General features: G+C 38.7%; 1 protein-coding gene across 4 annotated transcripts; it reads right to left on the bottom strand.

Moving 5' to 3' along the window:
- On the bottom strand, positions 47,761-57,346 carry CTXN3 (cortexin 3). 4 transcript variants are annotated; one of them, XM_005661613.3, is made up of 2 exons: positions 56,511-57,346; positions 47,761-48,963 (listed from the first exon to the last, which is right to left on the bottom strand). In XM_005661613.3, exon 2 carries the CDS (start codon positions 48,880-48,882, stop codon positions 48,637-48,639), a length of 246 nt encoding a protein of 81 aa, XP_005661670.1. In that variant the 5' UTR covers positions 48,883-48,963; positions 56,511-57,346; the 3' UTR covers positions 47,761-48,636. The 4 variants fall into 4 exon arrangements, with proteins under 4 accessions (XP_005661670.1, XP_020940366.1, XP_013850529.1 ...); XM_021084707.1 differs by lacking the exon at positions 56,511-57,346 and adding an exon at positions 53,266-54,229; XM_013995075.2 differs by lacking the exon at positions 56,511-57,346 and adding an exon at positions 49,150-50,105.

Genomic DNA, 72,089 nt, shown 5'->3' with positions numbered 1-72,089 from the left:
TAAAACCAGAAAGGAAAGAAGAAGAAACGTACAATGAGGAGCGAGCAAGACAGAAGAGACAGTAGGTTTACAATGAAGTGGAATGACTGAGGAAAAAGGAGAAAACTGCAGTGAAGGTTTTTAGTCTCTGCTTGGGAAATAGCCCTTTGGCATTTATCTGTCCACTTACTTTCAATCGTACATTCACTAACTCACCAAATATTGAAAACCCATGGTGCACTAGGCTTGATACTAGGCATGAATAAAATCAATACTTGCCTCTGCTCTCTTGGATCTGATCCTTCTATCAAGTTATAATTCTGGGAGCCATGAATGTTTTGTTGGAAAAAGAGTAAATGAAGCAGGTCTTCGATTCCCAAAGGGGTGTTCTAACTTAAAGAATAAGCATTGAAAAGAATAAATAAGTAAAGCCAAGCAGAAGTGCTTCCAAGCTATTCCTCCTATGGATGTACAGTCTTGTGGAGACAAATGATTACTTGTGCAGAGTTGACCTGGGAAAGTTCGCCACAATTTCATGACAGGGCACACAGGGGGACCATGCAAGGGGTGTCTGAGCTGGGAGAGGTCAAGAACAGGGGTGCAGGTGAGAAAGAAACCACAGCAACATCTCATAAACAAGTACATGGACTGCTCAGTCCATGAACCATAACAACCCAAACATCTTTCAACTGATTCTAATGGCTTTTCTTCTGCACCTCTCAAAAATGAGCCAGCTCTCTTGTCATTGTTTTGTGTGACCTCTTCTCTATGTTGCTGATTGCCTGACACAGTGGGTCTAATTATCTCCAGGCTTCCAACCTGTTTTAATGGAGAGGGATGTTTACCTCAGTGAGCAGAGAATAACTTGCCTGCCCCTTGGTCCTAAAGTCTTTCCTCCAGAAAACAAGCATGAAATTGAAAGCTGTTAACTGATGAGCTGGTATGTAAAGTTTTCATTTATGGTTTTTTTATGGCAGGAAGTAAATACTCCTTTTCCTTCCTTACAGTTTCTGTACTGCATGAGTATATGTTATTGGGGGATGCCCAAACAGTCCCTGATTTCCCTGTGGGAGTTGTCTTGGTCCCCTTGTATTCGGTTTTGGAGGGATAGTAAATTCACATACTCAGCCCCCACCATATACCCCAAGAAGAGTCTAACCCTGTCCAGACAAAGGAATGCATAGCACCTGAACTTGGCTATCCTGGCAACCAGATCCTGGGACTTTGATTTTCAAACAAGTAATATAAGAGTAGAAGAACCAGAAGTTGCCATTGTGGCTCAGTGGAAAAGAAATTTGACTAGCATCCATGAGGACCCAGGTTTGATCCCTGGCCTTGCTCAGTGGGTTAAGGATCCTGGGTTGCCATGAGCTGTGTAGGTCACAGACACAGCTGGGATCTGGCATTGCTGTGGCTGTAGTGTAGTCTGGTGGCTACAGCTGCAATTCAACCCCTAGCCTGGGAACTGCCATATGCCGCAGGTGCAGCCCTACAAAAAAAAAAAAAAAAAAAAAAAGAGAGAGAGAGAATAAAAGAACCAGTCCACATTTTAGTTATCCATTTGCTCATTTCTTTTTCCCACAAATACTTCCTGAGGCTCTGCTATGGGACAGGTATTTTTTCTGGATGCCGGTGATACAGGGATAAACAAGACCAAGAGGCCGCTCTTATTAATTTCAGATTTTAGTTGGTGGAGGCAGTCAAAGAAATATAGAGGATAATTTCAGACAGGGATGAGTGGTGCAGAGAGAATAAAACAAGGATGTACAACTAGGAGCTGGAGGCAGCAAAGAACTGACGCACAAAGGATGAGACGGAACCAGCGTCATGACACTTTCAGGGAAGGTGTTCTAGCTAGTGGTTCATTCCCATCATCACAGACACATGCTAAGTAGCAGCATTAAAACTTCTCTGAACTTAGGTCTTTCTGTGCCCCCATCATAGGAAAATTCCTCTGAAAATTGCTTATTTTTAAATCTCTCTCCGATCTTCTTCAGTAATTCACAACCTCCCCTGAAATGGCTTTCATTCAGGGCACCACCAACCCTCCACCTTGTCACCTGCTTTACATAGCTGCATCCGGACCAGAATTTTCCCTCTTATGAGTCCTGCTTCTTAGTCCCTGGAATGGCCTTGGTTGCTACTCATTCCTAACCAACCCTAACTGAAACCTCTGCTGATGTCATGAGCCCTAATATACTGCCAAGTAATTCCTTTTTTCTTTTCTTAGCCAGAATTGGTTTCTGTTGCTTGGAATCAAAGCCTGATTCATGCTCTTATATTTTTCATATTGTCAGTTTTTGTCCAGGAAACCCAGTTGTTCAACTTCCAACATAAACCTCATTCTCTTTGGCTTACATTCATTGCTTTCCTTAAAACATTATACTGTCTTGTTGAGGACGTATTTGTGTTCCTTCTGTGATTGATTTACTGTTCTCTTAGAGTTATTTGCTTCTTGAGAGTAAATCATTCATTCACTTAAAAACATTTATTGTTATGTGTGTTCCTGTCACAATGCAGGGCATTGGAGACAGACATAGTTCAAAACAGTAATTGTGTTAAGACATATTTGTTAGGCAGTTATACTCCCCAAGAAATTTCTCTCTCTCTCTCTCTCTTTTTTTTTCCCCCTAGGGCTGCACCCACAGCATATGGAGGTTCCCAGGCTAAGGGTCTAATCGGAGCTACAGCCGCCAGCCTATGCCAGAGTTACAGCAACACCAGATCTGAGCCACATCTGCGATCTACACCACAGTTCACGGCAACACCAGATCCTTAGCCCAATGAGCAAGGCCAGGAATCGAACCCACAACCTCTTGGTTCCTAGTCGGATTTTTAACCACTGAGCCAAGACGGGAACCCCAGAAATTTCTCTTTTAGGTTAATGTATTTTTAAATATTCTTCATGTTTTTCCTAATGCTTTGCTGCAGTAGGCTCTGTAGAATCTATGGTCTATATGTCTCTAATAGGGTCTCTGTTGAAATTTCTTAGAGATTTGTTTAGCTGTAAAATTAAATATAATTTATCCAAATATTTCATTTTTATCTCTACAATAGTTTTCTTATACTTCTAGACTCAAATAAGTAAAACCAAGCAAGGTGACAGAAGAGGATCTTAAGCCATTTCTCAGAATAGTCATCTTCTCCGCTAGGATTTTTTTCATAGCTCTCAACCAAATAAATGAACATGTTTTGGTGGATATTGTATTGTGAAGGATACTTTCAGTTAGAAGTAGCAGAAAAGGGAACTCATTAACTTGTAAGGGAATTTGCTGGCTGATGTGAATTGAAAGTCTAGAAATTAAAGGTTCTTCAAGGTTAATCAGTGATGGTATCAGTACACAGTGTCTTTCCATCTTGCCATTCTTCTGTCAACAGTGTTGGCTTCTTCTGAAAGCTTGCTTTCCTCGTGGGCGTAGAATGGCTGCCAGTAGTAAATGTGACTGCAGGTGACTTTGTTCACGGCTAGAGATAAAGAGGGTTGCCTTCCAGAACCTTAGAACAAAAGTCATATATTTTGTTCCCACTGAGTGATCCTAAATAGCTGAATCATTTCAGCTGGGGAAATGCTCATTGGCTTAAATCTGAAATATGTGCCTACCCTCAACCAACTACTGTGGCAATGGGAAAGGATCCGTGAGAGCCCACCCTTAGGACTCTGGGGAGGGATCACTGCCATTCAAGTCCCATGCCACTACATACTGAGGAAGGATGAAATATATTTGGGAGGCCTTAGCACTTTTCAATGCAGGCATACATTTGTACATAATTTGTATCTAATTCACACATGCATTTCTTTTTCTTCATTTTTTATTTTTAAAATTTTATTGGAGTATAGGTGACTTAAAATGTGTTTCACATGTAAAGCAAAATGAATCAGTTATACATATACATTTATCTATTCTTTTTCAGATTCTTTTACCATATAGATTGTTCTAGAATATTGAGTAAATTTCCCTGTGCTATACAGTAGGTTCTTATTAATTATCCATTTTATATATAGTCATGTGTATATGTTAATCCCAACCTCCTAATTATCCCCCCCATGTAGCCATAGTTTGGTTTCTAAATCTTTGAGTCTGTTTCTGTTGTATAATATCTTTTGTATCATTTTTTTATTAAATTCCACACATTAGTGATCTCATATGATATTTGCCTTTCTTTGATTTACTTCACTTAGTACAGTAATCTCTAGGTCTATCTGTGTTGCTGAAAATGGCATTATTTCATTCTTTTTTTATAGGTGAGTAATATTCCATTGTATATATGTACCATATCCTCTTTATTCAATCCTTTGTTGATGGACATTTAGGCTGCTTCCAAGTCTTGGCTGTTGCTAATAGTGCTGCAGTGAACATTGGGGTGCTTGTATCTTTTCGAATTATGGTTTTCTCTGGAAAAATGCCCAGGAGTGGGAATGCTAGATCATGTGGTAGTTCTATATTTAGTTTTTTAAGGAAGCTCCATAATATTCTCCATAGTAGAATTTACATTCCCATCAATGTGTAGAAGTGTTCCCTTTCTCCACATCCTTTCCAGCATTTATTGTTTGTATAATTTTTGATGATGGCCATTGTAACTAGTGTAATGGGATACCTTATTATAGTTTTTATTTGGAGAAACAGGATTAAGATGGTGGAATAGAAGGACTGGAACTCAACTTCTTTCCTAAAAACAACAAAATTACAACCAAATGCTAAGCAATCTTCAACCAAATGGACTGGAAACTTTCAAAAAGATATCCTACTCCAGAAGACAAAAGGAGGCCACATCAAGAGGTAGGAGGGGTGATTATGTGCTATAATCAACCCCATACCTCCTGGGTGGGAAGCCCCACAGACTGGAAAGAAACTGTATCACAGAGACTCACCTATAGGTGTGAGAGTTCTGAGCCCCACGTCAAGTCCCCATGCCTGGGGATCTGGCATTGGGAGAAGAGCCCCTGGAGTATCTGGCACTGAAGGCCAGTGGGGCTTGTGCACAGGAGCTCCACAGGACTGGGGGAAATGGAGACCCCATTCTTAAAAGTCACACACAGACTTTCAGTGCACCAGGTCCCAGGGCAAAGCAAAGTCTCCATAGGAATCTGGGTCAAATGTGACTGCAGTTCTTGGAGGACATCCTGGGAAAACAGGGGGTGAATGTGGCTTATTGTGGGGGAAGGGTATTGAAGGCAAAACTCTCAGGAATATTCATCAGCCGCACCCTCTGGAGGTGGCAATTTTGGGAAAATATGGCCCCCACCCATCAGGCTGAGAAGCCCCAGGCCAAACAACAATCCAGGTGGGATCACAGCCTCACCCATCAGTAAACAGGCTGCCTAAAGACCCCCCAGGCACACAGCCACCTCTAATCCCATCCAGAGACACAGCCCCACCCACCAGAGGCATAGGAATCAGCTCCACCTACCAGTGGGCAGGCATCAGTCTCTCTCATCTGGAAGCCTACAGTAAGCTCCCATACTAATTTCAGCCACAAGGGGGGCAGACACCAGAAGTAAGAGAGGCTACAACTCTATTATCTGTAAAAGGGTCACCACACCATAAACCTATAGAAATGAAAAGACAGAGGACTATAACTCAGATGACGAAGAAAGAAAAAACCCCAGAAAAACAGCTAAGTGATGAGGAGATTCTCAGCCTCTAGGATAAAGACTTTAGACTATTGATGCTGAAGATGATGCAAGGCATTGGAAATAAACTGGGGGCAAAGATGGATAATTTACAGGGAACACTGAGCAAAGAAATACAAGATATAAAACTTAGGCAAAAAGAGATCTAAAATGAAATAACTGAAATAAAAAATTCATTAGAAGCAGCCAACAACAGAATATAGGCGGCAGAAGAACGAATAAGTGAAGTGGAGGACAGATTAGTGGAAGTCACGAATGCAGAACAGAAAAGAAAAAGATTGAAAACAAATGAAGAGAGTTTCAGAGACAATGTTAAACACAGCATCATCTGTATTATAAGGGTGCCAGAAGGAGAAGAGAGATAGAAAGGGACACAAAAAATATAGTTTTTATTTGCATTTCTCTAATAATTAGTGATGTTGAGCGTCTTTTCAGTGCTTTTTGGCCATCTCTCTGTCTTCTTTGGAGAAATGCCTGTTCAAATCTTCTGACCATTTTTTAATTGGATTGTTTGTGTTTTTGATGTAAAGTTGTATGAGATGTTTGTATATTTTGCATATTAATCCTTTGTCAGTCACTTTGTTTGCAAAGATTTTCTCCCATTCTGCAGGCTGTCTTTTTGTTTTATGGTTTCCTTTGATGTGAAAAAAAACTTTTAAGTTTAATTAGGTACCATTTTTTTATTTTTGTTTTTATTTTCATTGCTATAGGAGGTGTATCAAAAAGATATAGCAGCTATTTATTTAAAAGAGTCCTTTGCGTATGTTTTCTTCTAAGAGTTTTATAGTAGCTGGTCCTATGTTTAGGTCTTTAATTCATTTTGAGTTTATTTTTGTGTATGGTAGTAGAGAATGTTCTAATTTCATTCTTTTGCACAAGGCTGTTTAGTTTTCCCAGCACTATTTATTGAAGAGACTGTCTTTTCTCCATTGTACATTCTTGCCTCCTTTGTCATAGGTTATAGCTGCATGGGTTTATTTCTGGGCTTTCTATTACTGTTCCATTGATCTATATTTCTGTTCTTGTGCCAGTACCATACTCTTTCGATGACTGTAGCTTTGTAGTATAATCTGAAGTCAGAGAGCCTGATTCTTCCAGCTCCATTTTTCTTTCTCAGGATTACCTTTGTTACTCAGGGACTTTGGGGATTGGCATATGCTTACTCAGGTATATGTAATGATTGGCCAACTGGGAAACCTTTTGTGTTTCCACACAAATTTAACATTTTTTGTTGTAGTTCTATGAAAAATTCCATTGGTAATTTCATAGGGATTGCACTGAATCCGTAGACTTCCTTGGGTAGTATAGTCATTTTGACAATATCGACTCTTCCAATGAACATCATGGTGTATCTTTCTGTTTGTTCTGTCATCTTTGATTTCTTTCATCAGTGTCTTATAGTTTTCAGAGTACAGGTCTTTTGTCTCTTTAGGTAGGTTTATTCCTAAGTATTTTATTCTCTTTGATATGATGGCAAATGGGATTGTTTCCTTAATTTCTTTTTTCTGGTCTTTCATTGTTTGTATATAGAAATTCATTTGATTTTGAATTTATGGTTTTTATTCTTCAGTTTATTGATGTGATATATCATATTGACTGATTTGAGTATATTAAAGAAACCTCGCATCCTAGGATAAATTCCACTTGATCACAGTGTATGATCCTTCTAATGTATTGTTGTAGTTGGTTTGCCAATATTATGTTGGGAATTTTTGAATCTATGTTCATCAAAGATATTGGCCTGTAATTTTCTTTTTTTGTGTGTGGTGTCTTTGTCCTGATTTTGGTATCAGGGTGATGGCAGCCTCATGGAATGTGCTTGGGAGTGCTCCTTCCTCTGCAGTTTTTTGGAAGAATTTCAGAAGGATGGATATTAATTCTTATCTAAATGTTTGATAGAATCTGCCTGTGAAGCCTTCTGGTCCTGGATTTCTTATTTGATTATTTTATGATAGAAATAATAATGATCATATCTTACTAATATAGGGTACTACCATATAGGTGCTTTACATATTTTTTCATATTACCTAGACTAGGAAAATATTCAATAAGATTAATTTACTATTGAAATCCTCAAGTTCATTATTTCTCTATTTTTGTGTTTTTATTCTTTATCATTGGGTTATATACCATCAAAGGAAATAAAAATTTAGAGTGAGAACACTGAATATTTTTATTTGAAATAGAATTTGAAAATAACTTTTTTAGATACAATCATGAAGGAAATAAACACTAACCATGTAGTAGTTTATATATCATTTATTTTCAAAATAGAGTATTTCTATTTAAAATGCATTATATTCACTAATCTTATTATAGTCATGAAATTACCAGTCATTTTGTAACTATAGATTATAAATTATTTTGAAATTTTTGTGTTTAATGATGTGACTATTTAACTTAGAAAAGACATTCATTTTAATCTCTCTATCCAGAGAATGATAAAACTTCATCTTTGCCCTCATAGAACCACCAACACAACAAAACGTCTTGCTTAGCTCAAAAATTCACGGCAGGCTTCCTTTATTTTTATTTCAATGAGGTTCATTTCATTAGTTATTTCTTTATTTTTTTCTACCATTCATTGAATTCATTCACTTAATTGAATATTTAGTCTGTGCCAGGCCCTATTGGACACAGAGAGAGAGAGAGAGAGTGTGTGCATGTGTGTCTGTGTGTTGCTTGCACAATGGACAAGGATTTTGAGAGGTTTCTATACCCTTCCTGAAGTACATAGAACATTGGAGGAGAGATCAGAAGATTAAGAATTGAGATCAAGACAGGAGAGAACGGAGATATGAGAAAAGTACACACATTTCCCTTACAAAAGAACTAATATCAGGCCACTGAGTAGCAAGAAAGAATTCTCAACTCCAACTATAGAGTCTAAATATGCCTGTCGAGTCACTTCTTTAACCCGTTAAGTCACATCTTCATCATTATCCTTCACCAAGAAGACAACACTTTGGAACTTGATGTGACTGTGTGTTGAAAATAAATGACAAATAAGAGACAGTCAGCACCATTTGTCCTTAGTCAATGCAGGGAACGTTTAGCCATTCTAGAAATATTCATCATCATGAGCTGTCAGCCTGGTGGAAAAACGATTTCTCTTAGGATCTGCCCATTTAGGTACAGGACAGTATTTGTGTTTCATAGACAACCCATGGAAATTATTAAAAAAATAAGTTAATCTTAAACAACTGAAAATTATTGAGGAATGTATTTGCTGCTTAATTTTAGGGAAGAAGAGAATTATTAACTACAATCCAAGCAAAAGAGAAGAAACTTGATCTTGGAGAAGTGTAATATATGGCAGGATGAAAATAAGGAGAAAATTTTAAATAGAGCAATTCAAAAAAGCAAACAATTTTGTTGGTGTTCTTAGTCTTAAATATAAACACTCAGTCTATACCACACAGAGAAAAAAATGCTCACAATCTGCCAGACACAGCTCAAACAGTGAATTATTGCTTGTCCTTTTAAGACATTGATTATTATTTTATTATTCGATGAGAAAGTTTGTGAGATGCTTGCTGAGTCTAAATGCAATTCAGCAAGAATGTGAAGTCCCAGAAACTGGCAAGATGGAGCTACCATCCTGCTTTTCATGTATTACAGTTGTTATTTATCATTTAGAAAGGATGATTTTGGAGTTCCCGCCGTGGCGCAGTGGTGAACGAATCCGACTAGGAACCATGAGGTTGCGGGTTCGGTCCCTGCCCTTGCTCAGTGGGTTAAGGATCCGGCGTTGCCGTGAGCTGTGGTGTAGGTTGCAGACGCGGCTCGGATCCCACGTTGCTGTGGCTCTGGCATAGGCCAGGGAACCTCCATATGCTGTGGGAGCAGCCCAAGAAATAGCAAGACAAAAAAAAAAAAGAAAAGAAAGAATGATTTTGGCCATTCTGACTCTCATTAAAAAAGGAGTGACATGAATTGTAAACCCCAAGACTGGGTAGAAAAGAAAGCTATTGAAGAGAATGAAAGATAAAAAGCATGACTAAGTGCCTTAACTAATGTCATTCTTAATTTTAGTTACAATTAATATTTAATTATTTGCTTTCATTTAAGGGCTTTACTAAACACAAAAGCTTCTAAATTGGTTTCTATAGTTTAATTACTAAATCAGTTTTGGTGATCTATTCCACAAGTGTAAATATTACAAATAAAAAAAAAAAGAAAGAAATAAGTTACATTCCCATATCTCCTTCTTCAGAAGTATATTGTTTAAGAGACAGAAATGCCATATACATTATTATAAGGATTTATTATTCCCGAGTTATGGGATGACTATACCCATCCTTTTAGGATCCATCTTTCAATCTGTTTTCAAAGAAACAGACATTTAACAATAAAATATTGATTAACAACAAGACAACTTTGTCAAGAGAAAACCATTTTCTATGTAGTAGACATTAGCTGTCCCTTTAATCAAGATGCAATTTGATGAAAGGGAGGCTGCCTGAGGCTGCTCCAAGAACAAATGTATCCTCAGGATAGAATGGTTCCCGAAATAAGCTGTCATGTTTGGTTTCCTTCTGTGGGTATATTGAGTTTCCTGAATGACCCTCCTGTCCTTTCACATGCGGCAGATGCAGAAGATCAGCTACCAAATCAAACCCCTGCCAGTGGAAGTAACTGGTCCCTTAGCACTGTGGGAAATATTTTCATTTGTCTCTTGATTTACCTAATGCCATTAAAAAAAAAAACAAACCATAAATCTCACATGGAAGTTTCATGAATTTTGCTTATGAAAAAGAAAAAAAAAAATGAAGCAAAGAGTCAGACTCCAAGAGTTAAAGATGTAAAGGAGATCAAAACCACAAATGAGGTGGTGCCATAGCTTGTCCTGAACTAAGACAACTGCTTAAAATAAGATATTTCCCTGGTTAGTCTACAACTTCAGAAATGAACATGTAAAGGTTAACTCATAGCTCAGCTATGTTTCCTCAAGACTTTTTTGTATCTTTTGAAACTTATCTTTAAACACACCTTCACAACATGACATGATTTGTTTTTATTAGTAGAAATACCAAATTTTGCTGGCAAGGACGCCTTCAAAGTCTATTAGCCATTTGCTGTTTTCAAGTATTGAAACACTGCATTACATTACCTTCAATGTAGTATTGAGTTCAGGAGTGAAAAATCAAGTATTTAATGGTAAACTTGTCTCCTTACTGATTGCTTATAACATCCAACTGTTCAGTTACTCCCATTAGGTATGATATCTAGGGAAATAAGTACTTTATAGAAATTTCCAAAAGATATTTACTAAAACTATAATGTTTAAAAAAACTGTTCTAGAGAAAAAAGGTCATTGTGTTTGCAGGCTCTTTGATACAGAAAAAACATAAAAGAAAATCATTAATCAGATTGTATGATTCAGTATTACCCCCCAACTCTAGTATTAATGGTCCACTAGTGACTGTTGACTGGATACAAAACTGCTAGGTAGAACATAGTTAATAATCTTGGGTTTAAAAATGATTTTATCTGGCAAACATTATGGCACATGACTATGTTTCAGAGTACATTAAACATCAAGAGTCTATGTAAGATACTTCATTAAATGTCCCTGTATGAAAATTTGAGTTTGTACAACAGATAAATTAAGGATTGGTTTATTTGCAATATTGAATGTTTAGTCATTTCCTGAAAAACCTCAGCTTTTTTAAGGGGAGGTCCATGTACTCCTTCAACTATACAGTTTTATATTGTAAAGACTTGTGCATTTGGCCATAATGAGGATACATAGCTGGCCTCAGATTTTCAAAGGATTCTCTTTTTCAGCAAAGTTGAAAAATTATGATTCTTGAGTGTAATACCATCCCTCACTATCAAATATAATTTGATTTACAATACATTGATTTAGTTTGTTTTGCCAAGAAAGTATACACACATCAGAGAAAAATGCTGCTATAAAATGACAAATATATATGTGTGCTGAATATGAGAATGAATGGACTCAGAACCTTAGGAATTTCGTTAAAATAAATTACAATATATCTGTTTTTATACATAATTTAAGAGTGCATAGACAATAACAACATAAGAAAATCTATCATTTATTGGGATCATACAATGTGCCAGACTTAGTTCTATTTACATTATTTCATTTTAACTCTATAGTACCAACTGTTATGATTGTTGCTCTTTCCCACATGAAGAAACCAAGACTTAGCGGAAGTTAAATAATTTAACCAAGATCTCACAGCTAGTAACTAGAGAGCCTGAAATTCAGATCTATGTCTTTTTATTACTAAAATCTATTCTCTTTACCTCTGTGCTGTAATGTGTTTTGTGCAGCCCACTACCACTCAAAATGTTACCATGGATATTTTAGGTCATGAAGTAGAGTACTCACATTCACCCACTCAATATTTAATCAGAGGCCTCAAAATCACATTTGCTTCTGGAAAGTGGGGAAGTGGGTATGATTTCCCTTCCCTGCCCTCTCAGTGCCTCACATCTTTTCAAGAACAGCTATTAGTATAACCTCAAACTTCCCTTTTTTTTTTTTTTGGCATTTGCTTTCTGTTGAATGCAAAAGACATGGCAACTGAATTCAAGGGTTTCTCTTAAGACTTGTGTCAGCAAAAAAAAGTTGTTATTCATGTAAACAACTGGCTAGGCTTATTGTGTGTGTGAGAGAGAATTGAAAATATATATACATTTAGAAAAAATTATTTCAGTTGAATTCATTTTAAAAATATACATAATGAACCGCAAGGATATTTTTTCATGTCAACCAAGGAAACTTTCTAGGGATCCTCTAAGCTCTATCTTGGGCATATCTTTGGATATATCTGAAAGGAATAGAACGAAGATTTGAATCCCACATGCTGCTTATGAGAAGCAGTTACATTTCTGTCACAGCACCTATGTTTGGACCGCTAAGTTGTGATGCTTCTTGTGGGATGTTCTGGAATTTATACACCCTTCTAGTGGAGTTCCCATTGTAGTTCCCATTGTACTCATCAGTGGTAATGTACCCCGCTAGGATCCATGAAGATGAGGTTCGATCCCTGGCCTTACTCAGTGGGTTAAGGATCCAGCGTTGCCGTGAGCTGTGGTGCAGGTTGCAGATGGGCTTAGATCTGGTGTTGCTGTGGCTGTGGGGTAGGCTGGCAGCTGCAGCTCTGATTCAGCCCCTAGCCTGGGCTTTTCCATATGCTGTGGATGTGGCCCTCAAAAAGAATATATATATATATATACACATATGTATACACACACACACACACACACACACACACACACACACACATACATGCTTTAGCAATAAAAATCATGAGCATAATGTGTAAAACAACATATTCACCATTTTATCTCAGTGGGCTTCTAAACAACATTTTTTTTTTGTCTTTTTGTCTTTTTAGGGCCACACTGCAGCACACGGAGTTTCCCAGGCTAGGGATCTAACCAGAGCTGTAGCCGCTGGCCTACGCCACAGCCACAGCAATGCCAGATCCGAGCCACAATGGCGACCTACACCACAGCTCACAGTAATACAGGGTCCTTAACCCACTGAGCGAGGCCAGGGGTCAAACCTCCAACCTCATGGTTCCTAGTCGGATTTGTTTCTGCTGTGCGACAATGGCAACTCCCTAAACAACTTCTAAACTGAGATTGTGGCTGATGAGGAGACTGAGGTTTAAAGAGATATAATGACTTGCTCACAAAGGTAGAAGTGCTGAGTGGGATCCAGTTGTTCTGACTCCACATTGTGTCCTCTCCCTCCGTCACACTGTATGGCACATCTGGTTGTTCTGAAAGTCACCAAATGGAGAAGGCAGAGGTGGAAGCCTGAGATGTCTCTTGTGAGATAGTAATCGCTCCTTGGGGAAAATGCTCTACGGCATTTTCTTGAGTTGAAGTACTGCTTTCCTACCTGAGGTTTCTATGAGGGAGGACTGGGGCTGCTACTTGTGGATCGGTCCCCATCTTCCCACTGAGGTGGATGTTCTATTGAACCTTCCGTTGACAGCCGTTTTTCCCCTGCATACTTGTGGCTCAAGCCTGGAGGTAGCACAACCTCTCAGCTTCTTTATAGGCTGCATCGTAAGTTTTATTTCTTTTGAACTGCCAAGCCTGAGTACTTTCTTAGCCTTTAACACAAATTTCTAGACTTCTCTTTACTGATCAAAATAAGTTGGTAAAAGATGGTAATAAGAAGAAAGAATCTGACTGTGGGCAGAAAGAGAAGCAACTATTCTCTTTTGTTTAAAATGGAATGTGTAACGGTCACTCAAATATGCTTTGAACAAGGTAATGTTGTAAATGATGTAATGCTTCCCCTTCTCCATCCATCTTTCTCTTCCGGGTCCTTCCCCCCCCCCCCCCCCCCCCCCCCGCCAGCTTGAGTCTACCTCCAACTTTTACCTTTCAAATTCATACGCTGTCCCTTCTTTTGTTTGGGGAAAAAAAGACTTGATGGCTCAAAACCTAACCTTGTGTTGAATATCGCTGAATTCACCCATTTGTGAAAACTTTTCCCTGGATGGATGAATAAACTCCCTATAAGGCATTAAAATTTTACTCCAAGTTTCATAATAGTAAACATTTAAATGAGTAGAAAAAATCATATTACCCTTATCTGTCCCAAAGGAATCGTCTCAAGTGGCATTGAAAATGGTGAAGGCAAAAATCAAGATCAAGGAATCAAGGAGGCAGAGGCAAGGCAGACACAGAAGAAAGGTCTTCTCTGTTCCCCTTAAATTCTAATTTCTAGATCCCCGACCCTGTCTCAAAAATAGGGGGCCAAATGAAACATTCTTAGGCAAATTACTTACATTAGCAAAATGCTCTGAAGTTTTAAACACTTTCACATTAACGCAGAAATGTTAAGTGACAAGTATCATTTTAGAGAAGGCCACTAAGGTGTCTTCAGATTCTCCAGAGGCAGAATGAATGTGCTTTTGTACAATACCCTGCCCTCCACAGTAAGCAATTTCTAAGGGAAAAGGCATCCCAGGATCAACAAGTAAGATATTTTTTAACTTTCACAGAATCTAGGCAAGTCTGGACATATGTTAAGTAGGTGCTCAAATCTATACAAATGTTAAGTTCAAGTAAATAAATTGCTATAGAATTTCCAGTCTTTATTGTGAAATCAGAGCTGAGGAAAGTTCTTAAGAATCCCAGTGCTAGCTGAAAAATAAAATGTTGAGTGGGTATCCAATAACTTCTTTAATAAAAATAACAAATACAAGGGCTGTCATCAACTGCCTTTGTCAAAAGTAAACAAACCTGAGACCAGATTTTCTTTTGGCTATTTCAAATCATCATATTGCCATATAGTATATGATAACTCATTTATGTAGGTGTTTAAAAATAAATATTTGATCTCTATACTATAAATGTAATATGCTAAGGTCTTAACTTTGTACCCTGGAAAGTCTCCATTGTAAACTTTGGAGATGGAATATACCATAGAGGGAGTCTCACTGTGAGACAGTTCAGTGGGATGGGTGCAGTTATGGCTGCAATCAAGGTATCAGCCAGGCCTTGGTTCTCATCTGAAGATATAGCTGGGAACAGATCCACTCAAGCCCACATGTTTGTTGGTGGGGTTTACCTCCTTGTGAGCTGCTGGACTGAGAGCATCAGTTCCTTGCTGGGTCTTAGCCAGAGTCTCCCTTAGGATCCTTGTCAGCTAGGTGCTCCAGCATGGCAGCTTGTCTCATCAAAGCATTCAGAGGAGAGGGTGGTAGAATCTGCCCACAACAAGTCACAGTGTTTTATAACCTAACCACGGAAGTGACAGCCCATTGCCCTTGCCATTTTCTATTGTCAGTACAAAAATGGAGTCACAGGACAGCTCACATTTAGGGGAGGGGATTTGAGAGGGTTGTGAATACCAGGTAGCTTAGGTCATTGGGGGCCATTCTAGAGGATGCTCACCATACTACTGCATTTCAAAAAGGGTTTAAATCAGGACTTAATTTTTTGTTGTTTTTTTTGTCCCTTTTGTTCTGCTGTACAGAAAAGGGACCCAGTTATACATTTATGTACATTCTTTTTTTTCACATTATCCTCCATCATGTTCCATCACAAGTCATTAGATATAGTTCCCTGCACTATACATCAGGATATCTTTGCTTATGCATTCCAAATGCAACAGTTTGCATCTAATAACTCCAAAAGGACTTAAATATGTATGAGAGATAAAAATATATATTTTTATATGTCAAAGTGGAAAAGATTAAATATTTAATTATACCTTTTGTTTTGTTTTTGCTTTTTTTTTTTTTTTTTTTTTTTTTTTTTTTTAGGGCTGCACATGCAACATATGCAAGTTCCTAGGCTAGGGGTCAAATTGGAATTATAGCTGCCAGCCAACGTCACAGCCATCGCAACATAGGATCCAGGCCACATCTGCAACTTATACCACAGCTCAGGGCAAAGCCGGATCCCTGACCCACTGAGCGAGGCCATGGATTGAACCTACATCCCCGTGGATACTAGTTGGCTTCATTACTGCTGAGCCACAACAGGAACTCCTAATTATACCCATTTTTTGGTAAGGATAAACAGGTACTTCATAATCTGCTTGTGGAGTTAAATATTTTGGAAGGCAACCTATGCAATATCAAGATTTGCATACCATCTAACTTGTACTGAAAGTTCTAAGTACTTATTATACAGACATATTTAAGCCTAAGTACAAAGATTTATGTACCAGGATGTTTATTGCAGTGATATATATATTTATAGAAGAACTGCAGATGATTTAAGTCTGTCAGGAAGGATTGGATAAATAAAATATGTTACTATAGCCACCTGATAAAATATATTTGCTAATATTAAAAATAATGGTTCATGTATATATTTATAGTCATGGAACTATTTGATATGTTTTAAACAAAATAAACAGATTCTAAAAACTCTATATTTAGTTGTCTATGTAGAACTGTATTATATATGGTGGTGTGTTGTTGCCATTAGTTGCAGAGGAAAAAATTCTGAAAGAGTATCTATCAAAAGATGAATAGTGGAGTTTCCGTCGTGGCTCAGTGGTTAACGAACCTGACGAGTATCCATAAGGATGTGGGCTCAATCCCTGGCCTCACTCAGTGGGTCAAGGATCCAGCATTGCTGTGAGCTGTGGTGTAAGTCACAGATGTGGCTCAGATCCCCCATTGCTGTGGCCATAGTGTAGGCTGGCAGGTACAGCTCTGATTTGACCTCTGGGAACCTGGAAACTTCCATATGCCCTAGGTGCGGCCCTAAAAAGACAAAAAGACCAAAAAAAAAAAAAAAAAAAAAGAAGATTGATAGTGATTGTCTTTGAATTGTGGGATTATGAACCATCTTTATGTTTTGTACTCTTCTGTGGAGTATGAACTTTTTTTACTTTGAGCATATTTACATTTTATGATGGCAAAAAGCAAAAACTCTCTTTCCAAAATAATCTCTAATATAATGTCTTCCTATATCCCTATGTAATAATGTTTTAAGCCTTCATCATAATATATATTAATTGAAACAACATAGTATTAAAAGATCCCTTTATTCTGAATGTATTAGGTGCTTCTACTGATAAACGAAATATCAGCATATTGATACTTGGTGGCAAATTATACTTACGAGAGAAAAACATCTCTAGAATTCTATATACACACAAATATCATCCATCAAAAGTGAAACTGGAAATTAACTATCAGGTTTCTGGTTAATCTGGCTCTTCTGGGAGAATAATTCACTCAAGAACCAGAACTGAAGGTTTTGATTCATTAAATAAAAAAATAAATCTTTGGCTGCCACCACTAATCCTTCACTCCCAGTTTATTCTTCATACCCTCAATATTTCTGAGCATCTACTATGTGCTAGGCCTTAAGCTAAGTTGTAGGAATCCAACAGTAAATCAGAAACATACCATGTCTGCTTTTACAGCCAAATAAAGACAAATGAAAGAATTTCACTGCTAAAGATATCTCCAAGGTCATTGTCCAGAATTTCCCAACCCCCAATTCATGAATCTGAGAAGCTGGTTTTCAGCGTCCCTTCTTTACCTGTACCATTTGACAGAAGACTCATGTACCTTTCTCTCCTCCGGCCTGTGATTGGCAAAATTTTAAAATAACCCCCACACACTTTCCCCCTGGGTGTTACTGCCATGATTGTGCTATTTTATTTATTTATTTATTTATTTTACAGCAAAAGGGATTTGCTATATATTTGCAGATATAGTTAAGATTACTAATCAGTTGACCCTAAGAATGAGAAATTATTCTGGGTGGCCTAACCTGATCACATGAACTCTTTAAAAGCAGGGCATTTACCTACGTATTTACAGTATAACCATCTTAATCTTCATATCAGATTCGTCTCTCAGGTCCTATTCTATTTTTACAGAATTGCCAAATAATGTCTTTTATACTCAAAGATACATTTAGAGTTATATATCGCATTTAATTTTCACCTCTCTTTTGTCTCCTTCAACTTGAAATGATTTTTTCATACTTTGATGGCTTTTATCATCTTGAAACTCAAAGATCACAGGCCAGTTTCTTTGGATAATGTCCCTCAATTTGGATTGGTCTGGATTTTCTTCATTATGGCTGTGCATTTTGGAGAAATGATATGGTTTTATTCTCACTGAATACTATAAAATTGCATACAATTTCTATGTTTATGATTACCAGTGATGCTAATTTTGATTACAAGGTGGTGACTGCCAAACCCCCATTGTGAAGTAATTTTTTCCCCTTGGTAATTAACAAATATTTTGTAAGAAGGTAATTTGACCCTATGTAAGTATCTCATTCCTTTCCAAACTTTGCATTTATTTGCATATAATAATTATATCAGTATAGGCTCATAGTTTTCTATTTTATTCTGTGTTTTTATAATATATTACTATCATTAGTCATTTTAATACTCAAATTGCCATAAATTGGTCAGAGGGAACTTCGTAAAGCTGACTTGGCTTCAGTGTTATTTTGACAAGTCCCCCTTCATCACTTCCTTACCTTCTGACACAGCGAGATAACTTCAGCTCATCTTGTACTTTCTCCTTCTCCAGCCCTGGAATTAGCTGTTTTTCCTGGGAATTCTGTTTTTTGCTAGTGAAAAAGGATATTTAGAAACCAAGATTCAGACTCTTTTAGGGTTGTTGCTGTTCCAGTCACATTGGGCTTTCTTCACCTTTTCCAAAATACCACGCCCTCTCCTGCCCAAGGTTTTTGCACATGTTGTTGCCTCTACCTGGAATGTTCTTCCATCCTCTTCATATGGTAAACTCTTTGTATTCATCCTTCAGAGCTCAACTTGAAACTTTCTTCTTCAAGGAGACCTTCCATTAGTGCCAAGACATGTTGAGGCCTCCCGTCTTAGCATCATGTCCCTTTAAAGATGTTTATAGTGGAGCCATCATTTAGTGGCATGTTTCGTCCTCACTAGACTAGAGAACTTTGAAGGACAAAGGCTGGTTTTGATCAATATGGCATCACTAGTCCTAGCACAGTACCTAGATTGTAATAATTCCCCCAAAATTTGTGGAAAGAATGAGGGATGTGAGTGAGTGAATGAATGAATGAATGAATGAAGCCAGAATTAGAACCCAGTGCTTTCCCAGTTGTTCTGCAGTAGAGACCTAAAACTTCCAAAGATAAAGAACTCACTGAAATAATATTCACCAAATCCTCAGACCTAAAGGCACAGTTCGATTCCCTCTAAGAAGACTGAATTTTTCACATTGGATCAAATAATTTTGCACATTATTTCTGAAGTTAGTTCTCCTTGGAACGGATTCAGACAAAAATGGAAAACGAAGTACCCTCTGAAAAGGTCATGCAGTTTGCCACTATTGATTAATCACTTGGTTTTATTCTCCATTGGATTTATTATATTCTGAGTAACTTTGCTAAGTTGTTAAGAAAACAAAAAAGCTGCAGAAGAATATTTAATTTGATTGCATAATGCTAAATCTTTGCCACCTCCTGGGTCCGTAATTAAATCTTGTTTTTATCCAGCACCTTGTCCTTGAGTGTGGGCTGCTTGGTAAGTCTTAGGAAGGGAATTTATGGTAGATAAAATCCAAAAACTTGCTTTGAGACACTGTGGAAGCCTGATAGTCTGACCATTATCTCGACAGGAAGGGCAAACACACCATTGTCTTCTTGGCCTGATGCTTTTATGGCTTTCCTCTGGCTTTGAATCAGACCTAGACTCAAAAAGATGCACCTAGTTGCTGTCTTTCCCCAGCAGCAGCTCCAATAACTGTCCCTGGGAATTATGTCAGACCACTGGCATCCTTTGAAGCCTTTGATTATTGAATTCTCTTGACTCGCTAGAAGGAAGGTAGGATCAGAAGGGCAAACCTAAAACAGTTATCATTCTTTCAATCCAGAGAGATACATTAGCAAAGTTTTCAAAAGGCTTTTTCTCATTTTACATTTTCTGAGATGGGCTTCCCAGACATTTGGTAATTCCTCTTTCTATGGTGTTTATTATAAAAACAGAAAATCTCACAGTAACCTATACAATGGAAAATGATTATTCAACTATTTTTCCTTTTCCCTGACTTACCCTCTGGTTTTCTTTTAGTCTAAGATGTCTGGCAAAAGTGAAGACCTGGTTGAAAAAAACTACCTCTGTTTCCATTCAAATCAGATGAGAAATGCAGAATACCACCCCCACCCCCACCACCCAATGTGAATGCGGAATCTCTCCTACGTTCTGAGGCTGCAGTGAAGGGAAGATTCCTGGCCATATTCAGGCTCCTGTAACCTGATACTTTAATACCTCCCACCAGAGAACCTAACCAGTATTTATAAATTCAAGAAAAATCCCTCTACTCTTCAGCGCCCTTCCAGTGGTAAATTTTCCTCACTCAGCCATGTTTCAAGTGATTTAGCATTCACCCATGACTCATATAATGAAGTTTTTAAAAGGAACAGTTATTAGTCTATTACATCTCAAAAGTAACAGAGATGGATCCAAGTGATTTAATTAACTAGAACTTTTTACTTGAGAAAACTGTAATGTGAGCTTTATAAAACAAACTGAAATAACCTGAACAGGAACCAACTGAGTATTGAAAGAATCAAAGGCAGAGAATCAAAGCAGGCTTACAAAAATCTCCTCTAATGAGAATGCTGTTTGAAAATATATTGTTCAGCTTTGAAGTTATTAAAAAAAAAAACCAAACAAAAAAATTGAGCAACTAGGCTCTAATATTTTCTAAACAGAGATGCATTTTAATTGTTGGATTACTTTTGAGTTTTAGAAGGGAGACTAGCAATTTATGCGCCATTTCTAGCAAAGGAAAAGGAGAAATAATTGGGATTCTGTGTACTATTCCTTCCGTAATGGCCCAGAAGATGGAACTGCAGAAGGCCCACTCCTCCCTCCAGGACTGAATATCATTTGTCAGAATGAACATGGGTAGCAAGTCATTCTGAATATTCTCTCAGGTCAGCAAAGCACTGCAGACATTAGCAGAGTAGAGCATACTGGCAAAAGCAGAGATGCTGGTAATGTTCTAACCTTGTCAAATGACATTCTCTGGCCAGGAAGGATGTTGGATGGGGCTTTGTTAAATTATCTGAAGAACTGGATATCTGGTTTACTTGCCTGTGTGGAGACCCTCTTCACATCCTACTGAAAGCTATTTAAAGTAAAATATCCTACAAGTTCCATATTCCTAGGAGAAATGTAGAATGATGGTTTATCTACTGGACAGATGAGTAGGGGTGACGTTATGTTGTAAGTGTGTACATTTCTGGCATAAATATTTACTTGCCTCTGCTGCACAACAGCTGCGTGGTTTCTCCGCTCTTGCACTTGGAGTCATATGATATCCAGTGAACATCACCTCCCGTGGAACCTGTTAGTGTTTATCTTCCAAGTGCTAATGTTATATTAAATCTCTTGATTCAGGCAACAGGGAGCCTGAATTTCTGATCACCATTGCTTCTCTTCGAGAGTCTTCTATAAGGGTATTTACCTTCAAAAAATATAAATCATTGTGCTGTTTCTTTCAACAGAAATCATAAGTGCCTTCTTGGCCAGAAGCTAAGAAGCAAGTACATATTTAAAATTATAAATATTTATGTATTTAGAAAATTTTATGGCTCTTTTAACTTTTAAGCATATTAATAAAATAGTTAAAGCATTTTTAAATGTTTAAAAAAATGGAACTATTTAGGGAGTTTAATGAAAAAAAATTCTTATTTCGATTTTAGTCTTGTCATACATAGACAGCTAAATTTGCCTGTAGAATTAGCAACTACAATTTGTAAGGTTCTATGATGGCAGAGCCTGTTGTAATCTCAATACCTAGCAAGCAGTAAAGGTTTAATAATCATTTGTTGAATGAATGAATAGATAGAAAACTGGCAAAATCATGACTTGTTAGTAAGACAAAAATAATAATAGAATAATAATACAATTATGTAATTCTTTTTATAATTATATATAATTTTCATCTACTCATTGGAATTTTTAGTGAATTTATTTTTAGCTACAAGAAAGACATTCTAAGAAATTATTATTATGCTGGGGTTAATAACATATTGTTCCTCTAATCTCTGTATTCATGCTGTACTGGCCTTTCTTTGCTTTATTAAACATATTTTCATACCCATACCTTATAAAGAGAACTTTAAAATGGCAAGGATAACTGACTCCAACAATAGCATAACTATTGAAAACAGTACTGGCTCTATTCAGCAAGCATTGCTGGGAAACCTGGACAGCTGTATGCAAAGCAATGAAACTAGAACACACCCTCACACCATGCACAAAAGTAAACTCAAAATGGCTGAAAGACTTAAATATACGACAGGACACCATCAAACTCCTAGAAGAAAACATAGGCAAAACACTCTCTGACATCAACATCATGAATATTTTCTCAGGTCAGTCTCCCAAAGCAATAGAAATTAGAGCAAAAATAAACCCATGGGACCTCATCAAACTGAAAAGCTTTTGCACAGCAAAGGAAACCAAAAAGAAAACTAAAAGACAACTTACAAAATGGGAGAAAACAGTTTCAAATGATGCAACTGACAAGGGCTTAATCTCTAGAATATATAAGCAACTTATACAACTCAACAGCAAAAAAACCAATCAATCAATGGAAAAATGGGCAAAAGACCTGAACAGACATTTCTCCAAGGAAGATATACAGATGGCCAGCAAACACATGAAAAAATGCTCAACATCGCTGATTATAAGAGAAATGCAAATCAAAACTACCATGAGATACCACCTCACACCAGTCAGAATGGCCATCATTCATAAATCCACAAATAACAAGTGCTGGAGGGGCTGTAGAGAAAAGGGAACCCTCCTGCACTGTTGGTGGGAATGTAAACTGGTACAGCCACTATGGAGAACAGTTTGGAGATACCTTAGAAATCTATACATAGAACTTCCATATGACCCCGCAATCCCACTCTTGGGCATCTATCCGGACAAAACTCTACTTAAAAGAGACACGTGCATCCGCATGTTCATTGCAGCACTATTCACAATAGCCAGGACATGGAAACAACCCAAATGTCCATCGACAGAGGATTGGATTCGGAAGAAGTGGTATATATACACAATGGAATACTACTCAGCCATAAAAAAGAAGGACATAATGCCATTTGCAGCAACATGGATGGAACTAGAGACTCTCATCCTGAGTGAAATGAGCCAGAAAGACAAAGACAAATACCATATGGTATCACTTATAACTGGAATCTAATATTCAGCACAAATGAACAACTCCTCAGAAAAGAAAATCATGGACTTGGAGAAGAGACTTGTGGCTGCCTGATGGGAGGGGGAGGGAGTGGGAGGGATCGGGAGCTTAGGCTTATCAGACACAACTTAGAATAGATTTACAAGGAGATCCTGCTGAATAGCATTGAGAACTTTGTCTAGATACTCATGTTGCAACAGAAGAAAGGGTGGGGGAAAAAATGTAATTGTGATGTATACATGTAAGAATAACCTGACCCCCTTGCTGGACAATGGGAAAATTAAAAAAAATATATTAAAAAAAAAAAACAAAAAAACAGTATTGGCAAATACACAGCAGCAAATCAGACTGTTTCCTTGGCAATTTTAACAGCATGTTTTATCTGTGATCGTTATTGCATTGTAAATCCTTTGGTAAAAATTTAGGAAATAAAATCTATTCAGTTTTGTTTTTTCAGAAACCTTTTATGTCTCCAGGAAACAGAAGACTGCAAACTGTGGCTGTGACTTAGAAAATAATTTACAATTTTGCTTAGACTTTCATATTTCTTTTTAAACCAACATAGAACAAGGAATCAATATTTAGCATCTACTATGTACCAGCATTATGGAGTATGTGGCATGATCACTACATTCAAGTGACATATTCTTGTAGGAGGAAAAATGTAACAATTGTGAAACAAATCCTAAGTTATTGCAGACAGTAAGAATTCAGTTTTAGGTAGTTCAAGAAGAAAGATGCTTGGATAAGTTGTCATGAGACCATTGAAATTGACCTATGTTTTACAGATAAGAACTAGGAAAGAGAAAGGAAGGTTGGACATGCCCAGCCTGTGAGACAGCAGGAACCCCAAAACAGAGAGGGGAGTGCACATGGAATGAACGAGATCACAGTGCTCACCCACAGAGAACTGGTGGAGCCCTACCACCAGGAGTGTATGAGATGCTAGAATCCCTTTGGGGGCACCTTGCAAGCTCTTGTTAGCAGATATGTGAATGGAAGGAATTCTATTAGAAGCCACCTTAGACCTGAACAACATTCTTTTATCAGGAGAATCATCTAAGATATCAATCCGTCTTTCCATTTGTGCTCATTCCATGATGGGTCTTGAGATACGGGGTTGCCATTCAGCTGGGACTTATTCTCTGATGGGGTTGGAGAGCAAAGACTCTAAATTCTTGGCTCCTAAATTCAAAAGTATTAATGCAGGTGTAATGTATGACTAACACATTTTGAAAGAAAAAGCAATCTGGTAATCTCCTCCAGATTTCTACTCCTGCCCCCAGACCAGCAAACTATCTGAGCTGTGCAGGAAAAGGGAAGAAATTTGGAAGACAAAAAAGACCCTACAGACTTCTGTCTGTCTTTGTGCCTTGCCCCTGCCTCTCCCCATCTCTTACCTCACACCTGAAGATGGGGAAAAAGACAGTAGAATTGTCATTTAAGTTTTGATTTCTGATAACAAAAAGGAAACATCTCTTACACTCTGGGTGAGGCTCACTGCATAGAGAAGTCCCTGACACCATCATGATGGTTCAGTCTGAACTCCAGGAGTAGCCACTAGTTTAATGTCCTTAATGAAAACAGAATTTGTAGATAATAGAGCACAGATGGGTCAGATATAGTTTTAGGGACACAATGAAGGCCTCTGAACATCTCTGAACCTGACTCTCAAGATGGGGGGAGAAAAACTAAGACATGGAAAGGAAGTCCAAAAGAAGCTTCAAGATTGTAGAAAAATGAAGTGTGACAACCAGAGACCATGTTGACATCACAAACTTTGAAATAGATAAACCCTGGGAAGAGGGTAATGATCAAACTCTGACTGCAAAATTGCGCATTTTGGCAGGTGGTAAAACATGAAATATGCCTGAAAATCAAAGCAGATTAGTTACAACTCAAAGGACATCTGCAGAGGATCAAAACATATCAAAACTAAGAAGTAAATGGCTTCCTTCCCAACAATATTGCGTAGTTTTTGAGCAAATTTATTTAACCCACCCTATTCCTCCAACTTAGACTCAAATCCATGGAGAAGAGAAGGAAGAAAAGCCACAGAGGAAGTTCTGTCTAGAATGTGCCTGCATTATAAACTAGGATTGCCTGAGAAATCACTGTACTTTCACTGGTTTTATGTAGAATAAATTATGATTATGTTCGTGTGCATGAACACAAATGAAGGCTCAAAGTCAGAAGATATATTTTAATTATAGCAAATTGTATTGTATTTGTGAGCTTCATTCCATGGCCTTTGAAATGCAAGCCTAATAAGTTCATCTTCAGGGCCCCTTGTTGCTAGTTACTTCATTCTGCCCACCCACCCATTCTTCAGGGAATTAGAATTCTGAATTATCTGACCCAAAACAACAGTAGTGTTACAGTTGAGAAATGCTGCTGTAGGTAAATTACCTTCATTTCCTGAGCAATAAAATGAGCATATTTGTTCCATTTCTACCTGTGGGTGGAGACACCAGAAATAATATTTTCTGGTTCAGCTAGGGATCTGCAGTGTCTGAGTGGAACCCTGAAACTTCCGAGGTTTATGAAGCTAAACCTTTTGCCCTTACTCATGGAATAGTGACAAATTATGAAAGATCTTTTGACTTTTTGTCCAAAATATCAGTCTGCTTAGACGTGGCCTAACAATGTCATCATCATGATCATGACATAAATAAAGGCTACCATTGACTGAATGCTTAATCTGTGTCATGCTCCTGATATATACTTGCTCATTTAATGAGCACAGCAACTCTGTCAGGTAGGTTGTACTATGTTGAAACCAAGGATCACGGAGTTAATAGTTGTTCTTCCAAACCTGACATCACTGGTAATGGGCAGAACAAGAATCTATCTGCTGATATAAAACTGTGCTAATGACTATTCTATACTACATTAGCCCCACCAACCCTTTTTTTCATTTATTATTATTATCCAGGAATTGATAGATTCATGCGCCATGCTTTCCCACTTGGCTAAACTGGATGGTCCGTGTTGCTCTCACCCACAAGATGTGATTCCAGTTTTAAATCAGACAGTCAAGAGAGGTCTTTGATTTTGCAGACATACCAGACTGGAGTTGAATGTATCCCTGAGTGTCAGCACAAACCTAAACTACACCTCATGTTACACTTCCCTTTGACAGTTTAATTTGGAGAGCTCCATTTTCTTTCTCTATCTCCACCCACTTGCTGCACAAGTTTCCATATCTGGTGTCCCTGGAAGAACCAGGTCCTGGTTTCAGATAGGGACATTTGTTGTTTTACTTCGTCTCATTTTGTATAAGACTTTGACATTAACATTCCAAATATATCTTCAATATTTTGTTCACATTTTGCCAGGTGTCCCCCCATATCCATCTTCTTGACCAGAATCCAGTCTAGGACCCCATGTTGTATTTAGTTGTCACTTCCCTTTTGTCTCCTTTAATCAGGGATGATGTCTCAGGTTTTCTTTTTCTTTCATGACCTTGGCTCTTTTGAAAAAAATTCGTTAGTTATTTTGTAGAATGTCTTTCAATTTGGGTTTGTCTGATGTTTCCTCATGCTGAAATTCAGTTGTGCATTTTCTACAAAAAATACCAAAGACGTGATATTATGTCCTTGGTCTGGAGATGAAGCTGTGACAGAAAAGTTCACTATTGTGAACACCTCAGTAAGATGAAAGGTAGGACCTCAGAGAACTATTCAGTCCTACAAAAAGCCCTTTGAGATTAAAGATGTGCCATGACTACCTTGGGTTGTAAAGGACAGAGACAGTATAAAAGTACAAAGAGGCAATTGGATCCCCTAAGATATCAGAAAGTAGGCTGGGAGAACTATTCATCAGCAAACATGATAGCTTTCATGAAAAAGGAAGGATGACTCAGCAGGCTGAACCAAGAGCCGTGTTATGGATTGAGTTGTGTCTCCCTGAAGTCATATGTTGAAATCCTAACCCTCGGTGTGACTGTACACACTAAGGAGGTCACTAGGGTTAAATGAGGTCTGAAAGAAGATCCCTAATTGGACAGGACCAGCATCTTTCTGAGAAAAAGAGACCCCAGATCTGCACATACAGAGAGGAACATCCAAGTGAGGACACGACAAGAAGGTGGCTGTCTGCAAACCAGGAAGAGAGGCCTCCCCAGACACCAAAAACAAAACAAAACAAAACAAAACCAAAACCCTGGCCCCTTGATACTGGACTTCTGGACTCCAGAATTGTGAGAAAATAAATTTATCTTGGTAAAGCCACCCAGCCCATGGTGTTTTTGCAACCCAAGCAGACAAATACAAGCCAGAGGGCACAGCCAAAAGTCATGCAGAATGATTGCTGGGCCTAATCAAGGAATTTCCTACATTTTTTTCCAGTTAGATTTCAAAATTGCTGTGCACAGAATTCTCTTTGTGGCTCCCATTTTTCACTTTTCCTGATCAGGAATGTTTTAACGGCTATCCTATAGGCCTGTTTCACCATTACATGTTGGGTGTGAGTAGCAGATAACCTCGATCTTTAGTTTCACAGGACTTTATACTGAGAAAAACTTCACACAAGAAGCTGTATTTAAAAAGCTGCTCTGGAGAAGCCTCATCCATACTTGGCCAAGATAATGAGATTCTGGACTTTGATCAGATGCTGTAAGGGAATGAAACTCTAGGGACTTTTGAAGGAGGTGTCTACATTTTGAATGTGGAAGGAATGTAAATTACTGGGGCCTATAGTGCAGCATGTAGTAAACAGACCCTCTTATGGCCTCACTGATCCCTACCTCCTGGTGTTCTGACTTTATGCAATCTTCTCCCTTGTGGGCTGGACTTACTGACATGCTTCTAACAAATAGCATATAGCAAAATAAATGGTGTATCACGTGAAATCAGGTCACAAAAAGACTATGGCTTCTATCTTATACTTACTCTCTTAATTGTTCTCTAAAGAAAAGCAATGCCATGCTAGGAAGTTACCCAGTGGAAACACACAGGTGGGCAAGGAAGAAATGTCTCTGATTAACAGCCAGTGAAGATCTGAAACCTGCCAAGAACAACATAAATGAGTTTGGAAGCAGATATTTACCTAGTCAAGCCTTGAAATGACTTAAGTCCCAGTTAACAACTTGATTGCAGCCCTGTAAGAGGTCTTGATCCAGACCTTCACCCAAGCCAGGACCAGATTGTTGACCCACACGACTTTGGGCTAATATATGTTTATTGGTTTTAGCTAGTAAATTTTGTTTGAATTTGTTGTGTACTGAAAGATAACTAATACATTTGTTACCACTGCATCTCTTCTTAAAATATCTCTAGTATGCCTTTAAGTTTGTCGTTTGCCAATTTGTTTTTACCTTCCAACTTTTGGTCCATTAACCCCTTAGACTGCTTTATATTAATTATAAATAGTTAGAGGAGAAGGGAGTTCCCATTGTGCTTCAGCATTATGAACCTGAATAATACCCATGAGGATGCAGGTTTGATCCCTGGCGTCTCTCAGTGGGTTAAGAATCTGGTGTTACCATGAGCTGCAGTGTAGGTCACAGGTGTGGCTCAGATCTGGAATTGCTATGGCTGCAGCCTAGGCCGGTAGCTGTAGCTCTGATTCAACCCATAGCATGGGTACTTGCACATGCTGCAGGTGCTGCCCTAAAAAGCAAAAAAAAAAAAGAAAGAAAGAGTAGAATCATCAATTATAATATTTATACTATATTATACTGTATATTAACTAATTATATATAAATTATATATTATGCATATTTATTTAAATATGTATATCATGCAGAAAAAATTTGGCTTGTTATTATAGAACATTTTAAATGTAGAGTGAAAACTATAATGAACCCCATGTATCCATCAAGCAGCTTCAATAGTCATGATCAACATGGACACAACACAACAGCACTGACACAAAACCCCACAGTCACCACTGTTTCACATCTACTCTACCTACGCTTCTCTCCCAGATTGTTTTGAAACAAGCCCACATACATTTCTTCTGTAATATTTTTGGCATGTATCACTCTTTAGAAAAACATTTTAAGCCATGCGTTAACCACATAAATCATATCAAGGAGGGTTTTGATGACGATTAAGACTTCAGAGCAGAGCCTAGAATTAGCCATTCTTGGTAATATGCTGCCACTTGAAGATGTAAATATAAACTATTCTTCAGAAGACGTGAACAGGCATTTGAGGGTTAAGAATTAGGAAGCTGAGTAGAGAGGAGAAAGAGTTGAAGGAAGAGAGAGGAATCCAGCCGCATGGCATAGACAGCAGCCAGAGTCAGATACATAACCAGTGATAATTAGCTCAATGGGAATGACCAAGTTTAAGCACAAGCCTGTCTAATGTGGAAGGTTAGGGTCCATCGTATATGCTGCCTGTGCTAAACAACTCTCCTTTAGCACCCAAGCCCTTCAGGAAAATCTGCCAGACACATAGCCTAGACTCAGATTTTTTAAGAGTAGGGAGATTCAGACAGTGTGAAGCAGAGTGGAATAGTGCAGAAAAGGCGCCTCACAGTGAGTGAGAGGCTGAGAAAAGGTTGAGAATTCAATAGAACAAGAACTAGAAGGCACAAGTCATCAGGAAAAGTGTAGAAAGACCCTCACCAACAAACTCCAACAAAAATCAGTATGTTTACTAGAAAATAGGTTTCCAGCAATACGTGAAAAGAGGAATCAGTGGACTATTTCCTTAACCATTAAAGGACACGTGACTCTAGAATATGTATGATTATTCCAAGGAGCTAATGTCTTGGCTTCACACCCAGGCACAAAGTCTCACATACAAACAGAGTTTCTCTTGTTGGACTAGAAACGGTGCTACTTACTGCCTTTTATCACATCTACAAGTTCATGATGGGTTTTGTCAAAGAAAAGAGGAGAGAATCAATTTTGCCCCCTGGTTACACCATGTCAGTGAAGTCACAGATATAATCATGTCTAAGTAGCACTGGCCCAGTTGAGGACCTTTGCAGAGGACCAATGAGGCTAGTCCTCCACCGACTGCTTACAGAGGTTGTTAAAGGTACAATAAGACAAGAATATCATACTCATCTGATGTTAGAAAGGATAGCTTTTGAATCCTACTCTATGAATTACAGCCATTTTCAGTTAAATATGAAGTAATATATTTTTACCAGTTGTAAAGATCCTGTGGCAAGTCCAACCATATTTACTATGTCTCAAAATTAAAAACAAAACAAAACAGAAATTTTGGTCCCTTTATTATACACAGCCAAAGTAGCAGAGAACATTGTGAATTTTATTTAATAACTCCTTATCCCAGTCTTAAAAACCTAGCTTTTTTGGTAATAGCACCCATGATTCACAACTCTGTTTCAACCCATAAAACTGAGAATTTTCATCTCAGTCACCTAACTCACTGTACTGGGGGAATATTTTATTTTCCTTGGATTTTATCGTCGAACACAGAGGGATAATATTATAGAGCTATTTTCTCTCCATCGCCCATAGCAATGATAAACCAAAACTGTGTACCAGTAAGAGTCAAGTGTGGTGTCAATCAAAAAACAGTCAATTTTACCATATAAAGAGTTATTTTTTTTTTTTTGATAAAAATAGCTTCCTGATGTAGGTGTTGACCTGCCCCTAACTTCTGAAAGGAAGATGGTTTTGCTGGGGTTAGCCAAGGGTAGCCAGTACCTCATTTCTTTCTCACTCTTTCATTTTATGGATTAGCCATAAAATGCAGATTTAAAAATTATAGATTGTCATCTCCCAGCAACCTACCACGAAACATTTTAATCCTGGTGGAAGATAAATATTACTTGAAGATAACTCTAGGTATATTTATCTGCATACACACCTGCAGAGCCACAAGCATGCATGTATATGTGGATGCATGTGTATAAAGAGAGAGGATGATAAAGGAGAAAAGAATGAAGAATAAAAACCACCATGCCATGCTCCGTCCCCTTCATCTTGATCTTCTTGACAGGTGTATCCTTCTATCCTGCCTCCTCATCCAGCTTCTTCATATCATGTAGGATCCTCTGGGAGTCCTTCCCAGCCCACTGGCCCTCTGCATTCTCTCTTCTTCCTGCCTGTTGACCTTACAATCGGATGTACCACGTGACTTAACATTTACCTATGTACTTTCCTTGCTCTCTGAAAGTTCAGCATAGCAGTTTTTCTCCCCTCTAAGCTATAGATAATTCAAGGGCAAGAACTCTGTATTATCATTATGCCTGATCACATCTTCCAATGCTCTGCTGTATCACGGATGCTAAGTGAGCATTGATGAAATGAAAGGACGAAGTTTCCAGCCTGTGATTTTGATTAAGAAATTATAATTGGTTCTTAAATTGCAGCCTAAACTTATTAGAATGTTTCTATGCATTCCAGACCTCCACTTCCTCTATTTAAAATATAACCTATGGGTTAAAGCCACACTGTCTTTGAATCCCTCTCTCCAATTTACTAATTGTGTCATCTTGAGCAGATTACATAAATGTCCTCTTCCTAGATTTACTCTATAAAATAGGGATAAGAATAGCATCTAAATCACAGAATCTTAGAATAATTACCTAAGTTAATTCGTGATCAGCATGTAGAGTACCTGGTACATAGAAAGCACTCTATCCATACATCCGGACTATTTTGCTATGGTTGATTGAAAATCATAGCTTATATTTCCAAATTGACATCTATTGAGATGATTATATGGTCTTTATTCTTCAGTTGTTAATGTGGTGTATCACACTGATTGATTCGTGGATATTGAAAAATCCTTGCCTTCCTTAGATAAATCCCACTCAATCATGGTGTATGATCCTTTTCATGAGTCGCTGGAGTTAGTGTGCTAGTATTTTGTTGAGGATTTTTTTTTTCTCTTTAGGGCTGCACCCACGGCAAATGGAAGTTCCCAGGCTAGGGGTCAAATTGGAGCTATGGCTGCTGGCCTACACCACAGCCATAGCAAGGCCAAATCCTTAACTCACTGAGCGAGGCCAGGGGTCAAACCTGCATCCTCATGGATACTAGTCAGGTTCGTTGTCACTGAGCTACGACAGGAACTCCTTTGTTGAGGATTTTTGTGTCTATGTTCATCACTGATGTTGGAGTATAATTCTCTTTTGTGCGTGATATCTTTACCTGGTTATGGTTTCAAGGTGGTGGTAGCCTTATTGAAAGAATTCATAAGTGTCCCTTCCTCTCCAATTTTTTATAATAGGTTCAGAAGGATAGCTGTTAACTCTTCTTTAAATATTTTGTAGAATTTGCCTGTCAAGCCATCTAGTCCTGGACTTGTGTTTGCTGGGAGTTTTTAAACCACATTTTCAGTTTCAGTACTTGTGATTGCTCTTTTCATATTTTCTATTTCTTCCTGGTTCAGTCTTTGGAGACTGAACCTTTCTAAGAATTTGTCCATTTCTTCTAGGTTGTCCATTTTATTGGCGTATAGTTGCTTGTAATAGTCTCTTATGGTCCTTTTCATTTCTGTGGTGTTGGTTATAACTTCTTCTTCTCCATTTCTAATTCAAAAAATGGACAGAAGACCCAAATAGATATTTCCCCCAAATGAAGCTAGACAGAAGGCCAAAAGACTCATGAAACAATGCTTAATATCACTAATTATTAGAGAAATGTAAATCAAAACTACAATGAGGTATCACCACACACCATCAGAATGACCATTAAAAAAGTCTACAAATAATAAATTCTGGAGAGGGTGTGGAGAACAGGCAACCCACCTACACTGTTGGTGGGAGTGTAAATTGGTGCAACTACTATGAATAACAGTACAGAGGTTCCTTAAAAAAACTAAATACAGAACTATATATGATCCAACAATCCAAGTCCTGAGCATATACCCAGGTAAGACCAGAATTTGAAAAGATACATGCACCCCTAATGTTTATTGCAGCACTATTTGTAGTATCCAAGACATGGAAGCATTCTAAATCCTCATCAACAAATGAATGGATAAAGAAATGTGGTATATTTATATAATGGAATATTACTCAGCCATAAAAGAAGGAAATAATGCCATTTGTAGCAACGTGGATGGACCTGGAAATGATCATACTAAGTGAAGTAAGTCAGAGAAAGACAAATATCATATGATATTGTTTATATGTGGAACCTACAAAATAATTTGATACAAATGAACTTATACACAAAGCAGAAATAGACCCACTGACAAAGAAAACAAACTTATGGTTCCAAAGGGGAAAGAAGGAGGGATAAATTAGAGGTTTGGGATTAACATATATACACTACTATATATAAAATAGAACAACTAACAGTGGCCTACTGTACAGCACAGGGAACTATTCTTCATATTTTATAATAACGTAGAAGGGAAAAGAATCTTAAAAATAGATATAGTTGTATGTATAACTGAACCACTTTGCTGAACACCTGAAACTAACACAATATTGTAAATAAAATATACTTCAATTAAAAAAAATTGGCACAAAAAGTTGGCTCTTATTGGTTTGAAAAAAACCAATGTCATTTTAGACTCAGTTCATAGAAGATAAATAATCTAGTTAAGCAAATATGGGGAGATGAATTCTTGAGTTAAATCTTAGGAGGTTTATGCCAAGCACAAGGCAAGAATAATCAAGGTTAACCTGAAACAAAAGTCTAAAACATGTCTTTCCTTTGTCCTGAACGTTTTTTAGATACCTAACCAAAGAGAGGTTAGACCAAATTAGTAGAGCAGAGTTGACTTCTCATATTATAGCTTGGTGTTTAGGGGGCAATATGCCCAATAGCCTAAGAAAGTATGTTGCTAAGCTGACATAACAGTGTTTCCTGTGGGAGGGGAATAAAATTTTATGTATGTACATGAAATAAATTTATGAATCTGCTATATTCCATGTCCATATCCTACCTCTTGAGAGCTTCATTAAGAATGTGTCTCGGCCATATCATCATCTAATAATGCCCTATCACAGCATAATCTCTAAAATCTATTTCATAAGATTTTTGAGAAAGCTAAGTAAGGTGTTTGCAAAGCTGGTTAGCACAAGTTTTGGTGCAAGAGAAGAAGCAGTTTGTACATATTACCTTCTGTTACTTTATTATTATAATTAGAAAATGGAAACTCAGAAAAACAGTAGTTTCTCTAAAGTCAGTGAATGGCAGAATGAAACTCAAAACACGTGTTCGCTACCACACCTTTCTGATTGTGCTTCCATTTGCCCCCAGTCTAGTGCCTTCTGAGTCCCAGGTAGGCTCTAGACGTCAGCCCCTGACGCTGGCTCTGCCAGTCCTGGCTCTCCTTCCAGGCCTCTGGCTGTGACTCTTTTTCATTTATCAAATCATCTCCCTTCTTTACCCCTCCAATTACAGCATTTCTCAAGGCTTTTTCCTCTCCCCACATTGCTAATTAAGTAAATAGCACCATTCCCAGAGTCTCCCCCTTAGAACCAGTTTCCAAGTCTTAAATCTATTCTGAGTTTTGTCTTCCATGCTGAATTTTAACCCTGCCTTTCCAATTGCCTGCACCATAGTTTCCTATAGCTGTTTTACTGGAAGCTTTAAGTCAAAATGATGGCCTCATTGCTTGTTCATCTTCTATATCCATGCTCTTTCCCCAACCACATGCATCTTCAAACATTTCCAGTTTTAATAAAGGAGCACTCTTCTTTTCCTTTAGACTCAAAGCCTCAGATTCTCTCCCCTTTCTTCTTCCATACTCAAACCATGTATGATTTGTGATCATTCTAGAGCTGCCCTGAGCAATACCGTAGCCACTAACCACAGGAAGCTGTTGAACACTTGAAATGTGCCTAGTTTGAATTGAGATGAGCTGTAACTGCAAAGCACACATCATATTTTGAACATTTAGTACAGTAAACAAGAATGTAAAAGATTTCATTAATCCTTTTTTACATTGATGACGTTGAAATGACACTATTTTGGACATACTGTGCAAAATAGAATATTAAAATTAATTTCTTCTATTTCTTTTTGCTTTAGTTTAATGTGGCCACCAGAAATTTTAAATTATGTATGTGGATTGCTTGATACTTCTATTGGACAGTGTTGTTCTAGATCATTCTAGCCTTCCTTCTCAACTTATCTGGAATCTCTTTCATTCCAGTCTTATGGTTATCATCTAGTTCAGGCTTCTTATAATGTTTCCTAGCAGATTTCTCTGCCTGTACAGTCTTCTTCCTCCAGTGTCCCTCATCCTTATGTTCCATTCTGTTTCCATTCGTCCTAGTGAAAGATTCAAATCAAACTGTTCCCTACTCAAAAATTTTAAAAAAGTCCTTCTCTCTATTCACCAAATAATCTAAACTGCTACACCCCCGCCCCGGTTTTTTGTTCCTTCACGTATTAGCTGTGATGTCTTGGAATAGCAAGGTAGTATCAAGTACAATGAAGCTCTGTTTAGCTAGAAAGATCTTTTTCCTCTTTTTTTGAGAATAGGAGGCAGTGGGGGAAGTGGTCAGAAGCCAGATCCACCACTTTATAGTCTTGTGCATTTTCCATCACATCCGTCATCCTTCCTCTTGCTTCTGATTTTTCACATTGAAATTCCATCCACTCTTCAAGACCTAAGATAAATAGCACCTCCTTCATTAGCACCAGCCAGCAGAGATCCATCCTTCTTTGTCTACACTCAGTCTGTAACCTGCTGAGTTTCTGATCCTTAGCTTACTTAATGGATTGTAAACATTTTGAAGCCAATAATACTATCTGACCCAAAGTATGTCCAGTAAAATGCTTTCCACATTGGAAACTCTACATATGTTTTTGTCACATGATTTAACAAAGGAAAATGACATAGCAACTTGAAACGTTGGCTGTTAAACCCATAGTATGAGAAAAATTGATGCATGAAAATAAAAAAGTATAAGCCATAAGGCAATGCCTTTTAGTCTCCTTAAGCAAAAGGCTCCACATACATTTTAAGGTTTGTTATTGATTTTTCTAAAAACAATAATTTTATCCCTCCTTGTTAAGCCTTTCCTTTCATTAGAACAAGCAGAAGGGAATTAGTGAATTATAGCAGAGACCAAGCTATTATGGATTTAAAGATTAAGTTTGGAAATCCATGTATCTCTTTAAAATATGAAGAGTGCCAGTTCAGCTGAGTGCAGAAGGGCTGCCAGCCAAAAGATCCAGTCAAGTTAAATTGAAAAAGAGTTGGTTACTTTTTGCCAGTGGATGTTTAAATGTAAGATAATCCATCACCCTAATTCTTCTCTCCTGGTATGTTTGTTAAGTAAATATTTATTGCACTAAATTCCATTTCAAGCTGGGGCTGTAGGGTAACTTTTAAAAAGCAGAAATTTCATATGAGATTAGCTTAAAAGAAACAGAATCACCAATATGTTTCTATTTTTAAAAATGTTCCTTACATGGGGCTCAAAGCGTGGTTAGAATGTAAAACTTATTCCCCAAATGAAAGTTAGCCCTGAGGAAGATTCCTCCACATAGGTGCACAGGTACCCCCCCACACACACACTCAGAGACACACGGACCTACTTGTAACTATTTAAATGAGAGGGGTTGGAGAAAACGAGAGAAAAAGGCAGTAATAGGCCTTCCATGTTTTTGACCTTAAGAGTGAGAGAATGGAAGTTTATCACAGGCAGTGTGTAATGGTCAGAGAGGTATATAGATATTTGGGCACTTACCTCAATTAAATTTACTTCTATGCTAAGTGATAAATAAATAATTATTAAGTTTTTGTTATATCCAAGGCAGTGTGCTGAATAGAAAATATGAGATAACTAAAGATGACTACAAGTAATGCCTTGGTTCAGATTAACCAGAGATTTCAGGCACTATGGATACTATTTATATCATCTGATCTGAATATCAACCCTTTTGCCATTTCTGGACTGTAGCATTGGTTCCTGGATAACTCTTTCTATTCACCATTTAGCTGATTTAATTTGGCTTCCTAGTACATATGGTTCATCATTTGGAATAGAGCCAAGTGTTTTCTTTATATCCATCTTGAAGACATTTCCAGAAATAAAACCCTGGATAGTTCCGGGGTCTGAAGATATCAGTCAAGACATTTACATATTTCAATAACATTTTCTCTTGTATCATATTTTACTAAATTGTGTGAAATGTTTTAAACTTATATTCATTTAAAAACTAATGGAGAGTCATATTGTTTCTAGAAGGTAAATTGAAACAAGTCAATTTAAGGGGCATCTTGGGCAAATTTTTCTCAGAATGTTAGCTTCTTCAAATATTACTAGGTAATAAACACAGTTGAACTTTTTTCTGCTTCCCAACTAGGATGCCTACTCAAGAGTATATATATATATATATATTTGTAAACCTACTGAGGGACGAGTACAATGCCTGATAGCTATCGGGCACTCAGTAATGTATATTGATAGATGGATTAATTGATTAATATAAAATGTGACCTCACAGCATTTGGAAATTTTTTTCTCCTTTTCTTTTTTTGCTGTTTAGGGCCACACATGCGGTATATGGAAGTTCCCAGTCTAGGGGGGGAATTGGAGTTACAGCCGCCGTCCTCCGCCACAGTCACAGCAATGGGGGATCCAAGCCACATCTGCAACATGCACACAGTTCACAGCAACCCTGGATCTCCCACCCACTGAGCGAGGCCAGGGATCAAATCCACATCCTTGTGAATACTAGTCTGATTTGTTTCTGCTGTGCCACAGTGGGAACTCCCATATTTGGCAATTTTCACTTCTGAAATTTGAATTACTTAGAAAGATAAGTAAAGGTAGAGAATGACTCACTAATGTAGAACAAGCCAGGAAAACAGGCAGGTGTTTCCCAGGGCAGAAAGGAGACATTCCACTTTGAGAAAAGTCCCTGGGGTAGGCTAGTAGCTGACAATGGGGGATATTCTATTCAATCTCCCAGTGATATCCTATAGGGTACATCAAATACAGGGTTCTCCCCAGAGGTGTTTACCCCATAGACACCTCACTACCAAAAGCTGTGGCCAATAACCTGATATCTTGGAAAAGTTACCAACATACTAAGCAGAGCTATCCAATTCCAAAGAGTCAACGGGATTTATTGCCAAGAATCTCTTTGCAAATGTTAGAGGACGTATCATTCTCATACTTTGCCCTCCTTGGTGAGATATTTAAATAAACACATAGTTTCATTCCTGGACTCACTAGCTGTGTATTCTTTGAAACTTCAGTTACAGATCACTCAAAGGAACAGGGTGACCTCCATGAAAGCTCAGTCTTGGAACCCTATGCAGAGGGTAATCACGAGATTAATGTTTTCCCTTTTTAAAACTAATTTAAAACTAAAAATAGCTACAAAAGCCTCTGCTTATCTTAGAGGGGGTAGTAGGCTGGCAAGGGGTAGGGATTATGCTGCTAGAGAACATCCACAATAAATTCCCCAATATTTCAGGATTAAACATAGTCCTCAGGGACCATGAAGTAGCATTTGTAACATATGTCATGTATCTTGTTTTAGCAATAAAATATGTACTTAACCTATTTCCCTCTGGGACACAAGATAAATTTATTATTTTCAAAGATTCATATTTTGATATTTAATATTTTTGGCAAGATTTTGCCCACTTAAAAGACCATTGATTTACTTGCCAAATAGTCCCATTTATTATGTCCATTTTATGAGGAACACGAAAGAATTCAATTGACTTTACCAAGGTCATCAGCAAAGCAATGATAAGAAATCTGAGGGCGAACCCTTTCTGCTTTTAAATATTTTGGAAGTTGGCTCATGTAAAAAAAAAAATTACATGATGAAAGAGCACTTCTGGGAATGAAAAAGAAAAACCATGTCTCTCAAAGCCTAGAGGTCTCATCTAGTTCCAAAGTTAAAGCTTTTATTTTAGGTACTGAGCTCAAACTCATCTTTAACAGGATATTTTCTCCATTATATCCTGAGCTTAGGAAAACAAATGAAATAATCTCAAAAGCACAATTTTGTAAAATTTCTCCTTAATGGACTAATTATTACTAGCAGAGTTTTGTGTTTGGGGCATGTATTTAAACAACTTAGTGTCTCAGTGAGGTTTGCATGTAAAATACCCCTACTGCATTGTAATAGTTATCAAGTGAATATTTGTCAAAAGCTTGTTAGTCAGATATGAGTCTTATCTTCTCATCTGGTTCCGATAAAAAACCATGTGGGGAAGATCCTATTAGCAGCATGCTCATTTTACAGATGAGAAATCTGGTATAAAAAAGTCACTTGATTCTTTTGCAAATATTTTCTTTCATTTTGTGGGTTGTCTTTTTGTTTTATTTATGGTTTCCTCTGCTGTGAAAAAAACTTTTGATTTTAATTAGGTCCCATTTGTTTATTTTTGTTTTTACTTTCACTACTCTAGGAGATAGATCTTAGAAGATATTGTTGCAGTTTATGTCAGGGCATGTTCAGCCTACATTTTCCTTTAAGAGTTTTATAGTATCCAATCTTTTACTTAAGTCTTTAATACATTTTGAATGTATTTTTGTGTATGGTATTAGAGAATGTTCTAATTTCATTCTCTTGCATGTAGCTGTCCAGTTTTCCCAGCATCACTTACTGAAAAGACTGTCTTTTCTCCATTGTATATTCTTGCCTCCTTTGTTGTAGAGTTGACCATAGGTGTGTGGGTTTATTTCTGGGCTTTCTCTGCTATTCCATTGATCTATATTTTGTTTTTGTGCCAGTACCATACTGTTTTGATGACCATAGCATTGTAGGATAGTCTGAAACCAGGGAGCCTGATTCCACCAGTTCCATTTATCTTTCTAAGAATTGCTTTAGCTACTCAGGGGCTTTGGGGATTGGCATATGCTTACTCAGGTATACAGAATGATTGGCCAACGGGGACCTGCTGTGTAGCATAGAGAACTCTACCCAATATTCTGTGATAATCAATGTAGGGAAATAATCTGAAAGAGAATGGATATATGTGTGCATATGTAAAAGTAAATCATTTTGTTGTACAGCAGAAATTATCACAACCGTACAAATCAACTATTCTTCAATAAAATGGAAAAAAAAATTGAAAGTATGTCACTTTCCCAAGATCACTGAATGAATGAGAGTTGGAGGCCAAATGTAAACAGGCTGAGTATCCAAAACAAAACTCAGTATATTAAGTTGACCTTACAGCCCTGTCAAAGTCTACCTTGAGCCGATAAAACCTCTTTTCCAGGTGATTTCTTAAAAATAGCAATAATAGCAACAAGAAAAACATCAGCAGAAAGTTGATTCAGTTTAGTATTTCTAGAAAACCCTATTTTATAAGATTTTTTTTCTTTTCTCTTGAGTTTTACTATTGGTTTGATTCCTAGTGCTCATTTATGGACAGGCAAACATCCATGCAAACTAAACTCAAATTCTCACTTTGCTTCACACTGGCCACATGACTCAGGGCATTTTATCTATGTTCTTCAAGTCTCCTTCACATTGGTATTCAGTAGCTGGTTCCCAAATTTTTAGCTATATCAATGCTTTTGTCAGAAGTGAATGAGTATTTGGTGATTAAGTAGTCAACATCTCAATTTAAGTAGTCAACAGCTCAATTTACAAGTAAAGAAAGAGCCCCAGTGGAAATCAGTGACTTAGAAAACCCTCTGAACCAATTTCTTGAAGGACCCATGAAGAACCCAAGCTGCTTGAGTCCCAGGCTTGTGCTCTTTCACTTTTCCATGCTATTGCAGGTGGATTCATAGATGTCTGGTGATCTCTGCCACAAGGAGGGGTTTTGTCAGATGGATATCGCATGATTTTTTTCATGTGTAACCAGAGTTAGGATGTTGGGCAGAGAGAGGATATAGCCGAAAGTGTTTTCGTTGCTTGTAAGTTTTAAGCTCTAGCAAATATGGAGAGTCCCTTGTCACCATTTATGTGACTCCCACTTGCCAGTTTGGTCCATAGCATTTCAGCTGATCTCTGAAAAGTTATACAAGTGTGTCACTTTGGTGGTTTCGCTGTCTTCTGAAGCTTTGTTGCCAACTTAAATGGGTCCTCAAGTTCATAGGTTTTCCTTAAGTTAAATATCCCCATGGAGTATTCTCCATGGAGCTTCTGTGGGGAACAGTTGCTTACAATTATTTCGGCCAACTGACTCCTTCAATTCATTGCAATCTCTGTGGCATAGCCCTGGTCTCTCTGCTTAGCTCTAATATGTTTGAAGTTTCACCATTAACGTGGACAAATGTATAGAAGGCTTGCTGAGCCAACTTATGGATGACACAGAGATGGTGAGTGCAGTGAATATGATAATGAGGAAACCAGGTGATAAAAGGTCTAGAATGATGTGCCAAATGGAATACAATGAAATCATTACAAAGGGGGAAGTTTCAATTCTTAGATTTGGGTGCAAAAATTTTAAACTGTACAAGAATAGGTTGGGAATTTATGTTTGACATAACATTTGGCATAATATGGAATAGGTAAATTTCTACCTTGGCAAAGATAAAAATGCCCAGTAGTTTAGGCTGACTATGAATATGATATGAGTCATCATTAATGAGGCTATAAAAAAGATCATTTCATCTTAAAACGTGGGCTTCTCAGAACAAAATAAATGATAACGTGGTTCCACTCATTTTAGACAGGGCACGTCTGGGTTATTATTTTCCTTTCTATGCAGCAGGGACATAGTTAAAATGAAGAGTGTCCAGATTGTTCGATAAGAACAAGAGATAATTCCAAACATATGACATTCTGAAGGATGATTGAAAGAGCTGAAATTTTTATCCTGGGGAATAGTGATAACTATACAAAACTGTTCAGGAGCTGAGATTTTTAGCATCCTTGAAAGCTGACATATTAGCCACAATTTCATGGATGCTGGTAGGACACAAGACGAAGAAACAGAGCACTTCCAGCAATCCCAGTACCCAGAGTATCAGCATTTCCCTGTGCTAGTTTTTTTAGCCCAGTTCCTACAGAGCAATGAAAATCAGACCAGATAGAGTGTGCATCGCAGGAAGGAAACCCCCAGCTTAGGAAACTCCAATCTTTTTATAATGGGCTATAAGCATATAGGTCTAACCATCTAACTACGGAAAGAGGGATTCTATCTCAAAAAAAAAAAAAAAAATCTTGGAAAAGAACAAAATGCTGTCAGCGCCTTTGCTGGAAAGACATGCAGAAAGAGATGGCATCCGTAGAGAATTACCTTCCTACAACTGCTACATTGTGAGGGTTGTCCTGTCAAAGAATATTAGAAATCTGTCACTTCAGAAGAAAAAAAAACTATATTAATTGGTAAAAATCACAAAAATACAAATTTACAGTAGGTAAGGAAATATTTTCTATAAAACAGAATAAGCTCAAAATGAGATGGATTCCTTAAGAAGTTAGTCAAAAAAAAAAAAAAAAAAGTTAAAAAATAAGTTAGACGTGCTCAGCTAGAAACCAGGCAGCGATTTGTAGTGACTATTGAGGAGATATTCATATACCAGAGAAGCACAGAATTGAATGTTGTATTAAGCTTCTTCCAGCACTCCACTTATCAGAAAATAGAGGGAAAGAAAGAAGTGAGGTAACTAGGAAAAAATGCGTGACAGAAAAGGATGAAGGGTACTTTCAAACTTGAAATACTTCATTGTATAACTTCTAAAGCTCTATCAATGTCCTAAGAGGATCCGAACATCTCTTTGATAAACCAGAGATAGGGCTATATCCAAAGCCTTTATGAACTTGATGTTGTAATCTCCCTTGGCGTGTCTCTTAGCTGAGAAAAACAGCTCAAAGATCTATTTGGAAATAAAACGTTAAAGCCTTATCCTAGATTGATTATCCTGTGTTTAGAGAAACAGAATATTTACTAAGGATTTTTTTATAATCTACCTGGAAATACTCCTCATTGTCCAGACACCTAAACTGAAGCTTGGGAATATCACCAAGGAAAATATATCATCCATAGGGCTGTTTTTTAAAGAATCAAAACCATAGCTTCCCCTTCCTCCAAAGAAAAAAAGAAGAAGAAGGGAAGAAACTACTTAAGATTAAACATCATATAAATTAGCAAAAGGACATGTTTCACTTCATAGATTCATTAACTGCTCATTCTGTTTGAATTCATGTGCACACACCCTGCCTATGAAAGGCGACACAACTATAACCAGTGACGGGAAAAGTGACAATGGGCATGTCATTTGACCTCTGCCCATTTTTATATGAAAAGTGAGGAGGTTGAAATAGATAATAGCAGTGTTTCTTTCCAGCTTTTCAAACGCCAAAGAATCCAGGAAAGCCACCTTCTTAAAAGCTGACAAAAATTTGAAGCTCTAAGGATGTAATAGGGTTTAGGAGAAAATAATGGGAATCTTTGAAGAAAAAAAGTGGAAATCCTCTCTGAAAGATGGTTTAGGGGATCTGTCTTATCCTAAAGCATAGAAACATCAGTCAGGATATTGGGAAAGCCTATGGGATGGAAGGATAAGAGGAGATTTGTGGTGCTTTGTGACAAGACAAGAGTGTAATGTATGGCAGAAAAATGGAGATAAAACTTTGACTCTATTCTAAATCCATCAGAGAGTCCTAGTCTAAACAGTGAACTTGGGGAGGGCCCCAGACTGGCTGAAGTGTTGGGTGCTGGCTCTTCAGGGCAAGAGCAAGCTGTAAGGACAAGGAGGCCTTGCTTCTGAAGAGGTAGACACCTGCCTGGAAATAAATCATTTATTCTTTTAAGAAACAGGAGACACAAAGTCTAGAGGGTCCTTCTTTTGCATCTCAAAACAAGTGAATAACCAACCTCTTCTGGCCAGGATCAGTTTGGTCCCGGATTGCACGTGTGCATACAGAGATTTGAGCACTTTTTCTGCAGATCATAATTCTCTCCTCTACAACTCTGTGATTAATCAATAATTGAGAAACCCCTCTGCATAATTTGTCTCAGAAGACATGCATCTCAGATCTCACAAATCACACCTCAGAATTTATTCAATGCTCTGGAGCTTCAAATATTTTTTGAAAACAATTCTATTTTGATATGTTTTACATGTCAATTCTAAAAGCTGACATCTTCTTGAAACTCTACGTTTTTTTTTTTAGATGATTCATAGTGGGCAAGTAAAATTTCTCATCACACAAAATTTATCAACATATTTATAAAAGCCTCAATGTTTCAGGAAAACACTATGCGATGAATCCAATAAAAAAGGAACTTGAATGCATATTTTTTCCTGCATGCGTAGGGATCTACTCTAATTTCTGCCTCCTAAAATGGTTGCCTACTTTGTGTCAGCTTTACACTTAAAAATAGTGAAAGCAGGATCTGGCTTGGAATGTTCATTAGTTTAACAGCAGGAGTCAAGTTAATCTCCTTCAAACCCCATATTAGACGTACTTTACCGTGTTTAAGATATTGAAAAACAACAACAACAACAAGTCTCTTGGAGGGAGCAGTGTTGATCCAGAACTGGGGTCCCTCAGGGGCATAAACCAGTCAGAGCCTAGACTGAGAATGAGCTTGCCACATTTTTTTTTCTGAATGAAAAGTCAGCTTTCTTCTAGAGTGACCTTCCAAGTAATTTTTGTCATCCTGGGATGCAGATATTCATGATAGAGGGCAGTGGCACTCATTATAAATATCTTGTAGGCAAAATGCTGCGCTGTAACTCCTGTAGCCAAAAGGCCAGGAAAGAGAGGGCTTCTGTGACCTTTTGAGAATGTGCTGTTTACCCCAAGGAGCCTGTGAGTAATTAAAACAGAGTTAGCACTTCTCACAGGGGGTGTCAGTTTACTCTGAAGAGCCCAAACTGTTTTCTCACTTGTTGTGGTCCTTTGGCCCTGGATAAGGGATGGATGGGGCATGGGAGACTCAGAGAGAGAGTGAGTGAAGAAGGAGCAGTAATCTGAGAAGGAAAAAACAAAAATAGAGTGGGAGAGAAGGGGAGGAAAGAAAGAAGAGCAGGCTTTGGGAGGCCCTGTGGCACTTCCTGGCAGTCCTGGGCGCAGAGGCCTCTCAGAGGGCAGGTGGCTATTTCCGTCTGTTCCTGTTATAGAAATGGGTCCTAGCACGGCAGGAGGAAGGGTGCGGAAACTGGCATGACAGCCCCTCTTCAGGTTGTTTTCTTTCTCAAGAATCTACAGGACCTTCATTTTGCCTTTCAGGGCCTTCGGATGGTCAGTTCCACCCATCCCTGTCCTTCGTCTGGAGCTCCAACTACCCCTGCAGCCATCTTTCCCAGTCAGGCTGCTCACCTCCCATAAGCCTTACACCCACACCTCCTTTTCCTCTTCTACTGATTTCCTCCTCTCTTTCTCTGCACATATCTAAAATGCCTCCGTCCTCAGAGTTCCCATTATGGTGCAGGAGGTTAAGAACCCGACTATTATCCATGAGGATGCAGGTTCGATCCCTGGCCCCCTTGCTCAGTGGGTTAAGGATCCAGCATTGCAGCAAGCTGCAGAGTCCAAGATCATAGATGTGACGTGTTCCCAGTATTGCAGTGAGTGTGCCTATGGCATAGGCTGGCAGGTGCAGCTCCGATTTGACCCCCAGCCTAGGAACCTCTATATGCCACAGGTGCAGCTATAAAAAGAAAATGCTTCCAACCTCTTAGGTCAAGGTACAACTTATTTCATATCAACTTACATTTCCTAAGGTTTCATACCAAGCACTTAGTCATAGAGTATCATCACCTGAGCCGCTGTTTCCTGGGACATTGGCTTGACTGTCTTGGCCCACACCTCTCCCGTATTCTGTCTCTGACCCATCTCTGCAGAATCAACTTCCAGGGATGGAAGGCTGTAGGAATCTACATTTTCAACCAGCTCTGCAAGTGAAACTGAGTAGACAGAGCAAACTAAAGAGGCAGAAATTTTCCTACTGCTATTTACTTTATGTTTTTCTTTATATATATATATTAAACTCCCAGATGATTCTGATGGTGTGGGAATGATAGGTTCCCAGAGTCATTTGAACCATGATTCAGATACACGCCTTCCTTCATTTCTCGGCTCTCCTACAAGGTAGAAAATTACTCAAGAGCAAAAACTAAACCTGTGTTTTTCCTGTATCTTCAGTGCTGGAAATGCCAGGCTCGCTCAAAGCCAATGCTCTGTAAATACTTGAATGTTTGAATAGACTCCCAATAAAATAGGGACAAAATTAAATAAGGACACACATGACATATAGCATGTTTGAAGAGAAAATAAAACTTTAAAACTAGTGAGTTAAAGGAAGATGTAACAGTAAGGCAAGAGAATACTCAGGTGATTAATAGACCCCAGGATGATCACAGATCAGCGTCAGTGTTTTGTTTCAGATCTAGAAGCAAAGGATCTTTGAAGGCATCAACGAACTTGTAGCATGAAGAAATCATGAGGTGATTCCTCTTTTTATTCTGGTCCATTCCTGAAGTGATGTATTCAGCTACAAAATCTGTAGCTAAAGAAGAAATCTGAGGAATTGGAGAGAGTTAAGACAGGAATCAAAACTTTCATACATTGCCAGAAAGAATGTAAAATAATGCAGCTGCTTTGGGAAACAGTCTCACAGTTCTTCAAAAAGTTAAACATAGAGTTAGCATATGGCCCAGCACATCCACTTGTAGGAATTCACTCAAGAGAACTGAAAACACACATCCGTCCAAAATCTTGTACAAATATGTTCACAGCAGAATATTTGTTCAGACTGGCCGGTGGATATGGTGGGTGATGAATAAACAAAAATGCGGTATAGACAAACCACAGAATATGATTTGGCCATACACAGAAATGGAGTACTTATCACGCCACAGCGTGGAAGAACCAACCTTGAAAACATGGTCAGTGAAAGAAGCCAGACACCAAAGACCACATATTCTTTGACTCCATTAATATGAAATGTCCAGAATGGGCAAATCCATAGAGACAGAAAGGGGACTAGAGATTACAAGGGGTTGAGAGGAAGAGGGATAGGAGGGACCTGCTGGAGGGTGCAGACTCTGGGATTAGAAAGATGGTCACATAATTCAGTGATTATGCTAAAATCTAGTGAATTATACACTTTAAAAGGCTGAACGTTATGGTATGTGGATTATATTTTGGTAAAGCTATTATTTTTTAATGACAGAAATCAAGAAGGAACATGGGGAGGGCTGAAAACTTGGCAGAAGACTTCCAAAGAATGTTAAAAAAAAAAAAATAAGGGAGAGAAGGAGAGGGAGAAAGAGACAGATTGAGAGAGACAGAGAGGAAAGCAGGGCTGCCTTTTTAGGAACCGTCGGATTTTTAGACTTCTTTTTTCATTAAAAAATGATGGCTAGCTGAGGTGAAAATTAGAAGCCCTAGACTATAAATACAGCCTAACAAGTTTAGATGCAAGTTTTTCCTACCAATACAGAAGCTGGCATAAGAGGTTTTCACATGTCTCTTTCTGGTGGACTTAAACAATGCTCAGAATAAGTCTTATGTGTCAGGACAATCTGTGGGAGCCCTTCCTGAAATGGGGAGGTGAGGAATTACACAACCTTTCATGGTCTTTGCTTGTTCTCTCTCTCTCGGAACAGTTAGTTCTCAGCATTCGATGTAACACACTGCCTCCAGAGCACTGAAATGAGAGGAGACACTTCTGTCTCTTGAAAAGTTTTATTTGGTTTCTATATTCAGCCATAAACACACATGCCTCTTAAGACTATAAAAGTCTTCTCTAAACAATTACCTTTTTATCAAAAAACAAAGCAAAACAAAAAAACCAAAACCCCAGCTTGGAGCAGCACTTGCAACCTATTATTTCAATCAATTGTGCAAAGAAAGTTAAAGTCACATTATGTATAGCTACCTCTACACATGTTATTGATATGAATATACAGAATGTACTTGGCTTGGTACAGAGTTTTAGAACATCCATAAGACTTTGAATTCAGTTGTACATGAAATATAAGATGATATCACCCTCACTCATATTTTCCAGAAGAGGTAGGACAGAAAAACCTCTTCTAGGCATTCCCATCACCCTCAATGCTCTTCACTTTAGGAGAAAACAAGTACCTGCTTTGGGTCCATTCAGCAACTGCTTCCTCATTCTCTGCCTAGGACTCAGAGTCCCATGAAAGTAAAACAAACTGAGAGACACAATTAGAGCGAGGAAGCCTCTTTTGGTCCTGTCACCAGAGTCAGAACAGGTCCTTCCTAGTCTTTTTCTCTGGTCAGGTCCCAGAGGGCTTCATTTTAGACCAAGTCACTATTGATGCTCTTGGTTTCACCATCATACACATTCAGCAGCCTTCAATCATTGAGTAAATACAGAAATTTAAACCTTCCTCTTTGGGGTGAGTGATGTAAACCTCCATCTCCAGTATCCTCAGATGTTTACTGATACTAGTTGTGGTCCTCCAACTAGGTACAGTTAAAATTTGAATTGCTGAGAACACTGACTAAAGAGAGTCCCTTTCCAAGACGTGAAGCACTCCTCCTCCTCATGACAGGCTCCTGCCCCTGTCCTGCTAGGCCAGGGCATGGTCAAATTGCCCTTTCTCTAGGCCTTCCAGTCCGTCAGCCCAGGTTGAGGTTGGCATGCTCCGATATGGATCCAGAAGAATCCTGAAGCACCTGACAATAAGGATGCCCAAGAAAATAAACAACAAAATCACAAAAACGAACGTGGTTTTCTGCTCCAGAGACATGCTAGCATCCGATGACACATTCCCAAGGGGCACCAGGGGTGAAGGGACGGGCTGGCCTCCATCCATCGTCCAGGGAAGCTGGAACACACAGTCCCTTCTTTTCCATCATCAGCCTGTTGAGCTCATGGTGGCTGTACCTTGAAGAGGCTGCAGGGAGAAGAAAAAAAAAAAAAAAAAAGGGAAGGAAAAGAAATAAACACCAAAGGGAACCTCATTTTCCAGGCTCACCATCATATTGTTCAGAGAAAAGAAGGAATCTCTAAATGTTTTCACCAGGGGTGCCTAACTCTATCTAATTATGGGAAAGAATAGGTTACTCTTGCATGAAATTACCAGACTGTCCTCAGAGCAGCCACCTGGGGCCAGGAGGGATGGGCAGGGAAGGCAACCAGAGTAGGGAAGATGAGAAATGTGCAAGGTAACGTTGACCTCAGGGTGTGCTGCCAACTTGACATCCAAACCCAGCCTCCCTGCCAAGTCTCTTCCAGCGTCCCTCCAATAATAGTACTCTCACATCATTCTAATAATGATACCATTGACTGAGCCCCAGCTATGTGTAAACACAAGACAGCCACTCGACTACAAGCTCCATCAAAGCAGGGACCTCTGCAGCCCCAGGGCGAGGAAACAGGCTGGAAAAGGTGCTCACTATAGAAACTGCCTCAGGGAGCATTGGGTTCTGGGCTCTGGGCTCCAGGCTGCTTAATGAGCTTGGGACCTTAAAGAGGTCAGTACGCTGGGCAGATGGAAGTAGAAATGTCTGCATGTGTCACGGTGCTTATCCTGAAGATGGATGACTGTGAAAAGCCTTTGGAAAGTATACAACAATGAAAAACACAGTGTTGCTTCATTGAAGACATGACCAAGGGAGCTATGATGCTACTCCTTTGCTTTCTCCTGTCTGGGCCAAGGGAGAAGGAAGATGTGTCAGACTCCCAAACCATCAAACTCCTGCTGCGTTTTCTCTGCTCTTCAAAAAACCAAAAGCTGGTTCAATACTTGACCCTGGGAAGGACCTTGAGGATGGAGCTGGGGGAAAGTAATGGAGTGCATTTTTAAAAGCCTTACAGCAGCTTCCTGCTGTTTGGTTAAGACCATGTGGTGAGAGGAAGAGAAGGAAAAAGATGTTATCACTATTTCCCTTTTGCTAGTAGGAAAATTACAGTCTATGGATATTATTATTTTAAGGGAAAAAAGTATACCCAAGGCAGGATGTTTAAATTTTTAAAATTTAAAGGTAAATTGAAGTATACACAAAGGCCATTGAAAGCTTTGTGTCTTGAATTAAATTAATATCAATCAAATTTTATAAAGTACCTATGTTAGACTTTATCAAAAAATATATGACATATTTATGAATCTGTCTATAAGAAAAATTAAAGAGTCATCTATGGAAATGAACATGTTGGAAAGAAGTTATGCTCAATGAAAATAAGCAACCAAATAAAAACAGAAATTATGACCTGAAGGACTAACACAGAATTTCTTCAGTTAGCTTATAATCATTGCCTTGAAGTATAGCATTAATGGCTGTAATAATCTCTATGGATGGGCTTTTCAAGGTTTATAAAATCACAGTTTTAAAAAAAAAAAAACTTAGGGAAGTACAACACAATATCTGGGAGGAAAGAGTTACCAGTTTGGAGGAAAGTGTATTTTGCAGCTCTATGACTAAATTTTTTAAAGGCTGGAAAGATTGAAGTAGATTCATTGATGGTTTATTTTAATTTTAAAGAAAGATTTGGCTAAAACTTGTATTTTTACAAAAAAATCTGCTGAGGAATATGGAGGATATTCATGGATTGGGTTTGGTTTTGGTTTGCTTGATTTTAAGTACCCTCCCAGTCTTGGGTACTAATTCTTGATGGGTGACGGGAGAGGGGCAGGAAAGGGTGCCCACATCTTCCAAGGCATCTTCCCAGTGCTTCTACCTAGGGACCTCCATCTCACCCCAAACACCCAAGCTGGACATCATCACACCAAATACAAAATTCTCCAAGGTCTGAGTCCAAAGAAAGCCATATGGAGCTAGAGGAATGGATGTTAAGCTGTGCTGCTGTGCTCCCTCTTGTCTCTTCTTGGCCTACTGATGTTCCCTCACCTGGACCCTTGCCCTCCCACTGGTGTACTAGAATCCCATTCTATGTCCATTTCCCCTCTACTCAGATGAAGCCAGAGCCCTTTTCTTTGTCTATTCGCAACATAGCTGAGACAGCCATGCATTTTCAGGAAGTTATTTATGAAAACACAACATAATCCAAGAAGGAAATAGAAGAAAAATGAGGACCATTGATAGTGTACATTTACAACATAATGATACCTCAATCTGTAAAGTTCAATGAAAACGGTGAAAAACTGGATTGAGAACCTTTTGAGCTCGGGTTAATGATTCTTTAGCCACAAGCTAGCTGACTAGTATAGACATAGCTGTTGGGTTCCTCCCTTCCTACTTTTGGTCTTCACAGGATAAGCGGCGTCATGACACGCTGGACCCATCTTCCCCAGCCTTATCCTTTGTATAGACAAAGTAACAAATCCTTTACTCCCAGCTCCACATTTTACAATTTCGAGGCTTACCCCATAACTCAGGTTTTAGAACTGGTACATCATGCATTTGGGGGCTGCACTGATGGGCAACCATTCTAAGAAGCCCTGGTAAATAACCTAGTCATCCTGTTTCAGATTATCAGCCACAACTCCCTATAAGTGAGTCTGGGGCTTCGCTTCTTTAGAGGAAAGCCAGCTATTAGCATGATTAAAAACTCAGTTTTAATTTGCAGTTTTACCACCCTGTGCTGATTAAAAGGTAGATGCAAGGATATGGTTAACCCTCTTTGCAGCCTGATCACATGTTTTGAGAAGCCTGCTGAAATGCAAATGTATATTCTTATCCTCTGACCCTTTTGTCAACATCCCCTTTTAGATATACCAAATTGATGAGAAAATAGCGATGAAAACTTTTTGAGGGCTCTGCAAATCTTCATAAATTATAAGCCTTTCCCCTCCCACCATACTGTGGTGCCCAACTTCCTATTAAAATACCATCATTTGATCAAACCATCAAGGTCTCTATGAACTTGCAGGATTTTACCAAGGAAAGTGATGCATGAACACAGTAGGAATTTGTCTTTGAATACTGTTCCTATTTGAAGGAGGGAGAAATGTGGTAGATAGAAAGGGAATTGAAGGAAGATGTTGCTGGGAGTAAGGGGCTGCTAGAGAGGAGTGGTGGGAAGCAGACATGGTCTGCAGCTGGTCCAGCAGGAGAGCCCTGGGAAAAGATGAGGGAGAGTGGGTAGGGAGGAGAAGAGCAGGAGATAGTTATAAAGGGCGATGGGGAGCCAGATCCAGAAAGAAATGCCAACTATTTTCCAATTTTGCCCAGTACTGATTGAAATCCCTAGAAGAGCCTGCTTGATTTGAAATCTGCAATCAGCTAATCAATAATTTACAAAGTGGGAAAGCTCAACAGCATGTTTAAGTTAAAGGAAGCATCAGTATAATAACATGCAGAAAACGAAATCACTTGGCCATCATGGTACAAAAATATTCAAAGACATCTACATTTTTGAAATGTTCCTTTTTTGGTGGAAATGATTCTTAGAAAATGTACACAATTGGTTTTAGCTCAATAGTAAAGTGTTTCTTTTAGATGAATAGCAGAATCTGGGCAAGTAAATTATTTCAAAAGATTATGACACAGCCATCACAAATGCTAGTAACAGCACAAGGCAGTTATTTTAAGTGTAGGAAGGACCACAGGTACTCAGGGCAATATTTAATCCTGACGTGTTTCCCTCATCATGCAGCACACCTGTCTCTCCTTTGCTGGGTCTGTTTGTGCCCAGGAAATAGTCTAATTTTAATATGGACCAAGGAAACCTTAATGAAAAGAAGCCATTTCAAAAGTCATATAAAACATTCCTTTTCTCTAACCAAGCTCCCCAGACTCTGGTATTCACAAAGTGTAACAGCCTGAATTACTAATTAAGCTCCATGCAAGCAGCCCGTCCCAGCCGGAGCCACTCTCACTATTGGCCAATAACTATGTTGAAGTTATTGGCAAAGAAGCCCTCTCTTTCTTTCCCCCTACTTCCTCCACACTGCGTCAAGATTTATCTTGCTAAGCTCATATCCTAACCACTCCTCCCCCCAGAAAACCTGTCTGCTCTAATGTTCAAGACCCTAACCCACCCATTAACCCCCTTATGGCCCCAATACCCCTATTTTCTGGACCACAAATTAGGTCATACTCTGACAAAGGAATTTTTCTAAGGTATTCATATATTTTTAAAACACGTCTTAAAAAGGAACCAAGATCAAATCACATTCGGCTTTGAATAAAGTGACAAGAACAAAGGTACACGTAATTGATCTGTCGACCCCAGACCTCCTGTCTATTCTGCAGCTCCTGACACCTGCAGTTCCAGATCACCCCAGGTTTCCCACCTCTGAGCCTCTGGTCATGATGCTCTGTGCCGGATGCTCGCCTCCTTGCCCTATTCCCACCGGTGGAGTTCTCTCTGTCCCTCACCAAATCCCGCCTCCTCGGTGGGCCTTGGTCTCTCCCTTCACCAAAGGCATGGGTGCTTCCTGCTGTGTCTCCAGCACTTCACCTGCATGCATCCTGCAGCAGCGCTATCACAGGACGAGTCCCCACGGTGTCTGTCACCTCCCCCTTGTTTAACAACAAGCTCCTTGAGGAATTTTCTGCTGCGCGAGGATCATTGCCTCTCTAAACAGAGGTTGAAGCAAATCTTTGGCCCCTTAGAGTCCAGGGAACTAAATTCAAACTTGGAGATGCCAGCTGATTGAGCAAGGGGTGAAAAAAACACATCATCCCCCTGAACTGGGATGTCAGATCATTGGGTTTGAAGCAAATCGTGTTTCAAAAGAATCACAAATAATCTGAGTCACGGTGGCACTTTAAAAGTCACAGATCTCATGATTTAAAAAGCAGTTATTGGGCTTTTTAGATTTTCCTTGGCCTCAGGGCTGTGGGGTAAGGTCCGAAATACAGAAATCAGCTGGAATCGAGCACTCTTCCTTCTGTGTCAGGGATCAATCCTTTCTCACCTAAATTGCTTTTTTTTTGGTAGGGAAAAGCCATCATTTAAAATACCCTGAATCCTATTGTCTTACATGGAAACTCTCAATGTCAACACACATCCTTCTCAAGCTTGGGCCCTTTGGACATTCATCGCATTAGCATCTCATTATACAGTTTCACGGAGGGGAAAAATATTTTATCTGAAGAAAATGTATCTTAAAAAACAATGACATGTTTCTTTTCTTATTTTTCAAGTGACAGCAACAGAGTGAGTTCAGCGCATTTGGCTCCTTGTTCTGTGGAGCCACATGCAGGCATTCCGCCACCTCACTTTTGTGGTTGTTGACTCAAGCGCCTGCCCTCCTGAAATGAGTTGCAATAACAGCTGCAGTCAATGTAGTACGTGTGTAGTCCTGCCTGGCACATAGTGAACCTTTAAAAAATAGGTGATGATGGATGAGTGTTTTTATCTCACGTTTGTGTGAAACGAGGTTTATTTCTAGTTTCCCAGGAAGAAATGGCAACAGTAAGGAAACCAGTCCAGACCATAAAACTCTGAAGAGTAGCATCTCACAAAGGATGCTGGATCGAAGATTCTCCCTGTCATGTTGGCATGAGTAGAAAGTCACCATTCTCACCATCCCTCAGTGGCTCATGATATTCAGGGTGCAGTGAAGCAAGGCTGTCTGTATTTTAAGTATTCCAAAACCACAGAGTTGCTGTACCTCATTTTTAAAACTTTGAGGCCAAAAACCTTGCTATGAGACTGGACACGTGTTCCAAAAGTAGATGTAGGAACAGTTCATCCATTGAGCAAGAACACTCCCAGGCTTGTCCTGTTTACACTCACGCGTGACAGACCGGACACTTTGTTCCGCAAAGACATCCTGTGTAACTTGTTTATATTTATCTGGCAGCCTAGTGAGACCCATCTGCAGACTGTAACAGGAAAGGAATTGGCTAGGTAGGCAGGACTGAATTTGCAACCACTGGCAGGGACAAACTCGCTCAAAAGGTGGCATTAACCTGCAACAGTGCTAAAGTCGAAATGTTAGCATGATTTTCAGTGATACATATCCTGAGACTGAGTCAGAATAAAATCACTCTCAACTTTTTGAGCTAAGGGAAGCCTCAGCTGTACTGCTGTCTGTAGAGCTGGTGTCTCTGGAGGGACCCCTGCATCCCGCCCCCGGACCCCAGCCATGTCAAGGTCCTAGTCAACCCTATTATACAGCTGCCCCCACGACGGTAAGCCCTCCACGAAAGCCTCCTCATAGTCTAAGTCATCAAATCACTACCTAAGCAAAAGTCAGTCACATGAATTTTGTGGAAATTCTCTCTATGAAATGAGAACAGTCCAGTGAACAGGAACTTGCACTCCAGGACATCCACGCAAAAATGCAAAACGTTTCCTATAAATTCAAAGAATTCATGGCCCTCTTGGTGGCCAGCCAAGAACTTCAGGTAAAGATTTCCTGGCTCTTTCTAGGTACTTCCTGCATTTTAACCTCCCCCCCCGCCCCATTTTTTTTTCTGGCTCACATAATACGTGGCAACTTCCATATTCTTCTTTTCCAAACACAGTCCTCCTGTTCCAATACAATAGCCCTGATGCATCAGAATTCACAGGATGGTTACGAGTAAATATTATTTTATATTCTCCAAAAATAGATGCAAGGCTAGTAGCAAGCCCATAAACAAGGATTTTAGAGACAAGCAAATGTGGCCAGCTACAAATGTCAACAGGCAGTTTCGGAACCGGTGCAGCCTCTGCTGCTGCACTGGGAGTTCTGTTTTCTCTGACCATCCCTGCAAAGTCAGCCTGCAGACACATCTGCTTAGGTTTAGGAGTGGACCCTGTGGTACCCGGTACTTGTCACCGTGCTTGTCAGCTCTGGGTCAGCAAGAGACCTTTGTCTTCAGCCTGAGCCTTAACCTCAGCTTGACTTCCCCCTAACATCTGCTTAGAGAGTTTTAAAGGGACTGCAGGGCTAGGCTGCAGCCTGGCCAAGAGCGTCAGAAAAACACTGTGCAAGTGCCAGTCTGTAAATGGGAGTATCAAAAGGCACCACTAGCAAACTGGAACTTTTAACTTCAAACAGTAAACCTCACTGTTCTACTCTATTTTCGTTTCCCTTTCCTTGTGTGTTTCCTAGTGAAAAAGGGTGCTTGCTGAGAGCTCAAAGGGCTAGGGCTCCACACTGCTCATCTCCAGGGATGGGCAGCACTGTCATTATGAGTTGTTGGGTTGTGAGCCTTTATAAACAAATTAAAACATCCCTGTTACCTTTTGGAAGGTTGGATGTTTTAAGTGAACGGGGAAAAAATAATGTAGTGGGCAATAGCTTTTAGGCAAAACTTACTGCAGCTTAGCAAAGAAAAACAGCCTCTCTTACTGCTCCCTTACCCAGTGGCAGCAGCCTTATAAACTTAAGCATGCTTTACAATTAAGCATTTTTCCATTGTACCCCCCTGGCATTAACTTTGCCTAGCAATTGTTTAATTAGACTTTATCTGACAGCTAGATCTAAATTCAGATCTTGGATCCAAATGTCATCCATGCGATTCTGGCTCATGCATAAATTGTAAAGTTCGAGAAAAGCATATAATTAGCCCATCACAGAAACAGATTTTGGACAAATACCTGGATCTGGTTGAACAAACACTTGATCCATTTCCTGGTGGAACAGTTACAGGTAGTTACGAGCCTCTTTCGTTTCCATTCTTCCCGACCAGGCTTGTGCTAAAGCTGTAGACAGTGGTAGCTGCAAGCAGCTGATGGCACACCCCAGATCCGAAGCTGTTGTTTCAGGCTTAGAAACTTCCCATTAAAAGCCCCGAGTTAAAGGAGCATCGTCTTTCTGTGTGAGGCATCCTTAGCGGCCAGTACAGCTGCTTCTCTGAGACGAGCCATGATTTCAGTTCTGCCTCAGCAACTCTTCAGAGGCTTCTGCTTCAGTGAGTAGAGGCAGTATCCTAGCAGTGTGTCTGAAATCATCTTCAAGAAAACATTAACATTCAAAAGGAGTGTGGGTGAACACATCCCAGGGCATTCCCACACCTTTTCAAAATCAAAGCCATAAATCTACCGGGGGTCTGCTTTTCTCTATTGAGTATTGACACTAGTCCTCTTTGGGGATGTCACTTAGCCCCTTGCAGCAACCAGCCTCCGTATTGATTACGCTTTATGACCTTCAGGCCAACTTAATTAATGGGAAGGCGTCTAGGGTAGGGCATCAATTTCACATTTGGGAGATGAAGCAAAGACTCCTTTTCCTAAAGAAAACAAAATTGACCTTTCAGAAAAGCAGCAATTACGGGAGGCAATGGGGAAGGAACAATTAAAAAAGAATAACATCCTATTTTCACCATCTGTTTGTAAAGTTACGAGGCTGTGGGTTGGCAGGTCCATGGTCTCCTTTGGCTGGCCTGCGTAACTGTGACTTTGGCAGGCACCCTGCCCCACACAGGCCATCCGAGACCCCTCGATGAATCAAGATGGATCTTTGTTGCCAGTTGTTCTCATTCTAAAGATTCTAGTTATGGGACATAAGACTTATTTTTCTTGGCTCAAGTGCCGAAATAAGTTTGGAAAATATTTTAGGATAATATTCATCTTAAAAAAAAATGCTTCTCTGGAAATAATTCAGCATCATCCTTAAGACGAAACATCCTTGTTTTTTGGCAACGCACCACTTTCTTTGTTAAAGTGGAAGCACTCTCAGTGACAACATCCACCCACCAAATGATGGGGTGCATGATATTTAAAGCCAACCCTGCCTGTGCCTGTCATCTCTGCTGTCTCTTCAGCGCTTGCGAGAAGTTGGCCAGTACCCAGTAGCTCTAGGGACTAGAACGGGGCTCGTTTTCGGAGAGGAAAACCCCCATCTGCTAGCGAGAGACAGCAATCCTGGATAAGCCTCAGGCCTGAGAAAAATCAAATGCTAAGTGTTAGAATCTCATGTCAGAGTCAAATGCTTGCCATTAGAACCTAACCTCACAAGAACACCAAGATTGCTTTCCCAGATGTCTTCCAGATTTTTAGCTGAATTTCTTTTACAATTAGTGTAACTTAATGTGTTCTCTCTCTCTCTCTCTCTCACACACACTCTCACACACACACACAGAGACAAAGAAAACAATGGGATGAATAAAACCCAGCAGAGCACTACCCTTCAGTGCTCACTGGTGTCCTTCACCCTTTTCAGCCGATGGTATTGGTGAATGGAGCACCCTGTCTCAGTACTGCCAGCAGAGTTGGGTTCAGGGAACATTCTGACCCCTCCCTCACTTACACACTTATTGTTCCTTGTGGTAAGAAAGGACTCTAGTTAGAAATGAGCATGGGTTACTGCGGGCGCTCCCCCAGCCTGGAGGCCCCTCGGATATTGTTTTAGCCTGTAGCCCTGCAGAGGTGGCAGGGAACACGAGGGGCTGTTCCCTAGCTACTCCACAGGCTGAGGCCATCCCAGGGAGATGAGGGCCTGGCCTATTTTTAAAACTCCCCAGAGCAGTAGATTCCAACCCCTGCCCCCACCCCCCACCCCCCCGCACGCCCGGAGACAACTTCTGTTTAAACTGACTCCTCCATTGCTTACTTTGTGTAAATGAGTTGGCATGTTTCTTTTATTCCATCCTTGCTGCAGTCATTAACCACTGTGTTAGAATGCGCTTCCCCCCAGGAATCCGAACTAGGTGAAGACAAGAACATTTGATGAAGATCTGCTGCTGCAAAGACCCTCCAGCCAAGTTTGGATATTGCTTTTATAAGATAATTATAATTGGAATGGCTCGTCTCCCTCACACTTACATTATGTCAATTATCCTGAATTCTGAAACAATGAATGAGGCTTTGTGTAGTTTATGTCTTTGACCATTTCATAGTAGGTCCTGTTTCTGTAGTCTTTAATCATCTTTACAGCTCTTCTCTGAATTCCTTCCTAAATTTCTGCTTTCTGGTCCAGCTTTAAACAAGGAGCATAGAAGGCTACACAGAGCTCTTTCATGTTTCAAACACGAAATGGTGATGAAATTGGATGATTTCATAGATCATATATGCTATATTCTCTGATCCAGTAGGACCCCAGGATTATTCCTGGGTGTTAATTCAGTCTTTCTTTTTACCACATAACACCATGAATTAGTATTGTTAGAAATCTATTTTAAGAACTTTTCCTACACTCTCATTTTGTCTCACATTTAATGTTCTTTAGGTTACAGTTCTTTCCTAAATGTCCTATACTGAATTTTCCTACCTCCCCAAAAAAAATTGACAATGAATATAAAAACATTTCAGGAGCCATCAAGCTTTATACCAACACAAGACTGTGCTGTTATTATTATTGTTTATTTCTGACTCTACCTAATTCTCAAAATAACATTGAATTGATTCTTGGTACAGTCTTCAAAATATAAACATGATCTTTTCCTTTTCATCACTGGATTCTTGGTAAAAAGTCTTCTTCTTCCCCTTCTTTTGTATACATTTTTCTTTGATGTCATTTAAGAAATGTTCATTAAGTTCATTCATTATGGGTCGATATGGTCTGTATTCAGTGTTGCAAAGAAGAAAACTGGGGGTGCTTGCACCCAGCTTGAGTTTGCCCAGGTTGTGCACTGCACAATTCTAGGAGGGCCCAGAGGAGCTCACCTCCCACAGTGATTGCTAAGCTTCTTGACAGATGAGCCCACCTCTCCTCTCTTCTACTTCTTTACTTCCCCTTCTCTTCCCACCCAGCAAATATCTGACTTGTGTCTCTGCCTCTCTACAGGACCTGATTTCACAAGGTCATCTATGGCTTCTAATTATCTCAAGCAAAAAATCCCCCAAAACCAAAGCAAAAGACAAGCAAAACCTTTAGCATTAATCTTCCGTGTTCTTTGTGGTGACATTGGACCTGGCTGGGCACCCTCCAAGAGAGTCCAGATAAAAGGATACACCAAGTAAGGTATATAGAGTGGCAGGAACTAAGATCTCAGTCTTTAGTGCCCCTCTCCTTTGATGCCTTCTACTTTCAGAGGCTTTCTATTGCTTTCCAAGCTAAAGCCATGTGTAACTCAGGCACCTACCAACAGATGGGAAATTGAGGATGTAAAAACAGACAGGCTAAGATATACGTTAATGGCTCCACCACTTACAAGTCACTAAAAAGGAGTTGGAAGTCAGTTTATATGTGTCATTTTTATTCTTATGTCTTCTTAGTTTAAAAAAATATCCATATATCATGTAATATGAAGTTATAAAACATCAAGATTACCTCTCTTTCTAATATCCTTCAGACTTGCCAGGTCCATGTATAAGTTTATTTATCCACTAGGCCATCTTCACAGGTCAGTGAACATTCAAAGCACATGAGAATAGTCAGAAAGGTTTAATCATATTCACAACAAGCCTATAAATTAGGATCTATATTCAAGCATTATTAAAAGCAAGCAGGTTAAAGTCCAACTGCAAATTGGCAGCCTCCTGGCTTAATCTTTTCTTGAATTCATTTCTGCACACATCACATCTGTGGTATGTTGAATGCTCAATTAGTAGCCGATGAATCTGGAACAGAGGAGTATTTGAAATGAAAATGAGGGACAAACAATGTACAACTCGGTGGAATTATATTTGAAAGAGAGAAAATACTAATATTTTCTCATACTTGTCAAGATTATAGATTGCCCTAAAAATGATCAAGTTTGTTTATTCCTTTTTAAGTCAAAAATAATACGGCATAAATAAAGAAGTACATCATACTCATGATAACACTTATGTCCTACCCTAAAAAGAAACTTTGTAAGATACTCATATTAGTACTATTTAGAGACAATATTTGCAAAATTTCAGTTATTCTCATTACAACAGGAAAGTTTAAGAACATCACTATGGCTTATTAACTGTTCAAGGGAAATTCATACTGAGGAGTTAATAGCCTGGTGGGTAAATTTATTCTTTTCAGATGACTTGTACAATAATAACAATTTTCTTAATGACTTTGAAATACTTAATGCCTTTAAAATGTCATGTAAGTGCCAATTAGAGTTTTATACAAACCATCCCTCTAAATTTTTAGGCTGTCATTTTGGCACTGTTCTTTCTTTCTGTTCAACAGCTGCATTATAAAAGGGAAGCTGCAGGGACAGTTTGAAATTAAGCAGCTTAGAACATTAAGATGATTTAGAAAATGAAATAGAATGTACCTGAGAATTACTGACCTTTTAGCCTGACTTTTATACCTGACAAAATTCTGGAACTAAAAATCTTGCCACTGAAAAAATCAACTTGAAATACCCAGAGGAGAATAAAAAAAAAAAAAAATGTGCCAAGTAGTTTAAAATTCTTCTTGAAAAATTATGAAAAACCAGGCTCAATTTCTTTTTCTTTTTTTTTTTTTTTTTGGTCTTTTTAGGGCTGCACCCACGGCATATGGAGGTTCCCACACTGGGGGTCTAATCAGAGCTGTTGCTGCTGGCCTACCCCACAGCCACAGCAATGCAGGATCCGAGCAGCATCTGCAACCTACACCACAGCTCACGGCAACACCAGATCCTTAAGCAGGGCCAGGGGTCGAACCCACAACCTCACGGTTCCTAGTCGGATTTGTTTCCGCTGCACCTTTACGGGAACTCCTGAATTTCTGATATTTAAACTTGTAGAAATTATGGAAAGGAGGCTGAGGAAGCAGTAATAAGCAGAAGTTATGATAGGTGATCATTGAATGCAAATTTTATGCCTCAGTGTGCATTTTATAGATGATATAGTCACTGCTTGAAAAAAATTTGTTTACAAATATTTCAATGAAAGCAATCAAAAGTTCCAATCAGATAGCATATTATTTTAAACATTAAAGGTACATGTTTCTCTTTCAATTCTACATTCCAAACTTTGTAAGAGGCCCAACATCTAAATTAACACCCTGGTTTTCCCATATCATGCAGACAGCATCTATTTTATATGTGTTATCTATTTAGTCATTTAGATGGCTAAATACTATGTAATTATTTATTTCATTTATTTATGTGTATATATTTATATCCCATTGAATTTCAGAAATATATGAAGTATATTATATATCATTAGTGATAGCAGACTATTATTTTATTTTGTATTATGTTTTCAGTGGATTTCCTCATTGCTAGGAAAGCTCTTAGATATTTTCAAATTTTGAAGGATAAAATCTTTTTAGGAAGGTTGTTTGGCTGAAACACTAGATAGCATATTTAATCTAAAAAAGACCCTGTCTTTAATAAATTTTATTTTGCAGCAATTGTACATAAACAAATGCAATAGCATGCACTTCAGTATGTTCAGTGTATATTACTGCCGCAAAGGTGAAAATGCTGCATGGTAAATTAATAGGGACTGAATACAATTCAGTACCATTTTCAAAGAGTTTGTAATAAAGTCAGTGCTTCATTTGAAATGCTCGAGAATAGCACCTTTAAAATAACCCATGCAGAGCAGATATTAGCTAAGTCTCAATTCCATTTCTTTTAGGAAGGGGCCTTGTTTTTGTTCTCAACATTTTTTTTTAATTTAATTTTTTTAAAATTATTTCCCCAATACAATTTTTTTTCTGCTGTACAGCATGGTGACCCAGTTACACATACATGTACATATTCTATTTTCTCACATTATCATGTTCCATCATAAGTGACCAGACATAGTTCCCAGTGCTACACAGCAGGATCTCATTGCTAATCCATTCCAAAGGCAATAGTTTGCATCCATTAACCCCAAGCTCTCAATCCACCCCACCCCTCCCCCTCCCCCTTGGCAACCACAAGTCTATTCTCCAAGTCCATGATTTTCTTTTCCGTGGAAAGGTTCATTTGTGCCGTATATTAGATTCCAGGTATAAGTGATATCGTGTGTTATTTGTCTTTCTCTTTCTGACTTACTTCACTCAGTATGAGAATCTCTAGTTCCATCCCTGTTGCTGCAAATGGCACTATTTTTTCTTTTTTATGGCTGAGTAGTATTCCATTGTGTATATATATCACATCTTCTGAATCCAATCATCTGTCAATGGACATTTGGGTTGTTTCCATGTCTTGGCTATTGTGAATAGTGCTGTAATGAACATGCAGGTGCGTGTGTCTTTTTTAAGGAAAGTTTTGTCTGGATATATGCTCAAGAGTGGGGATGCTGGGTCATTTGGTATTTCCATGTATAGATCTCTAAGGTACCTCCATACTGTTCCCCATAGTGGTTGTGGCAGCTTACATTCCCACCAATAGTACAGGAGGGTTCTTTTTTCTCCACACCCCTCCAGAATTTGTTATTTGTGGACTTATTAATGATGGCCATTCTGACTGGTGTGAGGTGGTATCTCATGGTAGTTTTGATTTGCATTTCTCTAATAATCAGTGATGTTGAGCATTTTTCATGTGCTTGTTGTTCTCAACATTTTTCTTAATTCAAAAGTAGATGTGGGGTCAGTTGAGAAAATGAGAACATTTAGTCTTCCCAATAGGCTCACAATTGGTGTTGCATATCACAAATATGTTAGGGGCCAAACACTAATACAATATTCACTGGACTGTGGATTACTAATGTGTAAGCCAAGAAAAGCTGTGTTTGCAAATGGGAAAATGATGAAGAGAAACCTCTCCATTGTTCCCTGCACGTGCCCACATTCATAGGGCAACTGAGGATGGCAGGATGGACATCCATCACTGACAGTCACCCCTTCCCTGATCCTGCCTTGGAGAACTAGCCTCTGTGATCTGAGATGAGCTCCCACTGGCTCCTGAAGCTCTGTCTTGATTTTCCTCTGCGGGTGGAGTCCATGACTTGTCTGACTGCCTGACTACATTCCTTGCAGCTTGCAGCTTTAAAACAAAACAAAACAAAACAAAACTTTCTCATTCTGTAGTCTCATCACTCCAAAATCACAACTTTTCCCATTCCTAAGACATCCATGTATATAAAGTAGTTAATCACCTTTCTTCTTTCAAGTATTGTCCATTCACCTAGCTTAGGAAACTAAATATAACAAAAAAGAATAATAGAACTCATTTATCCAACTCCAGTCAACAACTAGTCATTTTTCTGTCTTCTTAATATCTGAAAACCACAAAGGCAAGTGTAAAATGATGATGGCGATAATTAGAATAATAACACTTACAATAATGTAACGCAGCAACATTGTACCATTGGTCTTCTTCCACTTAGGTCTCTTAGAGTGGCAAGACTTGGACACTTGACATGTTTTTATTCCGTGAAAATAGTGTGTGTGTGTGTGTGCATGCCTTTGGGGGTAGATGGGGAGAGACAGGAATTTGTTCTGACTTTCTGATTAGGCTATAAGATCTTTGAGAATCAAGAAGGCTGGGTCTCCTATTAATTTATTTGTCACTTGACTAGCTGTAATATTAGCAGAGGTAATAATTTATGCACAGACTTCACTTTTTGTTATAAATTGTCCTAAATAAATATTGCAGTCCCATTCTTCCTAGTTGATTTCTCTTGCAACATCATTGTCGTACTTTGCCTGTCATATTAAAATAAGTCTAACCAGGCATAACCACTAATTGCTGGCTTCCAACCAGTAATCTTCCTTTGTACCAGTCAAGAGTGGCTAGATAATGCTGTGATTTAAAAAACAAAAAACAAATTTCCTGTGGCAAAAAATACACAATTTTATTTCTTGGCTACATTGAGGTTATGTGGGGACCTTGCTCTTATGTCATCGTTATCCTCTTCCCAAGACCCAGACAGAGGGGCCAGCTTCTGCCAGATATGAAGGAAAAGAGAAAAGGAACATGGCGAACATATGCTGGTGCTTAAGGCCCCTGCCAGGTGGCTTAAATTTCACTGGACAATGCAAATCCCATGGCCACATCTGAATGTAATAGTCTGAGAAGTATCATCCTTTCTAGTTAGGAACGTGGAACACTGTCTCAGAGTGACCCAGTCTAACACTACATTTAACCACAGTTTTACCCTTCATAGAGTGACTCGCATTAATTACGCCCCCGTAGTAGCCTTTCTTCGACATCTTAGCATCCTTGAACTTCAACCGGCACCAAACTGCCTGCATCCAGCTTCTATGTCAGATCCCTTGTTTAAACCTTCCTTGCTTCCCCTGTGTTTCTAGACTTCATTTGGATTTTGATGCCTAGATTGGTTTGGTTTCTTTTGACTCTTTTCTATTGGGTTTTCTTCGGGATTATGTCATCTCTTTTCTAGCTTGGCTCTATAACGTAGTCTACATAGCATGTTACCTTTCTGATGTAATCCCAGGAGTTTTAAGATCTTTCCAAATGGGCAGTCACAGTCTGACATTTCCAGATCTGTTCCGACACCCCGGCTCCCTCTTGATGGGTCAGGTATCATACCCAATACCTCACAGGGACCATACCACCCCAGGATACATAATATTATTATTCCCAATTTATATCTATATAGAGTTTTAGGAGGCAGAGTTATTTACTCAAAAATACAAAAGATCACATTTGAGATATTTTTGTTTACCTCTCACTCTTCTGCAGAGCGTAGGATAAATATGAAGTATTGTAAAATAACTCAGAGTGTGATAGAGGCTTCTGGAAAAACGATGACATTCATTTCTTAGTGAGCACGGAAGGTGTATGTGAACAGTACAAGAGACTGCAACAAATCTGGAGTTTGAGCATTGCCCCTCTGGCCTGCAGGAATGTCTTGTTCCAGAAAATAGAGAGACAGAGCATGTCCTGAGTGAGTCTGGGCAGTGGTGGGTGGACAGCAGTGAGCTGGATCCATGTAATAATGTAGCCAACCATTTCTTGGGTTTGAGATCCTTAGGGAAAAGTTATTTATCAATAATTATGATCTTCCAATGTTTCAAAAATAAATTTTTGGTAATTAGAGATTATTTTTATGTGTCTTCCTTCTCCTGTGTCATCTTTTATTGTTCTACTGTTGTGTGTGTTTTTTTTTTTTTTTTTCCTAATTGGACAGAGCCTCTGAAATCCTTCTTGTAACAACCCTGTCCTTGGTCACCCTCTCTCCTAGATCCACATAGAATTAGAATTTTAAAAGTGTAGCACCATTTCTAATAAGGTAGAAGGGATAATTTGGGCTACTACTACATTATGCCAATGTTCAAGGTATAAACATTGTTTAATGAGTTTTGCTTCTTCTCTGTCCTCCGAGGACAACATAAGCCTAAGGCCTTCCTGAGCGCAGAAGCAAAAATCTCCTCAGAGCAACACAGCAACAAACAACAAAATCCACCCTCAGACTTTAAGTCCTCATCCTTCAGTCCACGTTCTTCATAGAGACAGGCCCACTCACCTTCCTGGATGGATTTAAGAGTCTTGAGGTTAATGAGGGTCTTGAACTGGACACCGTGTATGCAGCAAGACCACTAACTCAACTAGCAGGCAGCTAAGTTCCCTTGGTCTCTTGCTACTTGCCCCCACCTCTTACACTGAGACAGCTGAATTTGCTCTTGAGTTAAAAAATATTGCATTATAAGTGGCTCCACACTGAGCACCACACTGGGTCTGATGCTGGTTGGGGAAATTGATTGTCTCACTTATAAATCCACAGAAATTATTACAACTGGATTTAAGGAAGAAATTTTCATCAGTATTTTTATGTTCGTCTTTTATAAAATCATTTCTCAAAACTGTACTCTAATTAGCTTGGACTCAAAAGAAAGCTGCATGCTCCATCTCAAAGATGTTTTACTGCGGGAAGTACCAATAAATAAGGCAATCGATGTTTCGCTAGTTTAAGAATTTCAAGTTCCTTTATTTCAGGGAGAATATTTTGGTCTCATGATATGTAATATAACCAGAATGTAAATAAGCTGCAGTTTGGAGGGAATCTTATACCATTTGGGGCTTGAAAACTCATTCAGAGCGGTATTAACTAGTACTGAGAAAAGAGGATCAAGAGTTACATAAGAGTCCCAGCCCTTTGAGTCATCACCTCCAGGAGGCAAAATAGTACAAGGACCCTAGTGATCTGCATTCTTACAGAGGCTATGGGGCAAAGCCATCCTAAGCAAGCTAGCTCTGGGGTGCCATGCTCCCCTGCTATTAAATTAAGAAGTTTATAACTAGACCTAAAATTCTGTGATTTTACAGCTATCATGTGCCCACAAGAAAAAGTCATCGCTGTCTTCCCATGCTTGGCAGAACACACACCCTCTCCATCAAGATAATGGGAAGGCATACCAGCCCTTCAAGAGCTCCACCTTTCCAGGGTAGAATGTTTTCACCAGTACTTGCGGAGGAAAATGAGAAGAAATGTTCACCTGGAGGATGAGAGTGAGTTCTTGAGTTTTTGCAGGTGTTCCTCAGACAAATATTTTGCAGTATTGCCTTATAGACTATCAAAGATAGAAGGAATGTCATAACACTGCATTGCTATTTGCCTCGAGTCCTGGCCTGCAGATTCCAAGGTCAGCTGTTGGAAGCCAAGGAGTGAAGACTCTGAAATGTGGTAAGAAGCAGGAGGCACATTTCCTCTTGCAGTGACTTCTATCCAGTTCAACGCATACGCCCACCACTCTCTGCTGGCAGAGGAAAGAATCAGGTCTGTTTTAGACAAAACACAATAACAACTTCAATACACAATCTTATCTTTAAAATTGAAAATATTAAATATCCAGAAGTATTTTCCACAATCCATTTGAGTATCAAAATAGTTCACTGTGGCCCATAAACCAATCATAGAGAATTATACTGTTATTCAGAAATACTTGAGCTTTCTTCTTCCTCATAAATGATGGATAAGAAAAATTCAGTCCTACAAGCACATTTCCATAAACACAAAGAAAACTAATTCAAATCCTTCAAGATTTGAGTAATTGGTTCAGTTCAAACTGAGTGGTTGGTAATAGCACTGGCTGTGTTCTTTTCAAAGGTTACTGTTCATAATATGAAAACAAATTCAGTGGATTTCAAGCAGAAGAATATTCTATGAAGACCTAAAGAATCAGAGAATTATTTCGGAGAATAATTAGAAATCATTATGCTTTCATCATTCTTTCCGATAGAAAGCTTCTTGGGATGCTTTGCTGGATGAGTGTTTGCCACTAGAATTCCCTCCTAAAACAATGGACTAAGTACCTATATTCATGCATCTTTGCCATTTTGGAATATGGCTATATTAAGCCAGAATGTAATTTCAAAATCATTTCTATTGTTAGCTAGTGTCATTTGTGTTGGCCTCTCCAGTTCTCTGACCCATCTCTTAATGATCTCTAACAACCCATCCACTGTAGTTCACTCCTCAGTCAGCTTGGCTCTGTTCTCAAATGACCTTCCATGGAAAACACCATCAGCAAAATCTTGCTATAAATAATTCATAGATGAAACTTCACTTTAAAAATTAAACTAATAGATTATGAACATGTAAAAGAAGGAGATCTAACCAAAAGTCAGGAGTTCAGTTACCATCAACATCAGACAAAAACAGTTCAGATCCTGGCGCTGGTCTTCTCTCTCAATTTCTCTGTGCCTGGTACTCCCATCTATGTAAAATGGGATAACAATAGTACTTACCTATATCCTAACACTGTTGTAAGGATTAAGTGAGTTAATTTCTATAAAAGAGCTTAGAATAGCTTCTGGCACATGGAAGTCGATGCTATTATATAAGTGTAGGCTATTATATAATCATAAATTTTACTTTTATCTTTTTTCTTATGATTGCACCAGTGATAATGGCACATTTTCCCAAGATAAAGTACATTATAATTTTTCATTTTAGCATAAATCCAGCAAATTCAAATGCAAGTATAATTTTAAAGCCACTGCCTATGCTTCGAATGGTATTGGAACCCTAAAGAAATACTGAACTCTATTCTGGATGTGTGTGCGATAGTTATTTTTATTGCATTTTCACTCTGTGTCAAACACATTAAATGTGCTTTACATATGATAATTCATTTAATCCTCACAAATTAGAGAGTATTATCTTAATTTTACAGCTGAGACGCAAACTGTTTACATGACTTGGCCAATATCACAGAGGTAGAAAATGACAAGTGAGGAATCCAAATGGAGGTAGCTGTGCTCGGAGACCCCTTGATTAACCTGTACACTGTTTCTTTATGTGGCTGGAAAATTCCTCATTGCACCTCCTGAGCTAATAGTTACTATTGTGCAATAACGGACAAGTCAGTATATAAATATTGACATCTGTAACTCAGCAGAGTTGCCTGAGTTCAGATTCCTGACAAGGGCACAATTTTATTTAATGAGCAACTGTCACATCATGTATGTCCTATCTCCCTAATTATACTTTAACCTCCATGGGGAACTTTATATACTCCAGAAAGTCTAGAATGGGTTAAGACAGCCCTCCATAAATATTAGGACTTGTGTGACAGCTTCCCTCCAGATGGTGAGCATTACAGAATTCTGTTTTGAGTGAGGTGATTTTTTCCACTTCTCATGTAGGACCACTTTTCCCTGCCAGTACTTCCTCCCTATGCCACACACCTGTCTGAGTCTGCACGAGGTATCTGGAGGGCCCCACCTGGCATGGCTTTGTCTTCATTCTTCTGTGAGCCATCTGAATCTATCTTGCTTTTAAATGAAAATTATCACTCAGGCCTTGATAAATGCAGGGCTTGATGTAAATACAGGGGATGTTGTTAGGTCTAGGGCTCCAAAGACCTTCCAAGAGCCCTGGGTTGGGTGGTACAGATCATATCATGGATTTCAGAGCAATTTTCTTACGGAGATACATTGTGCTAAATTAACATAGCTAAAGTATATCTAACAGACAGCTACATCTAGACACATCACTTTCATTATGTTCTATAACAGGGAGGCAGCTGTGATCCAGTAGAAGGAGCCCAAGGGTTCTACTCAAGGATACAAATTCCGTTCTGCCACTTACCGAACTCTATAAACTTGGGTAATTCACTAATCTTTTCGAACCTCACTTTTCTCAAATGTAAATGAGGATAGGTGTGCTAACCCTTCCCATTTGATATTCATGAGTATGTTTTTGCTCTTTAATTAATTCCACGGAGCACTTTATCAGAAGAGTGTGCCTTTTAAAAGGCATATTGTGTAAGGAGATAACAAAGAATCAGGTTCATCATTTTTTTGTGTTTGATTGGTTTGGGTTTTTTTCATTGTAGTATGGTTAATAATGGTTTATATTATATTAGTTTCAGGTGTACTGCCTAGCAATTCAATATTTTATAGATTAGGCTCCATTAAAAGTTATTATAAAATAATGACTATGATTCCCTGGTTGTAACAATATATCCTGTTACTTGTGTGTTTTCTACGTAGTATCTTTTCATCCCATACCCCTTTTCTGCCCCTCCCTACTTTTCTTTCCCTGCTGCTAGTTTGTTTTCTGGATATGTGAGTCCATTTCTCTTTGCTATATATGTTTATTTTTAAAATTCAAGTTAATATTTTTAATCTTTTTAATTTTCTTAAAATTTTTGTTAAAATATAGTTGATCTACAATGTTGTGCCAGTTTTTGCTCTGTGGCAAAGTGACCTAGAATGTGTATATACACACATTCTTTTTCTAATATCAGATTCCACATGTAAGTGACATCATCACTACTTGTCTTTCTTGGTCTGACTTATTTCCCTAAGTATAATATACTCTAGGTCTAATATCCATGTTGCTGAAAATGGCAGAACTTTTTTTTTATGGCTGAGAAACATTCCATTGTTACTATATATAATCACATCCTTATCTGTTCATCTGTTAAGGGACACTTGGGTTGCTCTGCTTTCCTATCTTGGCTGTTATAAATAGTGCTGTGAAGAACATTGGGGTGCATGTATCTTTTAGAATTAGTGTTTCCATTTTCCAAATATATACCCAGGAGGGGAATTGCTGGATCATATGATAATTCTATTTTTAGTTTTTTGAAGAACTTCCATACTGTTTTTCACAGTGGCTACATGAATTTACATTCTCATCAACAGTATACATCCTCTCCAAATTCTTCTCCATTGTTTGTTATTTGTAGACTTTTTGATGTTAGCCATTCTGATAGGTATGAGGCGATGTCTCATTGTGGTTTTAACTTGTATTTCTCTAATAATTATCAGTGTTCATGTACCTGTTAGCCATCTCTATGTCTTCTTTGGAAAAATACCCACTCAGGTCTTCTCCCCAGTTTTTTCATTGGGTTGTGTGTGTGGTTTTTTATATTAAGTTATATGAGCTATTTATATAATTTGGATATTAACTCCTTAATGGTCATATCATTTGCAAAAATTTTCTTCCATTCCATAGGTTGTCTTTGTTTTGTCTTTTGTCTTGATAGTTTCCTTTGCTATGCAAAAGCTTTTAAGTTTAAGTAGGTCCTATATGTTTATTCTTGCTTTTATTTCTTTTGCTTTAGGAGATAGATCCAAAAAATATATATAGCTACAATTTATATCAAAGAGCGTTCTGCCTACATTCTCTTCTAGGAGTTTCATGGTTTTAGGTCTTACATTTAGGTCTTTAATCCATTTTGAGGTTTTTTTAAATTATTTATTTATTTATTTATTTATTTATTTATTTATTTATTTATTGATGTATGGTATTAGAGGCTGTACTGATTTCATTCTTTTACATGTAGCTGTTCTCTTTGGCCAGCACCACTTATTGAAGAGACTCGTCTTTTCTCCATTGTATATTATTGCCTCCTTAATTGACCCGAGGTGGATGGGTTTATTTCTGGGCTCTCTATTCTGTTCCATTGATCTGTGTCTTTTTTTTGTGCCAGCACCATGCTATTTTGATTACTATAGCTTTGTAAAGATCATATTCTTGAAAGCTTGTTCCTTCTTCCCTTCCCCCCTCATTTTTCTTTTCTTTAAGAAAATAATCAGTAGACAGGATACTCATAAACTTTACGGGGGAAATGGGGTATTTAAAATGTCCATCAACAAGCATGCACTCAGCTAAATGATGATCAGGGCCTGACAAATGAAAACAGTATGCAATGGGATGAAGCATTCTAAGTCTCCTCAACCTCCAAGATAAGGCACGATTGAACCCCCAAATGGCTAAACAGGGAGAGGGGAAGAAACTGAGAATTTAGAAATCACCTCTGTAGAAGAATCTTGGGGGAGCATTTCTCTCTGACCATCATTCTTTCATATGTGAAGCCATAGGCCCAGACTCTTCTTCAGCCACAGAACATTCAAGGCAATACTAGGAGAATGGAAAATTCTGCCCCAATTATCTTATAAGTGTACATTTATTTATGGACATTTAGGAGAATATTTTAGATATGAAGCAATTTTCCCCTCTCCTATGGAT

The sequence above is a fragment of the Sus scrofa genome, chromosome 2 (assembly GCF_000003025.6).
Source record: "Sus scrofa isolate TJ Tabasco breed Duroc chromosome 2, Sscrofa11.1, whole genome shotgun sequence".
NCBI lineage: Eukaryota > Metazoa > Chordata > Mammalia > Artiodactyla > Suidae > Sus > Sus scrofa.
This window is presented reverse-complemented; position numbering and strand designations above follow the sequence as displayed.

Excerpts from the sequence above, each read along its gene's own strand:
- CTXN3 (XM_005661613.3), bottom strand. The coding sequence starts at position 48,882 with ATGGATGGAGGCCAGCCCGTCCCTTCACCCCTGGTGCCCCTTGGGAAT.